The following is a 72,089-nucleotide window of genomic DNA, read 5'->3' as shown; positions in this document are numbered from 1 at the left end:
GTCGTGATCCCAGGGTCCTAGGATAGTCCTGCATCAGGCTCCCTGCAGGGAGCCTGCCTTACCTTCTGCCTATGTCTCGGCCTCTCTCTGTGTGTCTCTTATGAATAAAGAAATAAAATCATTTAAAAAAATAAAAACAATGGACAGAATCAAGGAAATTAGCCACCATTATGATATTTAACACTGTAAAGCTCAATATACATTTATTGAATGAATTTGTTTATGAATAATGAATCGACATAGTAGATTGAAATAGAACCTTGAGCTTCCCCAGAAGCAATGTCCTCACTACCTGTTGATCATATTATTTGGTCAATATGCTCAGACATTTTCTATATACCTTACATTGAGAACTCCATGGTAATTTAAAAATACACAGAGAAAAAAAATAGTAGGCTGGCCAGGAAATACTTCCAGTAAATTTTATTATTCTGCTGCATTGCTATCGAAAGCAATTTCAAATGAGCAAGAACAGCTCTCAACTTTTTTTTTAAAAAAAGACTTTATCTTTTTGAGAGAGAGAGAGAGAGAGAGAGAGAGAGAGAGCAGATCCAGAGGGAGGGATAGAGGGATAAACAGGCTCCCCGTGGAGCAGGGAGCCCAATGTGGGGCTAGGTCCCAGGACCCTGGGATCATGACCTAAGCCGAAGGCAGATGCTTGACCGACTGAGCCAACCAGGCACCCCAGCTGTCAATTTTTGGAGCAGTAAGAGGAATAGCTTTCATGTTTATGCCCAACCTAACCTGTTGTCCATTCGTGTCTCTTATCATAATCTAGTAGTGCTTAGATATAAGAGAGACATGCGCATATAGAAGTATCAAGAATAAGTTGGAATAAACACAAGAGAATTAGTAGAATTTAGGGAAATAAAAGCAGAATCAGGATGTGAGTTGAGAAGAATGGGATTCTCTTGGCAGAAGCTCAGGGTTTTATTCATTCTCCCTGTAAGAAGTAATGGATCATTTATATCAGAATTTCACTCCTTATATCTTAATGTTAACTGTATAGCAAAATGAGTTTTTTTCCTCGTATCCTAACTTGAATTTTCTAGTCCAAAAAACTTACTCTTATAAATTTTCAAATTATAGAATCCAAAACCATTCATTGTCTCTTTGCTTTACTTGATCATTAAACAAATATTTGTAGAGTGCTAATATGACAGATAGTGCTAGGACATACAGTACACTGGTGAGTAGTTGCAGATGCTTCCTCTGCCATCAACAGACATTTTTGTCTAGGGTTTATACACTGTCAGGGTCAATTTCAATATAATGTGATCCATACTACAATGGAATAAATAGAGAGTAATGCCTTGATAGGAAAGTGTTTTGTTCCAAAGGTGTACAATCAGATTTTCTTTCTAGTAAAATTGAAATCCAGTCTAAATCCTAAAAGTTGAGTAGCACTTAGCCAAATGAAGATAAAGGGGTAAGCAATATTGACACAAATAACTTGCAGAAAGCAATACTATAAACAAATAACTTCAGAAAACTGGAAAATCAATGTCTCATAAAAATGGATAATTATATCTAGACGAAAAATCATATGTAGTATGTGGTGTATAATGGTGGTAGAGTGAGTTATGTGAGTAGAGGTACAGGATAATAAGAAGAGTCTTGATTTCCCAGGGCTTGTAAGCTGTATTAATATGATTGTCCTTTGCCCAAGTGCTTTGTGAAGACACAAAGAAAGTTTTAATCAGAAGTATCATATAATCAAATATAATTTTAAAAAGATTATGCTCACTGAAATGTGGAGAATTTATTGAAAAATGATAAAATGAGCACAAAGAGTATAGATATTTGGATTTGGCAATCTCTTTTTTGACTCTTCCAGTTGAAAGTATCCTACCAACAGAGGACACATTCAAATAAATGCTGCAGCACCCTATAAAAAATATTTCTTGAACAAAGCATATTTCTGGTAAAGCTCCTTCTTATGTATATGCAATACAAAAAGTTCATATTCATTTTATATTACTGGATTCTATTCAAGGCTGGATAATACAAATAAATAAAATGAAGGGCAATTTGAATATTCAGAAAACACCTTTTCATGTTGAATTTGGTTTACTATATATAATTGTTATACACAGATATTCTGTTTCCAAAATGGAGGTTTCTTTTGAATTCTTTTCAAAAAGTGAAACTATTCTCCTATACCATTCAGAAAGGAATTCACATTATAACAGCATTTACCAAGAAGCAGCAGAAAAATTCCAAATAATACATGGGGGGGAAGAAAAGAGAAGAAAATAGCATACACTATAATCACTGTAAGGAGCCAAGAAATGACTCAGTGCATATTTGTGATGATGTGTGCAAATGAAGGAGAAGTTTTATAAAGAAAGCTCGAGACCTAAAAATTGTGTAAAATGGAAAGAATCATTTTTTGTTTTTGTTACTCAAATAGCAGGCTCTAGGAAGCTTCTGTACTTATGCACATATGAGATGGACTGAAAAGAACCACTGACTTTCCATCATGACATTACCTTTATCTGGTTCCTATATCTACTATTTAAAAAAAAAATCATACAGTGCTCTTTCTTAGGGACTCATATCATTTTGGTGTCAAAGCACCATCCCATAAATAGCAATAACATTAAGAAAGCATCTTTTCATTATATGTGATGGCTCTTTATAGTAGCTGTATGCTTGACCCAGTATTTCTATTTCTAGGAATTTTTCCTAAAAAGAAACTAAACAAAATATTTTTTCAGTATGTGCAGTAATATTTGTTGCACAGTTATAACTAAAAAATAAAGGGAAATTAAATCAGAATCCCAAAGTAGGGAGTCATTCAGTATAATAGTATAATCTGTATGATGGACCATAAAGTAATTTTAAAAAGTAAAGATTTAAAATAATTTTAATGACGGGACTCTCGGTGGCTCAATTGTTGAGCGTATGCTGTTGGCTCAGGGCAGGATCCTGGGATCAAGTCCCACATTGGGCTCCCCGCAGGGAGCCTGCCTCTCCCTCTGCCTATGTCTCTGCCTCTCTGCCTGTCTCTCATGAATAAATAAATAAAATCTCAAAAAATAATAAAATAATTTAATGAAATCAAATATAGTGTCAAGTGAGAATATAAAAGTTGTTTATGATTATTTTAAGTTATAAATATGTATGCTATTTAAAAAATCTACCACCTATCTAAATATACGCATTTGTATATAAGGATATCACACACGCAAGAGAATTTGGGTCATAATCTGCTAAACATTTTAATGGTTTTTATAGTTCTGCAGATTAAGCCAAAGCTGTTCTCAGACTGCCTTTTAGTGTTTCCACACTGTATTTTAAGACCTAGAAAGTTATTGTAAGATGTTCATGCTTTACTCTTGTATTGGTATTATTGTGAAATAGTATAGACATCCTCATCCTGCTTTCCTTGCCTACATAGGTCAATATTAAAATTTATATCACTATGTTATTTCATTTGTGTTCCATGCATGCCTCACTTCTCCATTGTGAATACTTATCTTTTCTTCAGTTATCTCAAGTCCTCTTTTCTACAATTACTCTCCCAGTAAAATGTTTTCATTGAGGTATATCGTACACATTACTTTTTGATATACAACCTAATGATTTGATATTTGTATATGGTGCAAAACATTCACTGCAGTAAGTCTAGTTAATATCTATTGCCATGCATAGTGTGGTTTCTTTTCTAAGATCTACTCTTAGCAACTTCCAAATATGCAAGACCGTATTAATTGTAGCACCTTGCTGTGCGTGTCATTTTTAAAAAAACTGTGTTTAGAATTATAGAGACCGATTCAAAAATTCCATCTAAATATAAAACAAAACTGTAAGAAAGAAGAATCATTCTGTTTTCATTAGTGACCTGTGTGTTGATAACATTTGGACCTGAACTATTTTTGTAATGATAGGATAAAAAGTTTATCTAATGCCAGTTTATGTTTCCATTCCTAACTTCTGAGTTCTATTGAACTAATAATATACACGGAAACATTATTTGAGAAGAGAAGGAAATTTTTGTTTGAAGCAGAATACCAACATCTAATCAAAATTTTCTCATCACCAAATTCTCCTATGAAACAATTCAGGCACCATAGGTCATTATACTTATATCTAAAATTGATCTGCACACCTATGGATAAGACAGGTGACTTGAAAATTAGATGAACTGGAAACATGCTCCTGACACCTAACACTTATTTCCTCAGAACACTTTGGCTTAAAGAGACCTTTCACTATCTTTCTTAATACATTTGAAATTCTCAATCACTCTGTGAACTCTGCACTAAGCACTTGAAATACAAAAGTATATAAGATACAGATCAAGAAACAGTGTCTGGTTGGAAAAACCTTAGTCTGTTTTTGTCTTATATTCCCATTTTATTCCATGTCCTAATTTTAATAGCTAAATTTGCTAAGTTTTCAAATTGTTGGATAATTAGTATTGAGGGTGGTATGTATGAGAACACATGAGAGAAAGCCTATATATGTTAAAAATATATATTGTGCATGTTGAAGTTAATTCCATGTATGCAAACACATATCTAAAGTAGCCACACCCAATTGTCTGTGTGTCCTTCCCATGTCCCTTATTGCCTTTTTTTGGGGGGGTGGGGGGGACATTATTTCTAAAATAGAAGAAACTCAGAGGCATTTCATGTCTGTTTTGTCTTTGACAACTCCATTGCACTCTTCATTTATTTTTTTCAAATATTTCTCTCTTCTGATATTCTGATTATGCAAATCTTACAACTTTTTATATCGTCCCAGATTTCTTGGCCAAATTGTTCTATATTTAAATTCTTCCCCCCACCCACCCTCTGTTTCAATTTGGGACATTGCTATTAACCTATCATAAAGTTTCCTAATATTTTTCCTCATTTGTGTCAGGTCTACTGATGAGCCTGTCAAATATACTAATTTCTCTAATTTGATATTTTACTTCTAGCCATTCTTTTTTTTTTTTTAATTTTTGTAGTTCTCATCTCTATGCTGATATTATACCATCTGATTTTGCACGTTTCCTATTTCCATTAGAGTCTGTGTTGAGATCCCTCAGACTGCCTCACACTTGGTGATTCAATAGAAAGACTTAAAGGACCCAGAAAAACTTACATATGCATGACTTGTTACATTCAAAGAATACAGATGAAAATTAAAGGGAAAGGACTCATGGAAAGAAGTCCAGGAGAAACAAGGCTCACGCTTCGAGGCATCCTCGACCAATGCAGTGTTCCAAACATTTTTAATGCTTCTGCAATGATGTACGACAACAAAGAGTACAGGCATACCTTGTTGTATTGCATTTCACTGTTATCGTACTTTGCAGATGTTGCATTTTTTACAAATTGAAGGCTTGTGGCAATTTTGCATGGAGTGAATCCATTGGTACCATTTTTTCCGACAGCATTTGATCATTTCTGTGTCTCTCACATTTCAGTAATTCAGTAATGAAAGTTTCAAACTTTCATTATTATAGTTGTCATGGTGCTCTATGATTAGTAAACTTTAATGTTACTGTTGTAATTGATTTGAGGTGCCATGAACTGTGCCCATATAACATGGCATACTTAGTCTACAAATACTGTGTGCATTCAGACTGCTTTACCAACCTGCCATTCCCACATCTCTCCCCCTCTCCCTGCACCTCCCTGTATGCCCTGAGATACAATGATAAAAAATAAATCTGAATGGCAATGCCCTTTAAGAGTATAAGTGAAAGGAAAAGTTGCACATGCCTCACTTTAAATTTTGCAGAGATAAGTTTTTTTAGAAGTGTTACTACAGAAAGTCTACTTTTTGTAAGGGATGGTATTCTAGGAGGTGGTGTGCCAAAGATGTGACTGAGCCCCTCAAAGCACCATGTGACCATATGGGGGATCCCCAGGCCCTGCAGTGCATCTTGTGAATGGGGGCTGGCAGGACATGAGGGCATGGCAGCCAGAGCTGCCTGAGTGGGGAAGGATTTGGGGAGGCAGATGGGCTCAGAAAAGCTCCTGGGTGCCAGCTGGGCCCATCTAAGAGATGGGATGTAAAGTTTTTGTATATCTATTTCTTATTTGATCCATCAAGCAGATTTCTCTTTCATTTAATAAAACTTTTTGTAAGCAAAATAAAATGTAGAAATGATGAAGCTTAGTGAAAAAGGTATTTCAAAGCTGAGACAGGCTGAAAGCTAGGCCTCCTGTGCCAAACAATTAGCCAAGCTGTGAATGCAAAGAAAAAAAATTCTTAAAGGAAACTAAAAATGCTATTCCAGTTTACACCTGAATGCTAAAGGTGAATCAGCCTTCTTGCTAATGGGGAGATAGTGTGAGTGGTCTGGAGAAAAGATCAAATCAACTACAACATTCCCTTCACCCAAAGCCATATCCAGAGCAAGACCCTAAGTCTCTTCAATTCTGTGAAGGCTAAGAGAGGTGAGGAAGCTGAACAAAAAGAGTCTGAAGCTAGCAGAGCTTAGTCCATATGGTTTAAGAAAATAAGCTGACTTCCTAACATCAAAATGCTAGGTGAAGTAGCAAATTATCCAGAAGATCTAGCAAAAATAATCAGTGAAAGCAGCTACACTATGCACATATTTTAGTGTAGATTAAATAGCTTTCTATTGGGAGAAGACACCATTAAGATTTTCATAGTTCAAAAAAAAAAGATTTTCATAGCTCTAGAGGAGAATTCAATGTTTGCCTTCAAAGGGCAAGCTGACTCTCTTATTAGGGGCTAAATACATTGGTGTCTTTCAGGTGAAGGTAAGGTTCATTTACTTTTCCAAAAATCCTAGGACCCTTTAGAATCTGCTCTTCCTGTGCCCTGTAATGGAACAACAGAGCCTGGGTGATAGCACATCTGCTTTCGACATGGTTGAGTCCCATTGATGAGTCTGTTGCTCAGAAAAAAGGATTCCTATTGAAAAATGACTGCTCATTGACAGTGCACCAGGTCACTCAAGAGCCTTGATGGGAATTTACGTTGAGATTGATATTTTCAACATTGTCTGCTATAACAACATTCATTTTACAGCCTGTGGATCAAGGAGAATTTTGACTTTTAAATATTACTATTAAAGAAATATATTTTGTGAGGCTATCGGTGCCATGATAGTGATTCTTCTAATGGATTTGGGCGAAGTAAATTGAAAATCTCCAGAAAGGGGCAGCCCAGGTGGCTCAGTGGTTTAGCATTGCCTTCAGCCCAGGGCATGATCCTGGAGACCTAGAATCGAGTCCCACTTCAGGCTCCCTGCATGGAGCCTGCGTCTCCCTCTGCCTGTGTCTCTGCCTCTGTGTGTGTGTGCGTGTGTGTGTGTGTGTGTGTGTGTCTCATGAATAAATAAATAAAAATCCTTAAAAAAGAAAAAAAAAGAAAGAAAAAGAAAATCTCCAGAAAGGATTCACCATTCTGGATATCATTAGGAACATTTGGGAATCATAGGAAGATGCCAAAGTATCAACATGAACAAGAGTTTGAAAGAAATCAATTTCAATCCTTATGGATGATTTTGAGGGGTTCAGGACTTCAGTGGAAGAATCACTGCAGATGTGGTGGCAATAGCAAGAGAATTAGAAGCAGAGCCTGAAGATATCACTGAATTGTTGCAAGATCATGATAAAATTTGAAAGGATAAGCAGTTGCCTGTTATTGATGAGTAAAGAAAGTAGTTTCTTGAGATGAAATCTTCTCAAGTTGTTGTGAAAATTGTTGAAATGACAGCAAAGGATTTAAAATGGTACTTAGTTGATAAAATAAACTTAGTTGATAAACAGTGGCAGGATTTGACAGGATTGACTGATTTTGAAAGAAGTTCTACTTTGGGTAAAATGCAATCAGCATCGCATGCTACAGAGAAAATTTTCATGAAAGAAAGTCAATGCAACAAACTTCACTGTTGATTCATTTCAAGAAATTGCCACAGTCAACCCAATCTTCAGCAACTACCACACCACACGGATCTGTCAGCAGCCTAACATCAAGGCAAGATCCTTCACCAGCAAAAAGATTATAACTAAGCTGAAAGCTCAGATGAGAGCATTTTTTGGTCATCATGTCAAATTTATTTACGAAGTAATTTTCATATTAAAAAACCTACATTTTTTATAAAGACCAAAGTTTTATTTAGGTGTTACTCTGAATAATTTGGAAAAGTGATTTTCTGTCTGCACTCCTTAAAAATAAGATAGGTGACACATAATACTAATTTCAGGTGTACAACATAGCGATTTGATGATTATGTACGTTGCAAAATGCTCACCGGGATGGAGTATAGCTACCAGGTATGACCAAAGTTATTCAAATGTTATTGACTATATTCCCTATGCTGTACTTTTCATTCTCATGCCTCATTTTATAACTGGAAGTGTGTAGATCATAATCCCCACCAATTTTGCCTATTCCTCTAGCCCTTTCTTCTCTATTTTACCAGTTTATTCTCTGAGTCAGCGTCTGTTTTTGTTTGTTGATTAGTTTGTTTTTACATTCCACTTATAAAAGTAAAATCATATGATAGTTATGTTTGTCTGACTTATTTCACTGAGCAAAATACCTTCTCAATCCATCTATCTTGTACCCAGTGGCAGATTTAATTCTTTTTTATGGCTGAAAAACATTCCACTTTATATAGGTACAATATCTCCTTTAAAAAAAATTAGTTCCATTATAGTTAACACATTGTGTTATGTTAGTTTCAGGTGTACGGTATTGTGATTCAACAATGCCATAAATCACCCAGGGTTCATCATGACAAGTGCACTCCTTAATCCTCATTACCTGTTTCACCCTTTTCTCCCCACTCACCTGTCCTCTGTAACCATCAGTTTGTTCTCAATAGTTAGTCTATTTCTTAGTTTCTCTCTCTTTCTCTCTCCTCTTTCTCTCTTTCTTTTCCTTTGTTCATTTGTTTTGTTTCTGCACATTAGTGAAATCGTATGGTATTGGTCTTTCTCTGACTTCATTTAGCATTATACTTCGTAGATCCATCCGTGTCATTGCAAATGGCAAGATTTCATTTTTTATGACTAAATAATATTCCATTGTCTATCAACCTTCCTACCTATCCATTTCTTCTTTATCTATTCAACTACTGATGGACACATGCCTGCTTCTGTAATTTGGCTATTGTAAATAATGCTGCTGTGAACACTGGGTGCATATACTCTTTTGAATTAGTGTTCTTCTATTCTTTGGGTGCAAATACTCAGTACTGCAATTGCTATATAAGGTAGTTCTATTTTTCACTTTTTGAGGAATCTCCACACTGTTTTCCACAGTGGCTGCACCGGTTCCCACCAACAGTGCAAGAGAGTTCCTTTTTCTTCACATCTTCACCAACACGTTTTTCTTTTACTTTTTTTTTTATTTTAGCCATTCTCACAAGTAGGAGGTAGTATCTTATTGTCGTTTTGACTTGCATTTCCCTGAGAAGTGATGTTGAGCATCTTCTAATGTATTTGTTGCTCATCTGACTGTCTTCCTTGAAGAAATGTCTGTTCATGTCTTCTGGCCAACTTAAATTGGATTATTTGTTCTTTGAGTGTTGATTTGTTTAAGTTCTTTATATACTTTGGATAGCAACCCTTTACCAGATATGTTATTTGCAAGAATCTTCTCCCATTTTGAAGGTTGCCTTTTAGTTTTGTTGATTGTTTCCTTCACTGTGGAGAAGCTTTTAATTTTGATGTAGTCTCAGCAGTTTTTGTCTTTATTTCCCTTGTCTCAGGAGACATATCTAGAAAAAAAAAATGTTGCTATGGCCTGTGTTAGAGATGATACTGTTTGTGTTCTTTTCTGAAATTTGTATGGTTTCAGGTCTCACATTTAGAGCTTTAATCCATTTTGAGTTTATTTCTGTATATGACGTAAGAAAGTGGTCCAGTTTCATTCTTCTACAAGTAGCTGACCAGTCTTCCCGTCTTCCCAACACCATCTGTTGAAGGGATGGTCTTTTCCCATTGGATGTTCTTTCATGCTTTGGTGAAGACTAATTAAAAATATAATGAAAAATCTATTTCTGGTATTTCCATTCTGTTCTATTGGTCTTGTATATATTTTTGTGCCAGTACCATACTGTTTTGATTACCACAGCTTTGCAATACAACTTGAAGTCTGGAATCATGATACCTCCAGCTTTGCTTTTCTTTTTCAAAATTAGTTGGCTATCCAGGGTCTTTTGTGGTTCCATATAAATTTTAGGATCATTTCTTCTAGTTCTGTGAAAAGGATGTTGGTTTTTTTTTTTTTTTTAAGATTTTATTTACTTACTCATAGAGACACAGAGAGAGAGATAGGGATTGCATTAAGTGTATAGATTGCTTTGGGTAATATAGAGATTTTAACAGTATTTGTTTTCCCAATCCATGAGCATGGAGCATCTCTTGTTTGTGTATACGTCAGTTTTTTTTCATCAATGTTTTATAAGTTTTCTAAGTACAGATGTTTTAACCTCTTGGTTAGGTTTATTCCTATGTATCCTATATTTGGTGCAATTGTAAATAGGATTGTTTTCTTAATTTCTCTATCTGCTGCTATATTATTAATGTATAGAAATGCATAGGATTTTTGCAAATTGATTTTTTTTTCCTGCATCTTTACTGAATTCATTTATCAGTTCTAGTAGCTTTGGGTAGAGTCTTTAGAATTTTCTATATAAACTGTCATACCATCTGCAAATAATTTTTACTTCTTCCTTACCAAGTTGAATGCCATTTATTTATTTATTTATTTATTTATTTATTTATCATTTCTGTGGCTAGAAATTCCAATATTATATTAAATAAAAGTGGTGTGGGGGTGCCCGGGACTCAGTTGGTTAAACCTATGACTCTTGATCAGGACCATGATCTCAGGGTCATGAGGTTGAGCCCCACATCAGACTCTGCACACTGGTTGTGGTTCCTGTTTAAGATTCTTTTTCTCCCTCTTCCTCTGTTCTCATTTGTGCTCACTGGCTCTCTGGAGGAAAAAAAAAAGGAGATAAGAGTGGACACATCCTTGTTTTATACCTGTCCTTGGTGGGGGGGGGGGGACTCTTAGTTTTTCACTATTGAGTATAATGCTAGCTGTGGGTTTCTACATATAGCCTTTATTATGATGAAGTGTGTTGCCTCTAAACTTATTTTGTTGAGAGTTCTTATCATGAATGGATGTTGTACTTGGTCAAATACTTTTTCTGCCTCTATTGAAATTACCATATAATTATACTTATTGATGTGATGTATCACATTGATTTATTTGTGAATATTAAACAATCCTTGCATCCTGGGATCAATTCCATTCAATTGTGGTGAGAATGATTTTTTTTAATGTTTTGTTGGACTCAATTAGCTAGCATTTTATTGTGGATTATTGCATCTGTGTTCATGAGAGATATTGACCTATAGTTCCTTATTTTAGTGGTGTGGCTTTGATATCAGGGTAATGCTGGCTTCATAGAATGAATTTGGGAGTCTTCCTTCCTCTTCTATTTTTTGGAATAGTTTGAGAATAGGTATTAACTTTTCTTTTTTTTAATAAATTAATTTTTTATTGGTGTTCAATTTACCAACATACAGAATAACACCCAGTGCTCATCCCATCAAGTGTCCCCCTCAGTGCCCGTCACCCACTCACCCTCACCCCCCGCCCTCCTCCCCTTCCACCACCCCTAGTTCATTTCCCAGAGTTAGGAGTCTTTATGTTCTGTCTCCCTTTCTGATATTTCCCACACATTTCTTCTCCCTTCCCTTATATTCCCTTTCACTATTATTTATATTCCCCAAATGAATGAAAACATACACTGTTTGTCCTTCTCCAACTGACTTACTTCACTCAGCATAATACCTTCCAGTTCCATCCATGTTGAAGCAAATGGTGGTTATTTGTCGTTTCTAATGGCTGAGTAATATTCCATTGTATATATAAACCACATCTTCTTTATCCATTCATCTTTCCATAGACACCGAGGCTCCTTCCACAGTTTGGCTATTGTGGACATTGCTGCTAGAAACATCGTGGTGCAGGTGTCCTGGCATTTCATTGCATCTGAATCTTTGGGGTAAATCCCCAACAGTGCAATTGCTGGGTCGTAGGGCAGGTCTATTTTTTTTTTATTTATTTATGATAGTCACAGAGAGAGAGAGAGGCAGAGACACAGGCAGAGGGAGAAGCAGGCTCCATGCACCGGGAGCCCAATGTGGGACTCGATCCTGGGTCTCCAGGATCGTGCCCTGGGCCAAAGGCAGGCGCCAAACCGCTGCGCCACCCAGGGATCCCGGCAGATCTATTTTTTACTCTTTGAGGCACCTCCACACAGTTTTCCAGAGTGGCTGCACCAGTTCACATTCCCACCAACAGTGTAAGAGGGTTCCCTTTTCTCCACATCCTCTCCAACATTTGTGGTTTCCTGCCTTGTTAATTTTCCCCATTCTCACTGGTGTGAGGTGGTATCTCATTGTGGTTTTGATTTGTATTTCCCTGATGGCAAGTGATGCAGAGCATTTTCTCATGTGCATGTTGGCCATGTCTATGTCTTCCTCTCTGAGATTTCTCTTCATGTCTTTTGCCCATTTCATGATTGGATTGTTTGTTTCTTTGCTGTTGAGTTTAATAAGTTCTTTATAGATCTTGGAAACTAGCCCTTTATCTGATGTGCCATTTGCAAATATCTTCTCCCATTCTGTAGATTGTCTTTTGGTTTGTTGACTGTATCCTTTGTTGTGCAAAAGCTTCTTATCTTGATGAAGTCCCAATAGTTCATTTTTGCTTTTGTTTCTTTTGCCTTCGTGGATGTATCTTGCAAGAAGTTACTGTGGCCAAGTTCAAAAAAGGTGTTGCCAGTGTTCTTCTCTAGGATTTTGATGGAAACTTGTCTCACATTTAGATCTTTCATCCATTTCGAGTTTATCTTTGTGTATGGTGCAAGAGAGTGGTCCAGTTTCATTCTTCTGCATGTGGATGTCCAATTTTCCCAGCACCGTTTATTGAAGAGACTGTCTTTCTTCCAAAGGATAGTCTTTCCTCCTTTATCGAATATTAGATGACCATAAAGGTCAGGGTCCACTTCTGGGTTCTCTATTCTGTTCCATTGATCGATGTGTCTGTTTTTGTGCCATTACCACACTGTCTTGATGACCACAGCTTTGTAGTACAACCTGAAATCTGGCATTGTGATGCCCCCAGCTATGGTTTTCTTCTTTAAAATTCCCCTGGCTATTCGGGGTCTTTTCTGATTCCACACAAATCTTAAAATAATTTGTTCTAACTCTCTGAAGAAAGTCCATGGTATTTTGATAGGGATTGCATTAAACGTGTAAATTGCCCTGGGTAACATTGACATTTTCACAATATTAATTCTGCCAATCCATGAGCGTGGAATATTTTTCCATCTATATGTGTCTTCCTCAATTTCTTTCAGAAGCGTTCTATAGTTTTTAGGGTATAGATCCTTTACCTCTTTGGTTAGGTTTATTCCTAAGTATCTTATGCTTTTGGGTGCAATTGTAAATGGGATTGATTCCTTAATTTCTCTTTCTTCAGTCTCCTTGTTAGTGTATAGAAATGCCACTGATTTCTAGGCATTGATTTTGTATCCTGCCACGCTACCAAATTGCTGTATGAGTTCTAGCAATCTTGGGGTGGAGGCTTTTGGGTTTGCTATGTAGAGTATCATGTCATTGGCGAAGAGGGAGAGTTTGACTTCTTCTTTGCCAATTTAAATGCCTTTAATGTCTTTTTGTTGTCTGATTGCTGAGGCGAGGACTTCCAGAACTATGTTGAATAGCAGTGGTGAGAGGGGACATCCCTGTTTTGTTCCTGATCTTAGGGGAAAAGCTCCCAGTGCTTCCCCATTGAGAATGATATATGCTGTGGGCTTTTCGTAGATGGCTTTTAAGATGCTGAGGAATGTTCCCTCTATCCCTACACTCTGAAGAGTTTTGATCAGGAATGGATGCTGTATTTTGTCAAATGCTTTCTCTGCATCTAATGAGAGGTTCTTGTTTTTTTCTCTTGCTGATATGATGAATCACATTGATTGTTTTGTGAGTGTTGAACCAGCCTTGTGTCCCAGGGATAAATCCTACTTGGTCATGGTGAATAATTTTCTTAATGTGCTGTTGGATCCTACTGGCGAGTATCTTGTTGAGAATTTCTGCATCCATGTTCATCAGGGATATTGATGAACAAAAAATTCTCCTTTTTGGTGGGGTCTTTGTCTGGTTTCGGAATTAAGGTGATGCTGGCCTCATAGAACGAGTTTGGAAGTACTCCATCTCTTTCTATCTTTCCAAACAGCTTTAGTAGAATAGGTATGGTTTCTTCTTTAAACGTTTGATAGAATTCCCCTGGGAAGCCATCTGGCCCTGGACTCTTGTGTCTTGGGAGGTGTTTGATGACTGCTTCAATTTCCTCCCTGGTTATTGGCCTGTTCAGGTTTTCTATTTCTTCCTGTTCCAGTTTTGGTAGTTTGTGGCTTTCCAGGAATGCATCCATTTCTTCTAGATTGCCTAATTTATTGGTGTAGAGCTGTTCATAGTATGTTTTTAAAATCGTTTGTATGTCCTTGGTGTTGGTAGTGATCTCTCCTTTCTCATTCATGATTTTATTAATTTGAGTCTTCTCTCTCTTCTTTTTAATAAGACTGGCTAATGGTTTATCTATCTTATTAATTCTTTCAAAGAACCAACTCCTGGTTCTGTTTATCTGTTCCACAGTTCTCCTGCTCTCGATTTCATTGAGTTCTGCTCGAATTTTAATTAACTCTCTTCTTCTGCTGGGCGTAAGGTCCATCTGCTGTTTTTTCTCTAGCTCCTTTATGTGTAAGGTTAGCTTTTGTGTTTGAGTTCTTTCCAGTTTTTGAATGGATGCTTGTATTGCAATGTATTTCTCCCCCAGGACTGCTTTTGCTGCATCCCAAAGATTTTGAATGGTTGTATCTTCATTCTCATTAGTTTCCATGAATCTTTTTAATTCCTCCTTAATTTTCTGATTGACCCTTTCATCTTTTAGCAGGATGGTCCGTAACCTCCACGTGTTTGAGGTCCTTCCAAACTTCTTGTTGTGATTTAGTTCTAATTTCAAGGCATTATGGTCTGAGAATATGCAGGGGACAATCCCAATCTTTTGGTATCAGTTCAGACCCGATTTGTGACCCAGTATGTGGTCTATTCTGGAGAAAGTTCCATGTGCACTTGAGAAGAATGTGTATTCAGTTGAGTTTGGATGTAAAGTTCTGTAGATATCTGTGAAATCCATCTGGTCCAGTGTATCATTTAAAGCTCTTGCTTCTTTGGAGATGTTGTGCTTAGAAGACCTATCGAGGGTAGAAAGAGCTAGACTGAAGTCACCAAGTATAAGTGTATTGTTATCTAAGTATTTCTTCACTTTGGTTATTAATTGGTTTAAATATTTGGCAGCTCCCACATTCGGGGCATATATATTGTGGGATAGATCCTTTAAGTATGAGATAGTGTCCCTCTTCATCTCTCACTACAGTCTTTGGGGTAAATTTTAGTTTATCTGATATGAGGATGGCTACCCCTGCTTTCTTTTGAGGACCATTTGAATGGTAAATGGTTCTCCAACCTTTTATTTTCAGGCTGTAGGTGTCCTTCTTTATAAAATGAGTCTCTTGTAGACAGCAAATAGATGGGTCTTGCTTTTTTATCCAGTCTGAAACCCTGCGCCTTTTGATGGGGTCATTAAGCCCGTTCACATTCAGAGTTACTATTGACAGATATGAGTTTAGTATCATCATGATATCTATTCAGTCCTTGTTTTTGTGGATTGTTCCACTGAACTTCTTCTTAAAGGGGAATTTTAAGAGTCCCCCTTAAAATTTCTTGCAGAGCTGGTTTGGAGATCACATATTCTTTCAGTTCCTGCCTGTCTTGGAAGCTCTTTATCTCTCCTTCCCTTCTAAATGAGAGCCTTGCTGGATAAAGTATTCTTGGTTGCATGTTCTTCTCATTTAGGACCCTGAATATATCCTGCCAGCCCTTTCTGGCCTGCCAGGTCTCTGTGGAGAGGTCTGCTTTTACCCTAATATTCCTCCCCATAAAAGTCAGGGATTTCTTGTCTCTTGCTGCTTTAAGGAGCTTCTCTTTATCATTGGAATTTGCAAGCTTCACTATTAAATGTCGAGGTGTTGAACGGTTTTTATTGATTTTAGGGGGGGATCTCTCTATTTCCTGGATCTAAATGCCTGTTTCCCTTCCCAGATTAGGAAAGTTTTCAGCTAGGATTTGTTCAAATACATATTCTGGCCCTCTGGCCTTTTCGGCACCCTCAGGAATCCCAATTAAAAGTAGGTTTTTCTTCCTCGGGCTGTCGTTTAATTCCCTTAATCTGTCTTCATGGTCTTTAAATGGTCTTTCTCTTTTTTTCCTCAGTTTCCCTCTTTGCCATCAACTTATCTTCTATGTCACTCACTCGTTCTTCCACCTGTTAACCCTTGTCGTTAGGACTTCTAGTTTGGATTGCATCTCATTCAATTGATTTTTAATTTCTGCTTGATTGGATCTAAATTCTGCAGTCATGAAGTCTCTTGAGTCCTTTATGCTTTTTTCTAGAGCCACCAGTAGCTTTATAATAGTGCTTCTGAATTGGCTTTCTGACATTGAATTGTAATCCAGATTTTGTAACTCTGTGGGAGAGAGGACTGTTTGTGATTCTTTCTTTTGAGGTGAGGTTTTCCTTCTAGTCATTTTGCTCAGTGCAGAGTGGCCAAAAACAAGTTGTATTGGGAAAAGGAGAAAAAGAGAGAGAGAAGGAAAGAAAAGAGAAAAAGAAAAAAGAAAAAAAAGGAAGAAAAAAAGGAAAAAAGAAGAAAAAGAGAAAGAAAAAGAAAGAAAGCGAAAAAAAGGGTGGGGGAAGCAATCAGAAATCAAAAAGAAAAAAAAAAAACCACGGGGGAGTATCTTCTGACTTTAAGTCCCTGGACTTCCACTGGAACTGGTCCCCCTATCTGGTTTTCTGGGGGAGGGGCCTGTTGTGCTGATTTTCAGTTGTTAGCACTTGGGGGCGCTGCTCTGCCCCTGCCTAGTGCAGGGCTCAGTGTGGTTGTTCACCCGGTGAGGCCCCAGGAGGAACAACTGCAGTGGTGGGGCCAGCTTTGCAGCCCTGGAGTCAGCTCCCGCAGTAGCTCTGGGGCTCTCGGTCTGCAGGGCCTGGAGGCTCCGGGGTGGGCCGCTGATCTGCTCAGCTGGGGGCAGGAGCGTCCTCGGGGTCCTGGGCCCACCCGGCCTCTGCCTGTCCCGGGGGAGGCCGGATCCTGGGCTGTGTCCCGGCGCCCTGTCTCAGGGAGCCCGAGGGCATCCCCGCCCTCCTGGGTCCTGCTCCAATTCCCCGGTAGCCCCTTTCCTCCCGGGAAGGTTGGTGCAGCTCCTGCTTCTCCGGGACGGGGCTCTCCTGTCCTGGGGACACTCGCCCCGGCCTCAGCCCGGCTCCTCGCGGGGCCCCTCCCCCTTGGAGGCCTTTGGTTTCTTTATTTCTTTTTCCTCGTCTTCCTACCTGATAGAGGCGCGAACTCTTCTCACTGTAGCGTTCCAGCTGGTCTCTCTTTAGATCTCAGGCCAAATTCATAGATTTTCAGGATGATTTGAAGGTTATCTAGGTAATTTGGTGGGGACAGGTGACCTGGGGACCCTACTCTTCCGCTGTCTTGCCCCTCCTGGTATTAACTTTTCTTTAAATGTTTGGTAGAATTTGCCTATAAAGCTGTCTGACTGGATTTTTATTGGGAGTTTTTTCATTAGTGTTTCACTCTCCTTGCTGTTAATTGGTCTGTTCAAATTTTCTATTTCTTCTTGCTTTAGTTTTTATAGGTTTATATATATTAAGGAATTTATACATTTCTTCTAGACTGTTCAACTTTTTGACATATAAATTTTCATAATATTCTCTTACAGTTTGTATTTCTGTGGTATTGTTATTTCTTCTCTTTCATTTATGATTTTATTTATTTGGCTTTTTTTTGTTTTTGATTTTGTTTTGTTTTTTTTTTTTTTTGATAAGTCTGACTGGAGGCTTATGGATTTTATCTTTTAAAAGAAGCAGCTCTTGGTTTCATTTAACTGTTCTGTTTTTTTGGTTTCTATATCATTTATTTCTGCTCCAATCTTTATTATATCCTTTCTTCTGCTGGTTTTGGGTTTTGTTTTTTCTTCTTTTATTAGCTCCTTTAGGTGTAAGTTTGTTTATTTGAGATTTATCTTGCTTCTTGAGTTACACCCGTACTCTATAAACTTCCCTCTTAGAAGTACTTTTGCTGCATCCCAAAGGGTTGTATTCATTTTCATTTGTTTCCATATACTTTCTGATTTCTTCTTTTATTCCTTGGTTGACCTATTCATTGTTTAGTAGGATGCTATTTAATCTATTTGTGTTTCTGATTTTTTTCCAGATTTTTTTCTTGTGGTTGATTTCTAGTTTCATAGTGCTGTGTTCAGAAAAGTTGCTTAGTATAACTTCAATACTTCTGAATTTTATGAGACTTGTTTGTGGCTTAACATGTGATTTGTTCTGGAGTATACTCCACACGAACATAAAAGGAATGTGTATTCTGCTGTTTTAGGAATATATCTGTTCTAAATATATCTGTTAAATCCAACTGGTCCAATGTGTCATTCAAGGCCATTGTTTCCTTCCTGATTTTCTGATCAGATGACCTGCCCACTGTTGTAAGTGGGGAGTTAAAGTACCCTAATATTATTGTATTACTATTAATTAGTTCCTTTATGGTTATTATTAAGTGTCCTATGTATTTGGGCTATCACATGTTGGATGCATACCTATTTATAATTGTTAAATCTTCTTGTTGGATTGTCCCTTTTATTATTATATAGTGTTCCTTGTGTCTTGTTACAGTCTTTCTTTACAATCAATTTTGTCCAATGTAAGTATTGCTACTCTGGCTTTCTTTCACCATTTACATGATGAATGCATCTTCATCCCTCATTTCAATCTATAGGTGTCTTTCAGTCTAAAATGAGTCTCTTGTAGATAGCACAGAGATGGCTATTTTTTTTAAAGATTTTATTTATATATTCATGAGAGAAAGAGACAGAGAGAGAGAGAGAAAGAGAGAGAGGCAGAGACACAGGCAGAGGAAGAAGCAGGCTCCATGCAGGGAGCCTGATGTGGGATTCAATCCTGGGTCTCCAGGATCAGGCCCTGGGCTGAAGGCAGCACTAAACTGCTGAGCCGCCTGGGCTGCCCGAGATGGCTATTTTTTTTTAATCCATTCTGTCACCCTATATCTTGATTGGAGGGCTCAGTCCATTTGCATTCAAAGTGATTCCTGATGTATATTTACTGCCACTTTATTACCTGTGTTGTGGTTGTTTTGAAGTCTTCTTTGGATCCTTTCTTCTCTCTCTTTTGTGGTTTACTGGTTTTCTTTAGTGATATATTTGGATTTCTTTCTCTTTATTCTTTGCATATCTATTTTGATTTGTAGTTACCATTAGGTGTATATATAAGATCCTCTGCATGTAGCAGTCTATGTTAAATTGACGGTCACTTAGGTTTGAGCCCATTCTTTATTCCTCTCCCCACAATGTTTTAGGCATATGGTATCCTATTTTAAATCCTTTTTTAAAAAGATTTTATTTATTTTATTAATGAGAGAGAGAGAGAAAGAAAGAGAGGGGCAGAGACACAGGCAAAGGGAGAAGCAGGCTCCGTGCAAGGAGCCTGATGTGAGACTTGATCCTGGGTCTCCAGGATCACACCCTGGGCCAAAGGCGGCACTAAACCACTGAGCCACCCAGGCTGCCCTAAATCTCCCTTTTTAAATCAGTTCCTTGACTGTTTTTATACAGGAATATTTATTTTTACTGTTTTTGCATTTCCTTCTTTCATACTGTCATTTTTGGTCTTCCCATTCCACTCAGAGTCACTTTCAATACTTCTTTTTTAAAAAAATATTGATTTATTTACTTGAAAGAGAGAGAGCATGAGTGGGAAGGGCAGGGGGAGAGGGAGAAAGAATCTCAAGAAGACTCCACACTGGGAAGAGCCTGACTCAGCGCTCGATCTCATGACCCTGAGATCATGAGATGAGTTGAAACCAAGAGTCAGACTCTTAACTTACTGGGCCACCCAGGTGTCCTTTAATATTTCTTTCAACCCTAGTTCAGTGGTCATGAACTCCTTTAGTTTTTGTTTGTCTGGGAAACTCTTTACCTCTCTTTTTTTCTGAATGGTAGCCTTGCTGGCTAGAGTATTCTTGGCTGTAGATTTTCCCAGTCATTACTTTACATATACCACTCTCTTTGGCTTTCAAAGTTTCTGCTGAAAAGTCCATTGAAAGCCTTATGGAGTTTCCTTTCTATGTAAATGTATTCTTTTGTATTGGTGCTTTTAAAATGTTCTATTTATCACTACATTCTACCATTTTAATTACAATATGTCTTGGTGTCACTCTGTTTTTTGCTAATTTTGGTGGTGGTGGTGGGGTTCTCTGTGCCTCCTGGATCTAGATATCTGTCTCCTTCCTCAGACTAGAGACATTTTCAGCTATTATTTCCTCAAATAAATTTTCTGCCACCTTTTCTCCCTTTTCTTTCTGGGATCTCATAATATGAGTGTTATATTTGATGGAGTCTGAGTTCCCTGTCTATTCTCATTTTGCATAGCTCTTTTTTCTCTCTTTTGTTCATCTTGATTGTTTTACATTATTCCTGTCTTCTGGGCCATTAATTCATTCTTCTGCTTCTTCCTTTCTGCTGTTCATTCCATGAAGTATATCTTTTATTTTGTCTATTGAGCCTTTTATTTCTGTATGTTATTCTTCATATTTGTGTTAAGCATCTCACTGATGCCTTCCACGCTCTTCTCAAGTCTGGTGAGTATGATTATTACTTTAACTTCTCTATCAGGCATGCTACTTATATCTCTTCCAAGAAGATATCTGGCCATGGCCTTGTTTTGTTATTTTATTTGGGACAAATTACTCTGTGTTCTCATTTTTGCCCAAGTCTCTGTGCCTGTTTCTATGTGTTAGGAAAGTCAGCCTGTCTCCTGTTCTTGAGGGTAATGGTCTTATGAAGAAGAGGCCCTGCAGTGCCCTGCAGTGTGGTATCACCTATTCCTCAGAACCTATTGCTTCTGGGATTGTCTCCAGTGCATTCTCTGCTGTTGTGTCTTGGCCACTTTATCCTTCAGTCATCTGCAGAGACTCTTTGCCTATTTGTAGGCAGTGTTTGGTCCTTGGCCTAAATGTGGTGCATTTTAACTATGTGTGCTCTGATCTGCTTCTGCACTGAGAAACTAAAAAAAAAAAAAACATTTGATTCACTTTATTGCAATATTTACTTTATTGTAGTGGTCTGAAACCCACAGTAGTTATGAAATCGGCCTGTATTGGTAGCCAGGGAGCTTACCCAAACCTTGATGTTAGGATTGTTTATTGGGGATAATTCACATCATCATGTAATACATATATAACTGACCTCAGCTACTCAGACTATTATTTTCCCAAGCAAAAACTGGCATTTACTATATTAACTATCTGATTAAACTGGTACTACTTGGCCAAAGGCCTCATACATATAAAAACATTAACAGAATATTTGGAGGGCACAGAGCTCATCTCCCAGGAGTCAGTCAAGGATCAGTTCTAAAGCAGGCCTTGGTTGGGGATCCCTGGGTGGCTCAGAAGTTTAGAGCTTGCCTTTGGCCCAGGGCATGATCCTGGAGTTCCAGGACTGAGTCCCATGTCAGGTTCCCTGCATGGAGCCTGCTTCTCCCTCTGCCTGTGTCTCTTCCTTTCTCTCTTTCTGTCTCTCATGAATAAATAAATAAAATCTTTTTTAAAAAAGTAAAGCCGGCCTTGGAAATGTGCAGTTTCAGTAACTCAGACCTGACGAATCTTTTTTACACAATCTTTAACATATTATTTATAGTCATTTTAGATTATTTGGCTAATGATTTCAAACATTTGGGTCATAAATAAATCTAGTTCTACTATTTTGTTTCTTTTTGGTCTGTTTTTGTGTGTGTTTTGTTTTGTTTGCCTTTTGATATGCCTTGTAATTTTTTGTATTTCTTTGAATATATGCCTGACTCTCTAGATTTGAAGGGGGTTATCAATTCCCAAAAACTTCTCTTTTCTGATGGGTTCAAAAAATCATTGATATCAGTTACAATATATTATTCTTATTTTAAAGACCAGGAGTAACAACTCCCAAGATCTTTACATGTCATAAATAAAACCAGAAGTCTGTTCAGTTATTTCCTATAGGATAAGTTATACTGTCAGTCCACAAAACATTGAAGACAGTTTACTTTGAACTAGAAAATAGTGGTAAAAGAAGAGTTAAAATGATGAAATGTTGAAGATGGAATAATTCTTATCATATAGTAATTTTTAAGGCCTGGCTGATTTAGTTGAAAGAAAGCCAGTTCAGCAAGTTAAAATAAAAACAAAGTAGTAGCCCACATAATCTCCATGGTTAGAGTAGATTAAGGATTATTGCTATTTAGCTATTAAGTCCTTCAGGAACCAATTGATTCCTAAAATATTTGTGTAAAGTCTAAATGCATGCAAATCTATCATTAGAAGTTAAATTTTGATCCATTATTTTTTCACGTCTCCACACCTTAAATCTAACATACTTATGTTACTTTACTTAAAATTACAAGGTAAAGAGGAAGGGAAAAATTTATTTTTGCATTTGTACCACTAGTGTTGAGTAGCAGATAGGATTATGGTAAAGACTGTAATAAATATTTAATTATTAAAAAATAATTTCATTGGATAAGGCTATTTTTTTTTTCAATTTTCTCCATATTTTGTGGTGCTAAAGCATCCATGTTTATATTGGGAAGTACATTTAGTTTTTTTGGATTTTATTTTTTTCTGCACCTGTAGTTTCCTAGCCAAGATGAATCACTACAAAGCTCTTTCCAGAGAAACTCTGTCTTGAACACTCCTGAGAAGTTAAGAACTGGATCCTGAATGAAAGAATAATTATATTCATATGAAATAAACTGTTAGAATGGAAACTAATTGAAGCATGAGAAATGTATTTTTAAATTTTACCCAGATGGTTTGCCATTGATTGAATTGCTTAGCATATTGACTGGTGATAGTTGATAATAAGTGTAATCTAGAATATACTCAGTCTCCTAAATCATTTAAAATATGTGATCATTATATTATTACTAATAATTTAATCTATATGGAAAAGTATAATCTGTATAATGATTTCAGTGCAGCTAATAAGCGTCTAATATGCACATACAAGCAAGAAAGACAAACCTTGATATTTTTACTACATTGCTGATAGCTTGATGAAGGACTGGCAAAGGCAGTTATTATACATTTGATCTTTCTTAGGCTAGAGTAAGCATATTCCAAAAATTGTAGAGCTTACTGCTTTGGAAATGTAGTGAAAGACAATCAGGGCAACTTGTTGATATGCATGGATGTGCGTATGAATGTATCTGTGTGCATGCACATGCCAATACCCAAAATATCCTATGGAAAATTACATTATTAACATGTAAGATTTAAAATAAATTAAAATTTAATGTCTGTATTTTAAATAATGTTGATAGTTTGTGATCCCCTATTTATAGGTGTGCTAGAACTGGCCTTACCTAGCTCACAATATCTGATTGTTAAATTTTAAGAATTTGCAAGCCAGTAATTTAAACTGTTGGTACCTTGAAATTGGCCATCGTAGGGAGGATTTAAACCACAGAAATCAGCAGATAGTGTAAACTGGGACTCGTTCCACCCTTGAATGCTGGCTTACCAGTATACCATTACTCATTCTTTTCCTTTGCCTCTTAGGTTAAACAACCAGGTGGCTACTAACTGAAAAGGCCTTTCCCTGACTCTTACAATATAGTATAGTCAAGAGGAATTGCTCAATGGCCGTAACACAACTACAAATGTTAACATTTACTTCTTGCCTTGCCCTTTGTGTAAACCAAAAGCTCCCTGCAAATCTCTAAGCAGTATTGGGATAAAACTTGAGGGGGTGAATTATGCATACGATCCAGGCTTTTCACAGTTTTTTCCTTAAAGCATAATTTGTATTCTTCTTACCAGCATACAGATTTGGCATTGTAAAACTGACAAAAACTGAAAACTTTTATAGCCATAAGCTACAATAGTCACTATTACAATGTAGGGCAGGTAATACGAAGGGTAATAGCTTAAAAATAATATATAGGAGTGTAATAAAACAGATAAATTTCAAAGACCTATGTAGAACATTATTAGAAATCAGACATGAGTAAAATAAGCCAATTAATAACATGCCCTTCTTATGTAAATGAAATGCATGAGAAATATGTTTTCATTTTCTACATTCAAGTTTCAAGTTAGAAAAAAGTAAGGCTTAGGCTACTACACAATAGCTAGAAGTTTTTTTTGTGTGTTTTTGTGTGTGTGTTTTTTTTTTTTTTTTAGCTAGAGTCTTAAAATTCTGACATTTGCATAATAGAATCTGTAAGCTTCAGTTTATAAAACTGTTCTTTACAATTTTGAGGATATTTGATGTCCACATACATTTTTACCATGTTCCATGTTTCTTGAACAACAAGGAAAATATTTAAATTTATCCAGAGTGTTCATGTTCAGGAATTGCCAAATTATTTCAATCCATGGAACCAAGTATTATAAACTCTATTCATTATTTCTATTTGGAACTGTAGTGGCTAAGTCTTTTTTCTTCCTTATCTCCTTTCTTTGTTTCTTTGTTCATTAAGTTGGACTATGGAATATTCCATTTTACATAATCAGAAATGAATGTTATATCCAAAACTTGATTGGTCCTATAGCTGAGGAAAAGGAAAAAATCAGTGATAAGCTTCTAAAGTTATTACTTAGAAAATCAATGATCTACTGTGAGGTAACAACAGTGAACAGCTTTCTGGAAAGATGAGAGAGAAAAGCAGTGAGAGAGGATTAATGGAGCAGTTAGCACAGTATTGATTAGGCCTCAAACTAGCAAATTTAAGTCTGAGTCTTGCTAAAAAGGAGCAAAAGTCAATTTGCCCGAATAATAGTTTAATAACTATGTGATGAGAAAAACTTTCAGACATTGCATCATATTATGTGGTGTAAAACTGCATAAGATGGGTAGACCAGACACAGAAGGACACACACATATACACAGACAAAAAATATAAATGAGAAACATTCCAGTGGTATTTTAATTTTATTTTTCAGATTTTTACCTTCTCTTGATAATATATTATCATGTGAAATATTAACAAGTCATAATATTAACTTTTAAGAGCTTAAACAGTGCAATAGGGACAAATAGGTTCTTATGAAGACTTTAAAGTAGTGGGATTTTGAGACCTATGCTAGGAAGTTTATTTCTAGGAGAATAAAGGATAAATGTAATCATTAACTTAAAAAAGATAAAAAAAAAAAAAACAGAAAATTTGAGTCAGCTGAATATTTTATTCTACTTTAAAAATTTCTGGTAGTCTTAGTTTTTTATTTGAGAGAGTTATATATACTTGGGGTTTAAGCTAATTCTAATTAGTCAAAATATCAAGAATGATACTATTAACTAAATAAAACTTTCATACTTTGATAACTCTTTAAACTCCCTAAAATGCTAAAAACACAAATGGTTAGAAGATATTGTTGTATATGTGTGTATTGGTATTTATGGAGAGGTGTGATTTGCAATATATGTGATACATAAAAATTTTATAAGGAACATAGTAAAATCATTTGAATAAATATATCCATATATATAATACTCAAGAAACTGTGGTGGCCAAATTTATGGATAAAGACAAGGGTTTATGTTTTGATACTCTTAGGAAAAACTTTTAAATCTTCTATGCTTTTGTTTTCATTTAAAAATAAAGATGAAATGTGAATTAGGATGGTAGTGCATTTTGGTTTCCGTATAATACATTCTATTTTCCATATGAATACATATAATAGTAAAAGTTTCTTTTACTTCAAGAATATTCCAATGTACATGTCCCTTTTCTTCTTATCTTTAATGTTCTTTTTTCTCAAGCCTCACTATCAAAACCATACGTCCATGAATTGAAGTCTGTAGCAACAAATAACAAAAATAATTGTCAAGTTTGATTGAAGGCAATAGTTGCATTTCACATTACACTAATGTAGTGGCTGGATAGATATGGTATTTATTTTAAAATAATAAACTACTGATAGTTATGTGTCAGCTTGATAAATGAGTTGAATAGGATATCTCATGCCTTCCAGCATTCTACTTTAACTTGTTTTAATTTGGGATTTCTCTGCCAATTAATAGTTTTCACTCTAGCATTTTAGTTTACACATTATCAAGTAAAAACTAAAAACTTCTTGAGATAAAATGCAAGGTGTTAGTATTATAGCCACATTTATGTTTGTAGAACTTAGAGGCAAATTCCTATTTAATATTTGAACTATGACCTCTTTGTTAATAAGGTAGTAAAGCTTTACATAAGCTATGACTATGATCAATAGTTACACCACAAACATAAGCTGTTTAGATGTTGCTTCTAAAATAAACCATCTGGCTACATGCTCTACAAATATCCTAAGAGCAGGAAATATAGTTATGAAACAAAAAATCAAGAAATGAATAAAGAGTTATAAAAATGTTTCATGTGTTCATAAATATGTGTATGACTTACTGAATCTTAGCTGGAAATTTTTCATTCTCTCTCAGAGTTTTTGATTTGATCAAAGACATGCCATTTAAAAATTCTTAAATAATTATTGAGTAGAAAAAAACTCAAGAAGATTATTTATATTAAGCAAGTATAGTGTTCAAATGAATACATGAATCAGCTTACCCTTTATTTAATTTAGTTGCTTACTAAAAACTAATTTGTATTATTCCTTGGTCATGCTTGATCACTAATTACAGAAGAATTAATTTCCCGTGCTTGATCTATTTAATTTATGTCTACCTGGCATCAAGATGGGTCAAATAGATAAGTGAAATATAGAATTTAAGAAAAAATAATCATAAATAATTTTGAGTTATATTGAAAAGGGGCAGCTCTTGGTTATCCAAAAGGAATAAAAACAAGAAAAATAGAATAAATGCCTAATTAAATTCTACAGTCCCCCAAAACTTGTAACATACTATCCAAATAACAATTCAGAATATTTTTAAATGTCCCCAGTCCAAGGGCACCTGGGTGGTACAGTTGGTAAAGCATCAGACTCTTGGTTTCTGCTCAGGTCATGATCTCAGATGTCATGAGATCTAGCCCTGTGGCAGGCTCTGCACTCAGCAGGGAGTCTGCTAAAATTTCTCTTTCTTTTCCCTTTGCTCCTGCCTCCCTGCACTCTCTCTAAAATAAATGAATACATCTTTAATAAATAAATGCCCCTATTCCAGGACCATTACACCTTTTGTATGTGATTAGTAGGAGGTCTTAAGACTTATTTCCAGTAATGTTCAGGTCCCAGGAACAAGCTGAATTCTAATTTTTGTCATGTTTTTGTATTGTCGTGTTTGTTCATTTAACAATTATGTACTGAGCAGACCCTGCATTGAAATAATATCTAAAATTTTATTATATAATTTTTGAGAAGAAAAAAATGCCACCTAATCAGCAAAATTTATAATTTTAACATGAATTTTAGGTTCCAGACATAAACAACACTCCTTGCTAGTAGTGTTCATTTAGGAGATGACAAAAAAGTAATACAAATAATGATTTTGAATCATGTCTCCCAGTCTTAAAATATACCAATGTATTAAATAGGAGAATGCATATGAAAATAGTGGGTTTAGATGGAGGAGAGGGGTGTGACATGAAATAGAATTTAAATATAATGAGTTCAAAGTGATGATAAATTAATCAAATAAAAGTAGCATTAAATAGCTGAAATAAAACTTTTTAAAGGGGCAGCCCGGTTGGTTCAGTGGTTTAGTGCCGCCTTCAGCCCAGGGCCTGATCCTGGAGACCCAGGATCGAGTCCTACATCAGGCTCCCTGCATGGAACCTGGTCCTCCCTCTCTGCCTGTGTCTCTGCCTCTCTCTCTCTCTCTCTGTGTGTCTCTCATGAATAAATAAATCTTTAAAAATAAAAAAATAAAAGACATTATTTGTTATGGGTTTTTCCTTTATGAAAATTGAATACTCTGTTATATAAGCAGATATTCACTATGTTAGCAGTCGGGGTAGATGGGAAATTTGCTAGTTTGAAACTAGAAAGATCCTTTTCAGATGAATATATCTGTGTAATTATGTCTCTATCAAACAGATAAAAGCAAAACTGTTCTTGTTAAGGAAAGTTGGGCCTGCATTCCCTTGTACTTGGTTTAACTATTCAGTCATGCAGTTGCATTTGAAAGAGGGTTAAATGTATTCTATTAAGACAGATGGCTGGCGAAAATAATCTAATCAGTTTCCTATATTCACAGCTATTCCTCTATGCCAATAATAACATGGATGCATAAAAAAGATTTCTTTCCTAGTTTTTGCTAACTGCAGAGTTTTAGAAAAAAAAAAGTCAAATTTGATTTATTTAAATGGAAAACTGTATCCTCAATTAAAACAATCTAGTATAACAGTAGAATTTGACAAATATTCATGTGTTAAACTATAATTGAACCCCCACAGATTGTCTATCAGTGGAACAACTAGCACCAGTCTTTTGACATTTCAAGAGCATGAAATAAAATATATACATCATACACAATGTAGTTGTTTCATAAATTGTCAAAACAAAGATTCATATTTGTCATTTGGTACTACCTTGAAACGCTCTCAGGGTTTGTTTTTGTTTTTGTTTTTGTTTTTAATGATAGTCACAGAGAGAGAGAGAGGCAGAGACACAGGCAGAGGGAGAAGCAGGCTCCATGCACCGGGAGCCCGATGTGGGATTCGATCCCGGGTCTCCAGGATCGCGCCCTGGGCCAAAGGCAGGCGCCAAACCGCTGCGCCACCCAGGGATCCCTCTCAGGGCTTTAATTAGATATGCAAAGGAGATAATTCATGTCTTTTGTTATTTTATAGCAATCACTAGTATCTTTGGGAAAGATCTCGGAGAGGCTATGAAGTGAATGAGAGACAAATATATGTTTACAAAAATAAGAATGGATACTAAATAATGCATTTTTATAGCATGTTTACAACTCAAACTCCATCATAAAATCAGCCACAAGAATAATAATCCCAGAAATTAAAAGAACAATTTAGCAACTACTTATTAGTGCTTTTAAAAATATTGCATGATTTTGATTAGCATTAGTAAAATAAAATCGAATTATTACATATGAGATCTTTTTCTTAAAATATTAATGTATTCAAAAGCATATTTTAAGAAATATTTTTAATTTTAAAATTATTTTTAATTAAGTATCTTTGATTTATTCAGCCAATTGATTGATTTAGCCAAATGATTTATTCAGCCAAAACAAGGGGGTTAATAATTGTTCATATTGTGAACTTTTAAATACTAATGTTCATAATTCACTTTCTTATATAAGTTCAGCATGTCCTCCCTAGAAGATTTCAGGAACTATCTGGTCAAACTAATTCAAACTTGTATTATCGAGTCTAGACATTGCATCAACAATTGCTTAATACTATGTGCGTGTGATGTCAGTGTTACTCCACTGTATTGAAAAGGTAAGTGTATGTTCTTAAATATTTAACAGCTAAGAAGTGAAGCATGGTTTCTCTGATAATTTCTAAATTTGTAAAGATACAAAAAAAAAATCTGGAATTGTTGAAAGAAGAAAGCATCTGCCATAGAACTTTGACTCAAATTAATTGACACTTGGGATATTTGAGTATTTAGGACAAAAAGGATAAAAAACATGTGATAATCTTTTGCCAAGAAAAAAAATTGAAAGAAGCTGGCTGATGTTCCTAGGGAGATGCCAAGAAGGGCAAACTGAAACATAGTCATGAGAGAACTGGAATTGTAGAGTGAAAAATATATGAACCAAGGGAAAGAGGAAGCCGTAATCAGGAATGAGGTGAAACGTACGTACATCAAGAAGGCATAAAGCCAATTATTTCAGGAGAGCTACATTTCAAGGAAAGTGAATTAGTTCTGTGACCTACATCGCTTGCATTCTCTTTACTTTTATTTTGTGTATCCCCTGGTTTTGCCTCAGCAGACATTTGACACAATCTGCTTTCATTGTTCAGCTGTGAGATTTAATGGAAAGGTGTTATCCTCATGCTTATTATTACATATTAATCAAATGTCACACAGGTTGTCATTTTATGTTAGAATTGTGGCTGTCAAAGTTGAGGAGATCTTCAAATGGATCTGTAATTTGACCGGAGAGACTCATTGGTAGGAAATAGAAACATATTACTCGGATTTAGATGTTTAAGTCCCAAACATTCAAGTAAGAATGAGCTATTTCAGTTTCTCAGCGTAAGGAAGCAGTGGTGTATTTCACAGTGACCATGTAGAATGTTGGAGTCATTTGAAATTGCTGAGTAAGGGGAATGGATCCATTTTATTTTGGAGTAGTAGTTGTGTTTTCTTTAGTTTTATTGTTTAAATCTTTCAGAGGGGAAGTTTTTGATGAATCGGGAAACTTATGCTACTAAGACAGAACTTCACCCTGAGTGTTTTGAAGTCCAGGATGCAACAATCACAATAGAAAGAAAATGAGTCCATTATGTCTATCTTTTCTGAATGTGTATGCTATTATAAATACTCCAGATAGTTCTCTAAGAGAATGGAGTTTGGTATGTAGAATACATTTTGTTCCTGGTAATAAAGTTGAAATCACCTGTGATTAATTTCTGTAAGAAGTTAAAAAAAAAAAAAAAAAAGAATAGATTTAAGCCAGGTAGGAGCAGGACTCCAATGCTAAGTTGAAATCACCTGTGATTAATTTCTGTAAGAAGTTTAAAAAAAAAAAAAAAAAAGAATAGATTTAAGCCAGGTAGGAGAAGGACTCCAATGCTATGATGAAGTGTATTGTTTCTACATGGCAGATGTTGGAGTAGTCTAATGATGGAGACAAAGCCAAGCAATGTTTGGGGTCATGAAATATTTCCCCCCGTGAGAGTAGAGTGTGAGGAATGGCTTTTACTGATAATGTAAGGAAATAGAATAAGCAAGAAGTATCAGAAATATGAACACTGAAATAAATTTCTGGCAATTATTATGTTCAGTAAGTACATTTCTCTTTAAATTTGTGATAACTCGACATACCACAACAGATGCAAAGAAGATCATAGCATTTCTGGCCATATTTACATTTCGGGGAATTTAAACATACTTTAAGAGAGATGGTAATAAGTGCATTTGATTTTGTATGCTAACCTATGTTCTTAATAAGGTTTTCTACATTGTCCTAGTAAATTTTCAATCCTAAATTTTATAATTTTTAATAAAAAATCCGATCCCCTACATCTTTGAAAGCTCCCTACATGAGCTTATAGAAATATGAAAATACAATTAATTGTCATAGACCCTAAAATAATGCAAATTTCCACTTACCTTATTAGAGCTCCAAAATCAACTTGGTGTCCATTAATCTCATAATTTAAGTTCTCATATATTAAAGTGAATTCCCTGGAAGAAGAAGTATAGATACCAAATATTAGAGTTAAGGGGCGATTAAACCTAATAGTGACAAAATTGAGAGGCCTGTTGGTCATTTAAAAAACTAGCATATTCTGTTCTACATTCATTTATTTTATATGAATATGAATACATATTTATTATATATATTCATTTAAAACTATTTTTTCCAAGTTTTCAAGGGCCTCTTTTTGCTTGCTTGCTTTTTTTTTTTTTTTATAAAGGTACAATGGCATATGTTACATTCATTTCTGGGGTACAGCACAACATTTGATATTTGTTTATATTGTGAAATCATCACAGTAACTCTACTTAACATCTGTCACCATATATAGGTACATAATTTTATTTTCTCATAATGAGAACTATTCAGATCTACTCTCTTAGAAACTTTTAAATATGCAATACAGTATTATTATCTAGTCACCATGCTCTACATTATGTCACCATAATTTATCTTGTAACAGGAAATTTGTATCTTTTGACTTCATTTATGTACTTTGCATACCCCACCCCTAAACCGTGCCTCTAGTAACCACTAATCTATTCTCTGTGCCTATGAGCCATTTTTTCCCTGCCTCTGACTTATTTTATTTGTTTTAAATTCTACTTTGGATAAAAGTATAGCTAAACCAGCTTTTTATCATTCATATGTTTCCATGTGCATGGAATGTCAGTGCAACTCTGAATAAGTTGCTAATATTTTTTGCCTGTAAAATAACATAAAGTACTTCAAAGTAACATGAGAAGTGAAATACAAATTAAAGCTATTCCTAGGAAATATATTTATTAAAGACTTACTATTGGAAGAAGAAATAAGAGGATAAGAAGAAAATAAGGCCAAGAACAGGAGTCAGGGATGAAGGAACTGAATATTGGATAGAGTATCTCTATGATTTAGATTCAGAAACAATAAAAGGGGGTGGCCCAGGTGGCTCAGTGGTTTAGCGCCACCTTCAGCCCAGGGCCTGATCCTGGAGACCCAGGATCCGGTCCCACATAGGCCTCCCTACTTCTCCCTCTGCCTGTGTCTCTGCGCCTCTCTCTCTCTCCCCACTCTGTCTCTCATGAATAAATAAATTAAAAACCTTGAAAAAAAAAAGAATAAAAGGATCCAGTAATTATGTTAGCAGATATAATCTTGGTTACCAGGGCAGGACAGAACCCCATATGTAAGAGTTGGGCCAAGATATTAGAGCTGGAATTGCCATCAATTTGACTTGCTCCTGACCTACCTAAACATCAAAATATGTATAAATCCCTATGGATTTTTCTAACTTGAAAAAAAAAATGGGGTAGTAGATATCAGCTGTGAATACTGATAACCCTAACACAATCCAAGCAAATTATGTAACCTAGGATATGAACAAGACCATAAAAAGACTCACATACTTCAGTCTTGACCTCTAGGAATTTTATGTTTCTCACAAAGTAGCTTTGCTCCAGACAGCACTCTTCTGAAAATATTGAGTATGTTAAATCACTAGGTTAGAAGCAGCACTTTTAATAAGAAGTTAGAAGTCAGGCAGGTTTTGTTCACAAAACCTCATTCCAAACACAAACTTCATTGTCATATTCAGAATATCCTGAGCATGGTTTGTGTTGTCCAGGGAAATCCCCTGGACTCCATAGCCCAGATTTTTGTGAGTGTTTATTACAGTCTGTTAAGTTTACCTTCAGAGGCAGATTTGTAAATATAACTGTATTACAAATGGATATTACCATTCCACTAAATTTATCATCTATATTTAAAATTTTCATGTTTTCTGTTCTTATGCTTTGTTTAGATACAACAAAGTATGTCTCCTCTCAAATGTTCTGTTGGTTATGCATACAAGACTATTTAAAAGCACATTAAAGTGACTCAGTAATTGACAGTTTACAAACAGAAGATCAAGTCGTGTCTCCCTCCCATGCAGGATGGTGTATCTACTTAGGTGGGATGCAATTTTGGCCACTCATATGAAAGTGGTATTTTATGTTCTTTGGTCTGTCTGCTTCTTCAAGCTTCTCTGCATTAGTGACTACTAATGCAGAGATTATTCCTTCTGTGAATCTATCATATAAATACATTGAACTACTCATATGTTTATTAATCATATAATTTATGACATCAATGTTATAAAATAAGCTATAACAGGGATATTGCGACCATATTGATTTTATGTGCCAATCCTGACTTTGCTACTGATTAGTTTGGCAACCAATTTTTCTCATATCTAAAATTAACATAATAATGCTCAAGTTTTATACCTGTTATAGTTTACATAATAAAGCATATGCAATTTCTAGTTTAGTGCTTAATCAGTAGTACACTCAATAAACTGTCTGTGTGTGTCTGTCTGTCTATACCCTCATTAGAAGAGTGCACTGGATTGCTGATTTACATATCAGACAACTGTTCTAGGTTTAAGTAAAATTAGAGTTTTCTCCTTGTACTTGATTATTGGTACTTGATTATTTGTTGGTACACCAGAGTTGAGCCTCATTCTTGGTATTCAATACAACCTATCACTCAGTGTCACATTTATTTTTGCCCTAAAATTCTAAATAAGTGTGTATGTCAGTCATGTCTATGTATGTAATCAATTGTAAAGTGACTTCTTAAGGTACATCCTATTTAATCAGTATAATCTCAGTACTATTAAAAAGATATTTATTAGAGTGATTACCTTAATATAAATTTTTAAAACATTTATATTCTAGATATAACTTGTATTTAAAACATTCTTTTATATTCTTTATATGTTTAATTTCTGTTTATATACATGCATAAATATGAGTATATGTTTATTATTGAACATAAATAATGTTAATGTTAATATTAAATATTTTAAAAATAGAGAAACAGGTTGATAAATTATTTTTTTTTAAGATTTTAATTCATTCATGAGAGACACAGAGGGAGAGAGAGAGGGGCAGAGACACAGGCAGAGGGAGAGGCAGGCTCTGTGCAGGGAGCCCAACATGGGACTTGGTCCCAGGTCTCCAGGATCATGTCCTGGGCCAAAGTTGGTGCCAAACTGCTGAGCTACCCGGGCTGCCCTGATAAAATTATTATTAAAGCAGTATTATTAACCACATATTTATATTAGAAAAATATCCTTAAGTCCACAAATCTCTTTGATTTTTAACTACTGATATCAGCAAGATTATAGTGATAATATAGTATAACTAATTTTCTACAATTGGGATATTAACTTTCATAATATCAAAATAGCTCTTGAACAATTCTTTAAATAACATATTTCCACATAAGCTGTAAGTATTTCCAGAAAAATTCTATTTTGAAACTTTACATATTATAAGAATTTTAACTTTTTGACATATTTGTAAGTTGACAAATCCCTAATATCATTAATACTATCAATCACATATATAAAATAATATGAAAAATGTTTTCCAAAACACATTTTATTCTCACTAATTATATTTCAAACAAATTTTTAAAAACTGCTCAAGAAGACACTCCTTCATAATTTGTCATTTTGGAAATTCAAAATTTAAATAAAAAGTAATTTGCTAGAAACTGTCACCATTTTCAGCATTTGCAGAAGAATTTTCATATTTGTTTAAAGTCATGGTCCTTAGAAAATTTAGGGAAAAAAATTACTAGAACATTTCCATCCTTTTTTTTCTTTAGATTTTATTTATTTATCCACGAGAGACACACAGAAAGAGGCAGAGACATAGGCAGAGTGTGAAGCAGGCTCCATGCAGGGATTCTGATGTGGAACTCAATCCAGGGATGCTGGGATCAAGCCCTGAGCCAAAGGCAGATGCTCAACTGCTAAGCCACTCAGATGCCCCCTTCTCCTTCCTTTAATTACAGGTTGTTTTGCCCTCCTCCCTTACTAAAGTCATTAAATGTCTCATTTTTTGCTTTATTCATCAGATATCTAGACATAAAGAAACTATCAGAATTCTATCTTGAGTCTAATAACATGATGAATCATTGGTTTTCTTTTACTTGCCGTAAGATGTCTAGGCATGACACAGCAAAATCATGATGAATCAGATCAAATAAATATTTATAGGAAGGAAAATCAGTGAAGAAAATATTCATGTAAGTTTCAATAGCAATGGGACAGTGTTGTAGTTAAAATTTATTAATATAATAAGGAGGAGGTGCCAGGGTGGCTCAGCAGTTGAGCGTCTCCCTTTTACTCAGGGCATGATCCTGGGTCTGGGGATCGAGTCCCACATCTGGCTCCCTACGAAGAGCCTGTTTCTCCCTCTGCCTATGTCTCTGCCTCTCTCTCTCTCTCTCTCTCTCTCTCTCTGTATCTCTCATGAATAAATAAATAAAATCTTAAAAAAATACACAAGGATGATTCCCCCAATACACTTTAACTGAATGTTCAGAATGGAACTATAGCAGTGAATATAAGAGAATCACTGACTATATGCAAAAACATAGTGGGCCACATCTGCTTCAACTAATTTTGAAGTTTTCTACCAAGTAAAAGTTATTTTTAAAAATGGAGAAGTAACTAAAAATATGTAAAAGGGTACTTGAATCAAAGAATCTTTATAATGTTAGGATATGATCAATACTAAAATAGCAAGATTATACCAATAACTAATTATCAAAATCACTGTTAATGACTATCAGCATGTTTAGTAGTTAAAGGTATTTCGAGATAACCCAAATACTTTGCCAGAAACTTGAATGAAATAGTTGAAGTGCTGAGCCTCAAAAGTAAAAATAATTCTTATTTGCCAAAAAAAATCTCCTTTATTTGCGGCCCGTGGCTGGTGCACTCAGTTGGTTAAACTTCTGCCTCTTGGTTTCAGCTCAGGTTGTGGTCTCAGAGTAGTGACATCAAGCCTGGCATTGAGCTCCATGCTCAGGATAGAGTCTACACTTGAGACTCTCTCTCCCTCTCCTTCTTCCCCTCCTCTCCACACACACTCTCTCTCAAATAAATAAATGAGTCTTTAAAAAAAATCCCCTTTTATTCTTCTCTGAAAGATGATACAGATAAAACTTCATAAATCATTCATTATTTTGAATATTAATTATATTACTCTAGTGCCACATTTCTAGATCCATGGTTTAACAGCATATTTTTCAAGTGATTATGTAAAGAAATGAGTATGTGTAAAAATAGGATGAAAATCTTGGTCTTCTTCAGAAATGGCCAAATTTCTATTCTTTTGGCATTGCTTAACTCTTCTGTCTTTCAGTGAACTTAAATATCATCATCATCATCACCACCACCATCATCAAATCTTCAAGTTCAAAGATTAAAGAGGAAAATAGTCTTTATCCTACCCACTATTAAAGACAAATGTAATAATTTGTCACTAGCATCCTTTCAACAATATCTTTTACATGAAAAAATAGTCAAGGAATGCCTGGGTGGCTCAGTGGTTGAATGTCTGCTTTTGACTCAGGGCGTGATCATGGAGTTCCGGGATCAATCCCACATCGGGCTCTCTGCATGGAGCCTGCTTCTCCCTCTGCCTATGTCTCTGCCTCTCTCTCTCTGTATGTGTCTCTCATGAATAAATAAATACAATCTTAAAAAAAAAGAAAAGAAAAAGTAGCCAAAAGCAAGCCTTGTGCTCTTTTACCATGTAAATGAACATGAAGAACTATTTATAGCACAAATATGAAGTATAAGGACTCTGAAAGCATATAGCAGATTATTGTGCTGAAAAACTACTGTACCCATGCAACAAATTCAAATTATTTTTAAAAATCTGTCTACTGAAGCTTTAGTAATACAATTATAATAACAATTATCTCCAATTTTAGATTTATTCTTGTATCCTACTAAGTCAGTCTACACTGTTGACATAATGACAATGTTAGATAATTGATTCTCAAACACTTAGCACTTGGCCAGGATATGTATTTGGCTCCTTTTAAAAGTGGGACATCTTTTTTTTTTTTTTTTTTTTTTTTTTTGAGAGGAGAGAGTGGGACAGAGAGAGAATCCCAAACTGACTCCCCACTGAGCATGCAGAGCCAACAGGAGTCTCCATGTCATGACCTAAGCTGAAATTAAAAGTTAGATGCTTAACTGACTGAGCCACGCAAGCACCCCTAAAAGTGCAACATCTTAAAAATCTACTCCTTTGTCCTAAGATACTGCACCTCTTCTCTTCTAATACATAAACTCTATATAAGTTTGGTTATCAGGCTGATTTATTCATAATGGGAAAGTGGAAGTGACTAAACATGGAAATATCTAGAAAAGCCTGAATCCTTCTATGCTGAATGGAAAAATATTACAGTGTACCCAAAACACATAAAGGAAAGATATTTGTATCCGGTTAGATCTTAAACCCAACGTATAGTGAAGCATGAACTGGCAACCTGATTTTTTTCAAAGGTACCAAAGGCTTAAGAACATGTATAATTGTCCTGCCACTTAGCTGGAAATTATGAATTTTACCCAAGTGACTTTGAAAAGCATCTTGGATTGTTTTGACCAAAATAATCGTTCACAAATAAATCTGAGAACAATTAAAGTTGAATTTATTTGTTTTATCTTCCTCACTAATATAAAGGAAGAATAATTTAAAAATTCATTAATAATTAACATTATTGATCTGCTCTAAATACAAATGCCTGCAATTCAGTGTTGGATTGAAATTGCCTTGAATGTGATAAGCCCAAAGCATGTATACTAATTATTCATACCTTTCATCTATCTGTAAACTGAGTGCTACTTATTTGCTGTTCTAGCATGGAAGAGGCTATTTGGCTTATATACCTCACAAAAATGAATTAAATTATAATATCTCAATATTTACAAAGAATATAGAGTGTTATTCTGGGAAGAAATATCCAATTATTGAAATACTTTTATCAATTAAAAGAAGAATATTTACCAAATATTTCATAGACTTCGGTCATGCTTATTTCATTTTCTTAAGGATCCGTCAAGTCCTTTTTTGACCTGTTTATACAACCTTTGCTTTCTTGCCAGCATGTTGTTTGCACTGGCTTTAGTGATTATGCACACATATACACACAATAGCTATCATCTTCAGAGGATCTTTAAAAAAACAAACCATTCATATTTTAAGACATTTTCAGTACTATAATAATAGCAGATGTACTATTCCAAATAAAATTAGTTAGAAAGAAAATAGAAATAGGAAGGAACTAGAAAGAGAAGAGAAACCTAAAATTAATTTTATGGTAGTAATAGGGTACAGCTTTCACTTTTTACATTTTTAATAATGTAATTTATATATAAAAGTATATGTAAAGCACACTAAGGTCTGGGACTCTGCGACTTGCACTTGCTAACAATAGAGATTTGAAATTTTGGTGAAAGAATAAGACAAATCTTAAAGATGCAGAAGATCAAAGAAAGAATCTACACAGATGATATATATGGATTTTGCTTATGCAGTCATTTTGTCCTAAAATGGAGTTACTTGGGTGGTTTAGGTGATTGAACTTTTTAAATCTTAATTATCAGCAGAAATGTTGGTTCTTGTGCATAAGTGGAAGTGGAATGGTTGACTCTACCAGTATCTTAGGAATGGAATTAAGATGTTTATCAATAGGGGATCCCTGGGTGGCGCAGCGGTTTGGCGCCTGCCTTTGGCCCGGGGCGCGATCCTGGAGACCCGGGATCCAATCCCACATCAGGCTCCTGGTGCATGGAGCCTGCTTCTTCCTCCGCCTGTGTCTTTGCCTCTCTCTCTCTCTCTGTGACTATCATAAATAAATAAGTTAATTAAAAAAAAGATGTTTATCATTATATTTTAATATCCATAGGATATTTTGGATCTGTCGGAACAGAACTATATGAATTGGAGATGATGATACTAAAAAAAATCTTCAATGCATTTTCAAAATTATCAGATATATTCAGGAGACTGTAGGGATTTATTTTCTTTGCAAAGGAGACTAAATAGTATTTAAAGTTTGATTCTGACATTTTTACTTACAAATTTCCTTTTATTCTTTACTATATATTATTTTAAATATTTGAATGTATTATTCAATTTTATACTCCTTAGATGGAAAACTTTCAATCCACAACTTACATATTACCTCTCTTCTTTTCTCTAACTTACTCATCTCAGAAACACATACCACTAATTGGTTGCTCAAGTAAAAGAAAATAGTCATTTTTTGATTCTCAAATTTATGTCCCTACATATGACCTTTTCTTTGAACCCTAAACCAATGTTGTTCAATTGAAACTTCCGCAATGCTAGACATGTTCCGTATCTATACTGCCCAACAGGGTAAGTGGGCAGTAGTCCTGTGTACCTATTTAGCTCTTAAAATCTAGCCAGTCTAAATGACGAACTGTAATTGTATTTAATTTAAATTAATTTAAATTTAAATAGCCATATGTGGTTAGTGGTAACCATATTGGACAGCACAGCTCTAGGCATATATAGTCAACTCTCTATATCTCCTTTTAGATATGCTGCAAGAACCTTAAGTTTAATATTCACTGAATTCAGGGCTCTTTATTTTTCAGACCAACTAACTCAATCCCTTTCATTTTCCTAATATTAATTCTGTCATTATTACTCTTTATCTCTTTACATCATTAAAGTTTGATAGAATTATCTCTATTTTAAACTATAGTGGCTTATGTATTTTTGCTATTCCCTTGATTATGGATATGTAGGTGATAAAGATGGATAAGCTCCCTCCTTCATGTTTCTTACATTATAAGGTCTGGAGTAGTGTTATATAGTAATCCTTCAATATCTCCTGAATATGTGAATGAATTAATAACATGCATTTAAAGGGAAAAATGACAATACTACAGTCAGAGACCAATAGTACTGAGATTAAAGACAAGAAGTTTGTAGCTAGATATTAATTCTATTGGATCTTCCTTTTATGTCATCTATCCTCAGGGAAGTGACTAATTTAACCTCAGTTCCCTTCTATGTACAAATAGATTATAAAAATACCTACTTTATAAAGTTCTTTTAGTACTGGGATAATATAAAGCTTGTGTATGGGATATAGCCCATAAATGTTTACCATCAATAGAATGTAATAATATTGTTATTTCAGTTTTAACTTTGATGCAATGTATATCCTCAGCCAAGTTTCTTATGTTTTCTGGGATCTGTTTATTCATCTGCTCCATGGAGCAGTTGGATGTTATAATCTCTGTTTTTAGAACTAGCAAGCCTCCACAATTCTGAATATGAGTTCATTTTCTCGTGCATATTTCAAGGGAAATAAAATTGGGCTAAATATGAACATACAATAAAATACATACTTTTCTTCACCCTACTCAGTATCTTTGATCAGTATTTTAGAATATTGACATGTCTCTACCTCTTCCGTTTAAAATACCTCAAAGAATCACAATATTGACCACTGAAAACAATCAATTACTTTTGCTAAGTACAAATTTCAGACTATTGGCATTATCTATTTTTCCTTAAAATTTTTATCGCATTTTCCCTTTTGAGAATTTTGTCTCCTTGGCAAAGTGAACTTACAAAAAGACAAAGGCAGGAAGACATAGTCGCAACTGAGTGCAAACTGTAGGACACTTTGTTATTTAATGATTTTAACTGGCATCTTTATAAGCAGCATGACAGTGCCAATACATAAAAAGTAAAATGACCCAAAATTCTGATGCACGACATGTGTTACATTCAGAAGCGATGAAAGGAAAGTACATCTGGAAGAAAAAGATAATAGCTTTGTCTTGGACCGAGCAGTAGAAACCCTAACTGCAGCACATGTCCGTTAATCATCAAGTTACAGTAGCATGTTCTGGCAGTTGGATGGAATGGACTATTTGCATTAAAAATCCGTCAATTTAAAATGCAATAAAAACAAAAAAAAATCGATAATAATACATTTAAATTCAAAGAGTCATCACAGCACTGCAATAGCAATCAGTCATATTTACCAAGGCCATGTATGTAATAATCCTCCCAATCCCTATATAATTACTAGCTTTGCCTCTTGAATTATCAACAGCTCTCATGGCTTATTGCCTCATACTTGCTTAATAAGCATCTGCAATCAATAATCTTGCCACAGAGTAAGAGGCAACCAGCCAGTCAGGCTCAGGGTGTAAATGCTGCAGAAGTGATCATTACATCCATGTGAATGACAGGGAGGTGGCTGTGCTAATGGGAGAGGCATGCAGTAAAGAGGTAATTTAGAAAATTTGTTTACTGGAATGTGTGGATCTTACCATGGCTGCTGGTATCTCAGCTCTGTGGAAGAGTCACCCTTGAAAACACATCTTCAAGTCCTTCCCAGAGGTGCTTTTATGGTGATCATCTCCAGCAGCTGTCTTCTGTAACTTGCTATCAACATCACACCTCCAGTTCACCTGAAATGCTTTCCTCCAACTGAAAAGCAAACAGTTGTTTTATTCATTCACTTGTCATATGATGGAGAACAGGAATTTATATGCAAATTTGAGTATTGGTGACAAGAGTTGAAGGACCATTTGTAGTTGTCAAATATGTTTGGAAGCCCCTATTAATGCCATTCACATGAAAATGAAATGGAAAAATCCCAATAGAGAAAGTGTGTTGTATAGATAGCAACACACTGCTTATTTTATTCAATCTGTTGAATTATAAGGATCCTCATGTTTTCACAAAGAGGACAATTGGAAACACCATCAGGATGATATTGTGTCATTTTTAACCTTGTAAATATTAACTATGCTCATTGCTGTTATTACTTAAATTCAATATCCACAATTTAGGAGACATAAAGAATATATTAAAAACTGCATTTGTGGGGATCCCCAGGTGGCTCAGCGGTTCAGCGCTGCCTTCAGCCCAGGGCATGAACCTGGAGACCCGGAATCGAATCCCACATCAGGCTCCCTGCATGGAGCCTGCTTCTCCCTCTGTCTGTGTCTCTGCCTCTCTCTCTCTCTCTCTCTCTCTCTCTCTCTCTGTGCTCCTCTCATGAATAAATAAATAGAATCTTTTTTAAAAAATTTTAAATTAAAATAAATAAAAACTGCATTTGCTCCCAAAGTATTTGTATTAAGTGGGTAACACAGAAAAAAATAATAATAATCACTTTAAAAAGTCTCAGGAGTGCTTGTGTTATATTCTTATTTGGAAGTGATATTATAGATCCATTGAATTTTTTTTGGTTTTCCACATTTTTTTTAACTGAAGTACAGTTAACACACAATGTTACATTTGTTTCAAGTGTACAGTATAGTGACTTGACAACTCTATACATAATGTTACGTTCACAAGTGTAGATACCATCTGTCACCATACAATGCTATTATACCATTTACTATATTTCCTGTGCTGTACTTTTCATCTCTGAGCCTTATTTATTCTGCAACTGGAAGCCTATACCTCCCACTTCCCTTCACCCATTTGCCCATCCCCCCAGCTCCCTCCCCTCTATCAACCACCAGTTCTCGGTATTTATGGTATTTTTTATGCTTCTTTCTTGTTTCTTTGTTTTCTATTTTAGATCCATATTTATGTGAAACCAAATGGTATTTGTCTTTCTCTGACTGGCTTATTTCATTAAGCATAATGCCCTCTAGGTCTATGTTGTTTCAAATGTCAATCTTTCATTCTTTTTATGGCTAATATATATATATATATATATATATATATATATGTATATATATTTTTTCCACATCTTCTTTATCCATTTGTCTCTCAATGTAGACTTCAGTTGCTTCGATATCTTGGTTATTGCAAATAATGCTGCATTAAATATAAGGGTGAATATATATTTTTGGACTAGTGTTTTTTATCTGCTTTGGGTAAATACCTAGTAGTGGAATTACTGGATTATATTGTAGTTCTATTTTTAATTTTTTGAGGACCCTCTACACTGTTTTCCAAGGTGGCTACACCAATTCCCACCTAGTACATGAGAGTTCCTTTTTTTCTTCACATTCTCACCAATACTTCCTGTCTTTTTGATACTAGCCATTCTGAATGGTGTGAGGGAATAACTTATTGTGGTTTGGATTTATATTTGCCTGATTATGAGTCATGTTAAGTATCTTTTCACTTTCCTTTTCGCCATTCGTATGTTGTCTTGGAAAAAATGTCCTTTTAGCTCCTCTGTCCATTTTAAAATCAGATTATTTTTGTTGTTGTTGAGTTGTATGAGTTCTTCATATATTTTGGATATTAACCTTTATCAAATATATCATTTGCAAACATCTTCTATTCAGTAAGTTACCTTTTTGTCTTGTTGGTAGTTTCCTTTGCTATGAAAAAGCTTTTTATTACACATAGGTGCTTTTTATTTTGGTATAAGGCCAATAGTTTTTTTTTTTTCTTTTGTTTCCCTTGCCTGAGGAGAAATATCTGAAAAAAAAAAGTGTTGCTAAGGTCAATGTCAAAGTGATTACCATTTACATTTTATTCTAGGACTTTTATGGTTTCAAGTCTAACATTTAAATCTTTAATCCATTTTGAGTTTATTTTTATGTATAAGAGAGTGGTCCAGTTTTCCCAACATCATTTATTGAAGAGAACTTCTCTTTCCCATTGTATATTCTTGCCTCCTTTATTGTAGATTAATTGACCACATAAGCATGGGTTTGCTTCTGTTCTGTTGATCTATGTGTCTTTTTGTTCCAATATCATGATGTATTCATTACTATAGTTTTGTAGTATATCTTTTTTTTTTTTAATTATTTGTCTGAGACATAGGGAGGGAGAAAGAGGAAGGGTAGAGGAAGGGTAGAGGAAGAGGGACAAAATCTCAAGTTGATTCCCCATGGAGCACTGAGTCTAGAGTCTGAGCTGGGGCTCAAACTCACAACCATGAGATTATGGCCCAAGCCAAAAATCAAGAGCTGTCTGATGCTCAACTGACTGAGCCACCTATAGATCCCTATAGAGTATCTTGAAATCTGAGAATGTGATAACCTGAATTTTTGTTTTTCTTTCTCAATATTGCTTAGGTTATTTGGGGTCTTTTGTAATTCCATACAAATTTTAAAATTGTTCTATGAAAAATGCTATTGGTGTTTGGGTGATACCCCTATTGGTGATAGCGATTACACTGAATATGCAGATTGCTTTGGGTAGTACAAACCTTTTAAGTATATTAATTCTTCTAATCCATGAGCATGGAACGTCTACATTTGTTTGCATCATCTTTAATTTTTTTCATCAGTGTTTTATAGTTTTCAGAGTACAATCTTTTACCTCCTTGGTTAAGTTTATTTCTAGGTATTTTTTTTGTACAATTCTAAATGGAATTATTTTCTTAATTTCTTTCTGATATTTCATTATTCATGTATAGAAGTACAATATACTTCTATATATTTAATTTAAATATGCATATCTATTTAAATATATAAATATTTAAACATCAAATATTAAAACTTTACTAAATCCATTTATTCTAATAGTTTTTTGGTGGAGTCTTTCAGACTTTTATGTGTAGTAGCATGCCAAATAGTGACAGTTTAACTTCTTATCGATTTAGATGCCTTTTATTTTTCTTTCTTGTCTGATAGCTGTGACTAGGACTTCCAGTATTATGTTGAATAAATGATGAGAGTGGACATCTTTGTCTTGTTCCTGTTCTTAAAGAAAAAGCTCTCATTTTTTCACCATTGAACACAATGTTGCTGTGGATTTTTCCTATGCGGCCTTCATTATGTGGAGGTATGTTGTCTCTACACCCACTTCACTGAGAGTTTTTATCAGGATACTGAATGGTTGTTGAATTTTGTAAAGTGCTTTTTCTGCATTTTTAGATAACATGATTTTTATTCTTCATTTTGTTAATGTGATGTATCACATAGATTTACAGATATTGAACCATTGTTGCATCTCTAGAGTAATGACACTTCACCATGGTGAATGATCCTTTTAATGGATTGTTGAATGTGATTCACTAATATTTTGCGAGTACTGAGTTACATTTTCCATGAATTTAGCATAGTTCTATACTGTAAAATGTGTTGCCCAGTACAGAATTACAATGTGCCCCCACTTACTGGATGGGATTTCTCCACTCTTACCCATTAGAGTGGAGCAAAATCTTACTGGTCTATGGTAAATATCTCTTCAGGCCCCTATGGAGACTTTATCAAGGAACGACTGAGGGTGTTAACCTTTACATGGTCAGAAATTGAAGGGTAGGTGACTATTGTCGAGTCTCACCACCAGGAATACAACTAAGGATATAAGTAAATTAGGGCAAGTGATTTTCATTACAACATGTTATATAATGGCTGTCATTTTATTATTTTTTAAAATATTAAAAAAAATGATTCATGAGAAACACAGAGAAAGACAGAGACACAGGCAGAGGGAGAAGCAGGCTCCATGCAGGGAGCCCGACGTGGGCCTCGATCCCAAGTCTCCAAGATCATGCCCTGGGCCGAAGGCGGCACTAAACCACTGAGCCACCCGGGCTGCCCAATGGCTGTCATTTTAGATTTTTAGTAGGTTCTAGAATTATACTTCAGTTTATTTGTTGTCCTTATATCTTTTGGTAATTCTTCATAGTACTCATTTTATTTTAGTAACTTTGGGGAAGCAAAAAAGAAAATTGACAAAATTCTATATGTAAATAGGCTTGTGGAAAAGATTCAAGTACAGGATGAGTAGAATCAATGGAAAGTAATGATTCTCTGGAGTTTGTTATGAGATGACAAAAGCAGCATAGTGAATTATGTTGGGATATCACTTGGGTGTTAAATTAGAAAGAAAATATTCACATGTTCTTTAGAAGTAGAGTAAATCTAGCAAAGAAAAATATATTGTCATTGTTTGCAACAATTGGCTCATTTTACTTCCTATATTTAGGCCATGTTTATTTTAATATTTTACTAATATCTCAAACTCAAAGTACCTGGTACTAAATTTATCAATTTTTGTCTTTCCATTTTGTCTTATTTCCAAAATTACGACAAGATTACAATCTTTCATTGTTAGGAAATACTATATGTTCTTAGCAATTTTATACATATAAATAATTAAGTATATATCTATAAGTATATAACTATAAAGCTTTATTTGTTTACACTCATATTCATGAAATTTACTGCAAGATTTCTATGATTAAAAATTGTGGCTTCTAGTATAATAAACTGGAAGAAAAATTAAACAGAGTAGAATTATCTGTATGATCACCTTTTAATAAATACTGAAAAAAACTCAATGACCACACATCTCTGTGTGGCCAGTTATATTGGTACTAAGTCATGCTACCTTGATTTTCCTAAGATAATAAGAAAAGCATTGAGTTAAATATTCTATCTTTGTGATGCATTCAGTCACAGTAAAGGGATAAGTAACATCCTATATAGAAAACTATATAGTTCAAGTTTAGAAAAGAAATGGGAGTTTGAGGTATACTGTGTCACACAGCCATAGAAATCTCCAGAATTAAGAGCACATGATGAAATACTTATTATCAGTCATGTCACCAGCAGTGATTTTCAAATGTCATTCACCATATTAATGCTGCTAATTTGAAAATGTTAAGATTTTTATTCATATTTGACATATACACTTGGTTTGATATACTGTTCTTCAAAAGCTAGAAGCATTAAATGTTGCGTTTGTGCACAAATAACATTATAAGAAAATAGTCAACACTGGTTGTTCACATACTATTCAAGTTTGAGAAATACCACTATGCTAAGACTACTGAGTGTATAAGGAGTATCTGTATATTAATCTTTAATAAATCCCCGAAGTTCAAGAAGTAGAGACAATCTATCTCAAATTTTCTTCCCACTAGAATATTTCATAAGAACTAACATTCATCCTCAGTGTTTTTCTAACTCATCAGGTATATTTCCTGCCTTTGCATCTATTGTCACTGCTGACTCTCTTGACTGGAATTGTTCTCAGATCCCATCATCACTGACTTAATTTGACTAACTATCTCAACTAACAGCTTCTCTCCACTCTTGACTTTAATATATATTCTCTTGAAAAGTATTATTTGACTCTTGACACATTTTACTTTACTTACTATACATATCAGTGAATCGTATATCATTCATATATAGATAATGTTTGTGTATATCATATACCTATCATTATATACAATTTGTTTCTAGGATCCTCCAAAATCCTTGAAGAGGACTACAGAGAAAAGCGCGTTGTAAATACAGAATGCACCATAAACATTGTTTTAAATGCACTCAGGGTAAGAAATCTAACCAGGGTCAGTGTAAGCCAAATCTCCATTAGGGAAGCATATGAGCATTTGAAAGGGAGACATATTTTGGGGCATTTAAAGGGAAAATCTTTAAAGAAAAGCCTATCATTCCCTCCTCTATTTTTATTAATTTTTTAAAGATTTTATTTATTTATTCATGAGAGACATGGAGTGAGATGCAGAGACATAGGCAGAGGGAGAAGCAGGCTCCCTACAGGGAGCCTGATGCAGGACTTGATCCCAGGACTCCAGGATCGTGACTTGATCCAAAGGCAGACGCTCAACCACTGAGCCATCCAGGTGTCCCTCTCCTCTTTATATAAAATATTATTCAGTCCCTGAAGGATCTATTCTTTATTAAGGATTAATAAATACGGGAATCCCTGGATGGCTCAGTGGTTGAGCTCCTGCCTTTGGCCCAGAGTGCGATCCTGGAGTCCTGGGATTGAGTCCCGCATCAGGCTCCCTGCATGGAGCCTGCTTCTCCCTCTGCCTGTGTGTCTGCTTCTCTCTCTATGTATATCATGAATAAATAAATAAAATCTTTTTAAAAAGGATTAATACAAACACATGGTTTTTATTTGTCTCCATCATTTAGCATAATGTTTTTCTACAGTTCACCCATGTTATAGCATGTGTTGGTACTCAGTTCCTTTTTATAGCTGTCTAATGAGCCATATGTACAGGTGTCACTGTATACACAGACCAAATTCATTTACCTATTTGTCATTTGATAGACATTTGTGTTATCTTCACTTTTGGATATTATGAATAATGCTGCTATGAACTTTTTTGCAGAAATTATTTTGTGTGGATATCTCTTGGATATTACACTTAAGAGCAGAATTGTGGAATCAAATAAACTCTATATTTAACATTTTTGAGGAAAAGCCAAAGAGTTTTCCAAGTGGCTGGTCTATTTTCTGTTTCAATAAGGACTGTATGAGACTTCCATTCACTTTACATTCTAGCCAGCATTTGTTATCGCCCTTATAAAATTATTACTATAGCCATTATAGTGAGTGTAAAGTGGTATCACTTTATGGTTTTGACTTAATTTCTTTAGTTAGCTGATGATGTTTAGTAGATACCTTCATCTGCTTGTTGGTCATGTGTGTATTTCTTGGATAAAAGAAGAAATACATTGTGCATTTTTAATTAGGTTGTCTTTTAATTGTTGACTTGTAAGAATTCTTTAAGAATTCTGGATACCAGACTCTTATACAATTTATACTTTGCAAAATATTCTTCCATTTTGTGGATTGTCTTTTCAAAGCCTTCCTTGACCCTGTCCTCTGAAGCCAAAGCCATATTTATTTACTTTTATGGGCTTGTGCTTTTTTGTGTCATGTCTGAGAAATGACTGCTTAATCAGTCACAAAGCTTTGCATCTATTTTTCCTTCTAAGAATTTTATAATTTTATATAAAATTTATTTTATGAAAGATTTTATTTATTCATGAGAGACACACAGAGAGAGGCAGAGACACAGGCGGAGGGAGAAGCTGGCTCTCTGAGAGGAGCCTGATGTGGCACTCAATCCCAGGACTCACTCTGGGATCACAACCTGAGCCAAAGGCAGATGCTCAACCACTGACCCACCTAGGTGCCCCAAGAATTTTATAATTTTAGCTCTTAGATTTAGGTTGTTCATTCATGTTGAATTAAAATTTGATTATGATATAAAGTAGGCACCCAAATTACATCTTTTGAATGCAGATAGCCAGTTCTCCTACTACCATTTATTGAAAAAAAAAAAAAGATCTATTGAACCATCTCAGCACTTTTATTGAAAATCAATTGGCCATAAATGTATACAACTTTATTTCTAGATTCCCAGTTCTATTTCATCGAACTATATGTTTATCTTTATTCTAGTAGAACAAGATCTTCATTACTGTGACTTATAGTAAGTTTTGAAATAGGAAGTTTTAATCCTCAAACATGGTTATTCTTTTCAAGTTTCTTTAGCTATTGTGAGTTATATGCATTTTCATATGATCTCCTGGATCACCCTGTCAATTTTTACAAAGAGGCCAACTGAAATTCTGATAAAAATTGCAATGAATCAGGGATCCCTGGGTGGCTCAGTGGTTTAGCGCCTTCTTTGGCCTACAGCGTGATCCTGGAGACCCGGGATAGAGTCCCGCATCTGGCTCCCTGCATGGAGCCTGCTTCTCCCTCTGCCTCTCTCTCTCTCTTTCTGTGTGTCTCTCATTGATAAATAAAATCTTTTAAAAAATTGCAATGAAACTATAGATCAACTTGGGAGTAATACCCTCTCAATGGTAGCAACTCCAATCAATGAACATGGTATAGCTTCACATTTATTTAAACCTTATTTTTTTCTGTTTTATAATTTTCAGCATACAAATTTGATACTTTATTAAGTTTATTCCTAAATAATTTATTGGTTTTGGTGCTATTTTAAATCAAACTGTTTTAATTTTATTTTCAGTGGATTATTCACACTGCCAGCATATAGAAATACAATTAACTTTTTTAAGAAGATTTAGTTATTTATTTGAGAAAGAGGGAGAGGGAGCACACCCATGAGCAGGGGGAGGGGCAGAAGGAGAAGGAGAGGCAGAGGAGACAATCTGAAGCAGATTCCTCACTGTGCACAGTACTTGACATGGTCTCAATCTCCTCATTCTGAAATCATGACCTGAGCCAAAACTCCAAAGTTGGATGCTTAAGCAACTGAGCTACCCAAGAGCCCCAGAAATACAATTAACTTTTATTATCTTGTATCATCAAACCTTGCAGAATTTGTTTATTAGCTCTAATTATGTGTGCTTATGTGAATTTCTTAACAATTTCAATACACAATATTAATATAATCTGCAAAAGGACTTTTTTTTTTCAAACTGAATGACTTTTTTATCTTTCCTTCTCAGTTGTCCTGGCTAGAATTTTAGTACAATTTTGAATATGATAGTAAAATCAGATACCTTTGCTTGTTTCAAGTTATAGAGGGAAAGCTTATAGTCTTTCATTATTATGACTGTGTTGTTTATTTTTTGTAGATGACCTCTATTGGGTTGAGAATATTCTCTTATATACCTAGTTTGGTGTGTGTGTGTGTTTAATCATCTAAGAGTGCTGGACTTTGTTAAATGCTTTTTCTTTACCAATAGAATTGTTCATGTATTTTTTGTCTTTTAGCATATTAGTATGTGTAGTACATTGATTTTTTTGTTGTTGTTGAACTACCTGAGTTTTCCTCAGATAAAGTCCAGTAAGTCATGTTGCATAACCTCTTTATGTGTTACTGAATTTGGTTTGCTATTTTGAGGATTTTGTGTTTCTAGTCATAGGAAATTTCAGTCCATACTTTTCTGTATATCTGGTTTTAGTAACAGTGATATTTACACCATGGTATGAGTTATTTTCTTGATATTTTTTGGTAACAGTTTGTGTAGGATTGATATCATTCTTAAATATTTGGTAAAATTCACTAGAAAAGAAATCTGGTCATGAGATTTTCTTTGTAGGAAATATTTGGATTATTCAATTTCTGTACTTCCTATAGTTCATTTCATATTTTCTATTTCTTTTGAGTCAATTCTGATAGTTTTATTCCGCCCATTTCAACTAAGTAATATGATTGTTAGCATACAATTGTTCCTAATATTCTCTAACAATCCTTTTATTTTAGTAACCTCCTTTTTTTAATTTGTGAGTTTAGGAAATTTTATCTTCTCACCTCTTTGGTTTGTCAATTTCATCAATTTGTTGATTTTATTTTTAATTTATGAAAGCTAACTGGTTTTGTTGCTATTCTGTATTATTATTTCTATTCTATAACACATGTATTTCTGTTCCAGGTCCTATCATTTTTCTAGTTTATGTGAAAACTACAGTATTTGAAAACATTCTTATGTGTTTACAACTATAATTTTTTTTCTGCAAGCACAAGGTTTAACTGCATCTTATAAGTTGTGATGTTGTTTTCATTCATCTGCACTTATTTTCTAATTTTCCTTGTGATTAGTTCTTTGATGCACTGGTTAAATTATTGCTTAAATTCCACATTATTTTGACTTTCTCAAATTTTCTTCCAGTTTCATTCCACAGTGTTGAGAGAACATATTTTGTATGATTTATATCCTTTTAAATTTATTGAAATTTGTTTTATGGCCTAACAAGGTCTAACTTGGTGAATGTTCCAAGTGTACTTGAAAATGTATTCTGCTGTTGTGGAATAGTGTGCCAATCTGTCTTTTAATTACATTGTTTAATCCATTCATAAGACACAGGTAGAATTTATGTCTGTCATTTTGTTATTGACTTTTATATACCTTATGTATTTTTCTATTTCTTTATTCCTCCATTACTGTCCTTTTTGATAAATTGGTATACTAGAAAATATCAATTTAACACAATTTTCATTTCTTTTACTAGATATTTCATGTGTGCTTAGTGATTGGCCTAAAATGATTACAATCTAATTTAGATTAATAGCAACTAAATATCAATAGTACACAAAAATGTATTCCAATACAGCTCCATTCCCTCTTCTTTATACTTTTATGTTCAAATATATCTTTATACATTATGTTTCCATGAACATATCTCTAATTGATGCTTTGTACAGTTTTCCTTTAAATAGATAGGAAGAAAAAGCAGTTACAAACAATTGGCCTGTTGTTTATTTACCTATTTAGTTACCTTTATTCGTTTCTTTATTTAACTGAATTTGAGATACTGCCTAATTGTCTTTCTGTTTCAGCCAAAAGGAGCCCCTATATTAAGTCTTACACAGAAGATTTAGAGACCATTTTTCTTAGTTTTTGTCTTGCTGTGTCTTAATTGCTCTCTCTCATTCAAATATATGTACATATATTTGAATATAGAATTCTTAGTTGATAAGTTTTCTTTTCTTTCTTTCAAAATTTTGAATATGTCATCTCACTGACTCTGGCTTCCATAATTTCAGATGAGAAATCAATTGTAAATCTTATTGAGGAACCCTTGAATGTGATGAGCCATTTCTCTGCTTTCAAGACACTATGTCCTGTCTTTTGACAGTTTGATTAAATGTTATTATGAATCTCTTTGAATTTATCTAAATCATAGATGCACAGGTTAATATTTGTCACTAAATTTTGTAAGTTTTCAGTTTTTTTTTTCAATTTTTTTTCCATCCCTTTTTCTCTTTCTGGAACTTCCATTGTGCATGTATTGGTATACTTAATTTTCAAGGGACCCTGGGACTTTATTAATTTTTTAATTTCATTTAAAAAATTGGTCCTGCAGACTGAATAATCTCTTGCTGATTCTTTCCTCTACCTACGCAGAACTGATACTGTATAGTCTAAGGAAATTTTAAATTTTAGTGATTGTAGTTTGCAATTTTAGAACTTTTTTGGTTGTTTTGTATTTTCTATTTTGTGATATTCTCTATTTGCTGAAATATTAATTCCATATCTGCCTTAAGTATTTGTTTAAAAAAAGATTTTATATATTTATTTGAGAGAGAGAGAGAGAGAGAGAGAGATTGAGGATGAGCAAGCAAAAAGAGGGAGAAGCAGGGATGATGGGATCATGATTCTGGGATCATTACCTGAGTCAAAGGCAGACATTATCAGACTGAGCCACCTGGGCACCCCTCTGCCTTAAGTCTTTAGACTATTTCCTTCTGTTCTTTGGATATTATAAAAATAGTTGGTTTAAATCTTTGTCTATTAAGTACAACATCTGGGCTTCCTCAGGGACAATTTATATCGACTCTGTTTGTTTTTCCTGTATATGGGAAATAATTTCCTATTTCTTTGAATGACACAATTTCCTTTTGGAAATGAGGTTCAGCAGTTTTCCTTGAATAAGTAATCCTCAGATTCAGGCAAGTCTTTTGTTAAATCCAGACTTCTAAAAAGGTTTCTCTGACAAATTTCTTTCCAGTGTTCTTGTTGCTTTTACAGATGACAAAAATTTTTGAGGTCCTTACACTTTGTCATTCACTGACATCATTCCCAAAATATCATTATAATTGAATTTAAATCCCTTTAGTCAGGATTCATTAATGAAATTTTTACTATTCCCTATTGCCATATGCTTAGCGGTCTATTCATACTGTTTGATCTGCCTATGAGGACTTGGAGTGTGCAGCCCTTTGTGTCAATTCATGTATTTTGAATTTCTAGGTCAAATGTAGAATTATTATTTTGGTAATTTATAACCCAAAGAATTTTAAAGGTCACCACCTAATCACACACCTCCTAAAATTTAATACTATATTATTTTACCTTTTTGCTAATTTAAAACTTTCAAATGCTCTCATGCTTGCGTAAATTTGCATTTTTTACAAAGAAAATTGGATTCCATATGTTAATTTGTAATCTGTGTTTCTGCTTGTGTTAATTGCTTAATCATCTAGTTTGCCCTTTTTGCCCATAGTTTAATTTGTGTTTACTTGTGTCCTATTGAATTGCAAAAAGCAAATTACAAACTATGTTAGTTAAAGGAAATTCACTGCATGATGACACAGAGAAATGTTTTAAAAACTTCAAACTAGACTTCTTAAAAACTTGAATTTTATATAGTGTTTGGCATATTATGGAGGATTTTTGAATAGGAAAGCAGGTCTAATACCCCAACAGTAGCAGTTCTCTCTACTCCTGACCTAGTTCTTTCACTGTTTATTACTATACCCATATTTTTCTTTGTATTCTATTAATCTCTATAGCATTCTTATACTTCAAGGCATCTGTTTCCTCATGGATTTTATTGTTGTTTCTATTTGCTATTCTTTCATTTTGGGCCATTCTGCAACTGCTTATTTATTCCATTTAGTCGATATACAAGCACATCAAAAGCTATTTTTTAATTGGTTAGGACTGTAACAACCCATTATGAGTCTTGTCAGTTACATAAAGCTTTGATATTTTTCCACTTCATAAATTATTGGCCATTATAGACAGCCAGATTTGTTCATGTGTCCATCTAGCTATTTTTTGTAAATTTAATATGGTAAAGTTAGGTTGTAAAAGCAAAAGGAAACTAGCAAATGTGAATAATGAGCAAACTAATAAGAGTTTTTGTAAGATTGTATCTTTCATAGCACATCTAATGAAAATACTTCATTTGCTTGAGAATGTATACATGCACTAAATTTATACTCCTATATATTGTATTCCTATTCTTTTGGTGACTAACAAATTATCACCATTGTATTAAAAGACAACTATTATTATTGCATATTATCTCTGGGTCAAGAGTTTAAATATTGGTTAGCTAGGTCCTCTGTTAAGGGTCTCATCAATTTTACACCAAAAAGTTGGCTGAATTTTCATCTCAGATTTTGTTTTGTTTTGTTTTGTTTATAATTGTATTTATTTATTCATGAGAGACACACAAAGAGAGAGGCAGAGACATAGGCAGAGGGAGAAGCAGAAGCCCGATGTGGGACTCGATCCCGGGACTCCAGGATCACGCCCTGAGTTAAAGGCAGATGCTCATCCACTGAGCCACCCAGGCGTTCTTCATCTCAGATTTTAAGTCCTCTTCTAAACTAATTGTCAGAATTCTTTTTTTGTAGTTTTACTAATGAAGAGCTAATGTTCTTGTAAACTGTTAAGAAAGGACTACCTTTTCTTTGTCACCCTCCCTTATAGGTCTTCTCATAGCAATATAGCTTATATCATCAAGGCCAGCAAAATAATTTCTCCTAACTCTACTATGACAGTCTTATGTATCATAATATAATTATGGAGCTGTTTATCCCAATACATCATCAAGTGATATAACCTAAATAAGGAAGTAAATATACATTCAGATTCATAATATCCACCCAAATCCAAGGGGGAATGGTTATACACAGCATATAGAGCAGAGGACAGGAATCTTGAGGGATCATCTTACATTTCTCATAAGTTATAATTTATATACTAGTTTAGATCATTTCTTATCACACAGTTGTCATGTCTCTGACAATATATATGACCCTCATGTTAACTCTTCTTACTTGAGCTCTAAAACTGTTCTATATTTCTTGATTTGTTATTTTTTTATATATTTCTTGATTTGTATAAGCCTTTTTCATCCTGCTTAGAATGCCAAATACATCTAGTCCTACATGCTGTATCTGTGACTTAAATTAGTAGAAACTCCAAAATAGGCTTTCAGTCTCATCTTAACTACAGCATATGAAATACTATCCCAAATATGTACACTCAGATTGTCACATATTACTGGGGCAAAAAATTGTGGGATAGGAGAGATACACAGAAATATTATTATTTATCCCCTCTCTACTGATATAAATGTTGTAAAATATTTATGAGGTAAAACATAATATGTATACATATATAAACTGTAAGTATGGGACCAAATCAAGCTTCACAGAGTTAACAGATAGATATAACCATAGATTACATCAAGAAATATAATCTAGAATATTAGTCAAGAAACTCCTTCTGAGAACCATCCTATCATTACTTTATCCAGAGGTAGACACTATTATGAATTCAAAAATCATGGTTTAGGTTATCTTTATGCTCTACATATGTGAAATAAGGGTATATGTTCCTTCATATTTCTTGTGTTCATAATTATGTTTGTAAGATTCTTTTATAAGCTTGCTACTTGTAAGTGGCTAAATGAATGAATACACTACAATTTGTTGATCTACTTTCTTTAGCTGCTTTTGGAGATTTTCTTTTTGTGTATGTTTTTTGTCAACTTTACTGAAACATGTATTTTTTTTCCTTCCTTCCATTCTCTGTTTTGGGGTTTCAGAACTTGAATCTTTGGGCTGATGGCCTTTATTAGGTTTTGAATATTACTAGCTCTATTTTTTTTTGATATATTGATTCCACTTAATGCTTTCACGACTCCAATTATACACATGATAAGTATTTTCACTGTGTCCTGCTTTCCTTTAATACTCTTTCCTATGTTTGTAATCAATTTTCTCCCCTTTGGAGAACTTTGTATATTTCCTGTTGATCTGTCTTCAGATTCATTAATTCTGTCTTCTACTGGGAAAATTTCCTTGCATATGTGTGCTCCTCTGTCACAGAAGTATCCTTCTTAAATGTTTTTTTTAATTGAGGGATAATTGACATATAACATTTTATTGGTTTCAGGTTGTACAATATTTGTATGCATTACAAAAATGATCACTCTGGTAAGTCTAGTTACATCTGCCATCATACAAAGTTAACTTTTAGGATATACTCTTTTGGCACCATTCAAGTATGCTTTACGTTATTATTCACTATAGTCATCATGTACTATATTACATCCCCATGTCTCATTTTATAACCGGAAATTTGTACTTTTGACCCCCTTCACATAATTCATCCTCTTTCTTCTGGCAACCACCATTCTGTTCTCTGTATCTGTGATTTTTATTTTGTTTATCCACTTTTTTTTTTTAGATTCCACATATAATGAAATTTGTCTTTGATTTATATCACTTCTCACAATTCCCTTAAGTTCTATCCATATTGTCACAAACACTAAGATTTCATTATTCTATTGTATGTATATACCAAATTTTCTTTAGCCATTAACTCTCAAGGGATGTATATTGTTTCCATATCTTGCCTACCTTTTTGAATTAGTGTTTTCATTTACTCCCACTCAGAAAGTGGGATTGCTGAATCATATGGCAGTTCTATTTTTAATTTTGTGAGAAAAATTCATATTTTTTCCACAATGACTACAGCAATTTATGTTCCCACCAATAGCACACAAGGATTCTCTTTTTTCCACATCCTTCAAATACTTGTTACTTTTTATCTTTTTGATAATAGCCATACTAACAAATGTAAGGTAATATCTCATTGTTTTGATTTGCACTTCCCTGATGATTAATGATGTTCAACACCTCTTCATATACCAACTGGCCATGTGAATATCTTCTTTGGAAAAATGTTTTTTTCAGGTTCTCCGCTCATTTCCTAAATCAGATTTTTTGCTATTGTGTTTTATGAGTTCTTTATATATTTTGAGTATGAATCTCTTCATTAGATAGAATTTGCAGATATTTTCTCCATTTAGTGGGCTGTCTTTCTATTGATGGTTTCCTTTGCTATACAGACACTTTTCAGTATGATGTCTCACTTGTTTTTCTTTGTTGTCTTTGCTTTTAAAGGGAGATCCAGATACTCATTGCCAGGACCAATGTGAAATAGATGACCACTTATGTTTTCTATTATAAGTTTTATGGTTTCAGTTCTTATATTTAAGTCTTTAATCCATTTTGATTTAGTTTTTGTGTATGGTGTAAGATAGCAGTCTCTTTTTCTGCACACCATTTATTGAAAAGACCATCTCTTCCCCATTATATATCCTTGGTCTCTTTTTGGTCTAAATTGACATATATGCATGTTTATCTGGGCTCTCTCTTATGTTCTATTAATCTCCATTTTTATATGCCAGTTCCATATTGTTTTGATTATTATAGCTTTGTAGTACAGTTTGAAATTAGTGAGTAATGCCTTCAGATTTGTTCTTTTCCAATATTGGTTTGGCTTTTCAGGGTCTTTTGTAGTTCCATACAAATTTTAGAATTATTTGTTCTATTTCTGTGAATTTTGGTAGGAATTGCATTGAATCTGTATATTGCTTTGAGTAATAGGGACATTTTAACAATATTAATTCTTCCAATCCATGTGCACTGAATATCTTTGCTTTCTTTGTATCATCTTCAATTTTTTTTTTCCATCAATGACATAGTTTTCAAGGTACAGGTCTTTGATCTCCAGAAGTATTCTTTCTTGTTATTCAAACTTAGCTTGGCAGTTGGGGTTGTAGAGAGAAGTTTCTGTTGTTTTATTATGCTTCAAATTTATCTTATATTTTTCTCTTACTTAAATCACTTTTGCAGCCACAATCATAACCCAAAATGGGTCTTAACAAATATCTTCAATTATTAGAGATAGTTAAATTCAATCCTTACCTTGCTTGAAATATAAACTACACTGTACATAGTCTAATGTTCTCTTATCAAAACATTCTGCACATGGCTTCCAGGACTCTAAATTTGCATCATTTCTTAGGGCTGCTTTCTCTCAGACTACTTTGCAGACTTACTTTTATTTGCACATTCGATTAACACTAGAATTCTCCAGACTTGTTTTTGTCTTTTTTTCTTGATATCTAAGGTAATTCCCTAATTATGTCATCTAATAGCATGTCCTTACATGCATCTATGTATTGATGATTCTTAAATTTATGTTTCAAAGCCAGGCACCTTAGACTCTAGAGTTATATACCCAATGGACTACTTGAAAATTTGACATGTGTCTAGAGGGATTATAAAACTTCTTTTTCTGAAAAAAAAAAAAAAGTTATTTTATCTGCCTTTAAACTTCAACCAATTCTGTTCTTCTTGCATTCTTTCCCAAGGTTACTCCCTCATTTAATTAAAAGAGAAATAAAATATATTTCTCTTCACTTTTTTTCCTCAAAAACTAATATCCTCCAGTTAATGTTGTTGGATTTATATAAGGAATATATCTACTTTTCAAGATCTCTGTTGCCATTACTCTGTCTCAAGCCACCAATATGTCTTTCATAGTTCTGGGGTTTTTTGTTTTGTTTTGTTTTGTTTTGTAGGCACCTAATTGTCCCTGTGCTTCTGTCCTTCTTCTTTGGTCTGTTAGCAATTGAATTCACCCTATCAAAATGTAAGTTAGACTGTATTATTTCCCTGCTTACCATTTAGTTGCTTCCTTTCTTATTTAGAGAAAATCTAGTTATTCTGATTTCTAAAGCACTACATGAATTAGCTTACTGTTTTTTGAACATATCTCCTAATACTTTATCCTTTTCTATTTGCCTCTTCCCAATATCTGGCAACACGTAAACTGCTTCTTCCACACCTTTATGCTTTCTATTCCCACCTACCAATTTGGGCTTAGTCTCCCACTTCCTTAAACGCTTAAAGATCATTTTCTCAGTGAGAGTTTCCATGGCCATGATGTCAATAATTTCAGCCTCTCCTTGGAGATATCACATATCATCATCCAAAACTTCGTATTTTTCTCCTTGACACTTGTCACACACAGACTATTTCATGTATGTGATATATACCTTTGTCACTAGAATATAAACTGAATGAGTGTAGGGATTTTTGACCAGTTTACTGCTACATCTCAAGAACAAAATAAAACAGCAGCTGATATACAATGAGTGCCCAACAATATTAATACCTCTTATTCTGTCACCCAATATAATGTTTTCAAGACTTCATGATTAAGGCCTCCTTTATAATCATAACATATGTCTTTTCTACTTGGATGTTCATGGTGGGTACTTTATATTCTTTCTGTTGTCACAGAAAGAAGGTGATCAAGTGTGCTCTTGCAGCACCACATAAGCTAACACTGGCATACTCTGTTCCTTACAAAGAACAGGCTTGAAGTTTTGAGTGATCATATTTATTTGGGTTGAATTATTAGGAAGTGCATTTTGGCCACAAATTTAAGTAAACCAGGTCTCAATCATCATTAATACATTAATACTAAAACTCTTCATTTTATTGGTGTCTGTCTTTGTCTCTTAATCGGTTTTTAACTTAGAAGGTGAAGCTGGATGGATGCTTAATAATGAACCCCACACACACACAAAAAGTAAAACTGATTGACAAATTGAGTGGCATTTCCTGTGTAAACTAGCATATATAGCATGAGCAAGGGAGTGGCTTTAATTTTTAGTACTTTTGATTTGGATCTTGTATTTTTATTTCAGTACTTTATAACTATTTATATTGAGACTGGATTTTCATTATTGTACTTTTTAAGTCCACACATTTGATCTACAAGTCCAGGTTGGCCTCTCTAGCTTAACTTCATATCATCCATGAATATATGTCTTTTTAAATAAGCAATTACAGTTGAGTAAAAGATTATGTTAAAGGAAAAATCAAACATTTTGTTATGTAAAATTCACCTCCAAAAATACCTGGGATTGTACATAGGGTTTATAGAAATTAAGGGAATAGGGTTTTGGTTTTTTTCTATATTTTGTTAATTAGTTCCAGATTTCTAGTCTAATTTCAGCCTATAGAACATTCTTCTGTTATATGTTGTATGCCCAGCAAAAATAGGCAGTATTAGAACAAGTGCTTGAAGTTCTATTCCTATGTAAAATATTTTAATGTAAAATTAGGAAAGAAACGGTAGAAGAACTTTGGAATTATCTGCTTGTCCTTTGCCCATTAAACTCTACTGGTGACCACTACTGCATCACAGACACACAGGAAGGTTTTCCCAATAGAAAAGCCATTAACGTTGAGACATCATTCCTTTTAAATAAAGAGAATATGCTGTCTTTGAGGCTCAAGATTAAAAGAAATAATTATTTCAACACCAAAGTTTAAGTCAAGTCGTTCAATTAAAAGACCAATTCTCTTTTCCTAGAAATAGATATTGCCCAGAAAATCAACATTGGCTTTTAAAAATATATTTCTCCCTTAATATCAAAATAGGAGCCATAAATACCAATTTTTTTTCTCAAAAAAGGACTTTATTTATTACCCCTCCACTAGTAAATATATCTTCTGTGGAGTGCCAGCCCCATAGATAAAGAAATAGTCTCTGTGTATGTTAAAGACCTATGTTATATATAAGCTTTCATTTATGCACTTCCCTAACTAATTGAACAGTTCCTAGTTTGGTTATAATAGAAAACAACCAAAGGATTATGCATATATTTCTCTTCAGTCTCCAAGATTAGAAAGTATATTATCATTTTCTGATATTTTCTAAAATGTAAGTCATTAGCAAACCTCGTCAGCCCTGACATGCTATCCAGTATTTAGGAAAGCAACCATGGCACAGTAGTTAAAGAAGTTTGGTGGCTGAGGAACACTGGCTTGCAGAATGTCAGTATCCAGTTCTACAAAACTTTAAAGCTGTTTCTAATACAAAGCTTCACCAAGTTTGGAAAACAGATCATGTTTCCAACAGGCTGAGATTTGTTTTAAGATCTTTATCAGGTGGTTCTCTGGGAAATGGTATAAATGGAAACCCATGAGTAACTATGTAGTAGGGGCAGATAAGGAAGGTATGGGGGAAAAATCTAAGATAACTAACAAAAAGGCCTTGATTAATTACATCAGTATTCCTGCTCTATTTATCCTCCACTGTAGTTGTTAAAGCTAATAATAATCCTCTAGCTTTAGGTACAATAAAGCAAGGCTACTTTCTTTTCAAGTGATTTCAATAGTTAGATAAATTCTATTACCCCAGGAGATGCCATCAATTCCTTAAAGACCTTTCAAGGTACAGTTCTACTGTAAAAATGTCCAAGAAGCATTTTTAATATGACATTTAAAAGTAAACTATCTTCACATTTTTTTTCTGGATCTTAAAGTTAATCTTCAATTATAACCATAATCATTATCATTGATACATAATTATTAAGGGATTACTACATGTTAAGTATTATAGTTTACAGACTCATTTGACTTACCCTCACTGCAGGGAAGAAAGCTGCATTTTAAAACAAGTCATTGGTCTTGAGCTTTACTTCATTTCACTTTCCAGGCAGTTCCACATCATACTGTCTCTACTTAGAACATGCAATTCTTCCCTGTTATCTCTTCTTGACAGTTTCTCATGTATTATAGCTCCATGGAGATGTTTCATATTTTATTCTAACTCCTGTCATTTGCTTGACACAGCACTTCTAAATTAAAAAAAAAAAAGTATAGTACCTATTAGTGTTTCTCATAGGAAAGTTTTTGCCATTTTGTGAGATAATTATTCTTTATATAGGAATGCCCCTCTTATTATAAAGAGATTACTGTTCCTGACCCTCTCTTCCAAATTTTATTACATATACTTGCAAGTATAGTACAAAAACATTTCCAGTCCTTCCCAAATGCCCTTTAAGAGACTGATGCCATCCTTGCTTGAGAACTACTGCATCTAAATAATCTAAATCACAAGACAAGTTCTCTTCTTACACTGAAGAGGTACGTTCTCCAAAATTCATACATTACTATTTAACAGACTTCGGAGACAATATTTCTGCTAACATATTAGAAAAATACCTGTTATATTTGGCAGTAGATAGATAGATATGTTGTTGGATTGAATTCTGACTCAGCTGACCTCCCCAAACTGAAAAATCTTGAGTGGGCCACAGAGCCTGCAGCACAATAATAATTTAGATGTGACCATTGCAGGGGGCAGCTGTGCTGAACCAGCTGGTGTCTGTGAGACAACCTGCTGAAGGCTGAGAAGGCAGCAGGCTCCATATCCAAGAGCATGCAGTTTGAGTATGCCTGGTGCCTGGTGCGAAGGAAATACATTGAGGACGTCCATAGAGACGCTGTGCTGCTGGAGGAGCTGCTGGCCAAAGGGAGGGATTTGGTCTTCTTCCTGGCTGTGGGGAGCGACCTGCTCAAGGAATACAAGACACCCTAAAGTACATGAGGGGACTGCTGCAGACCCAGCCCCTGAACATCCAGGCCGAGGAACTGGAATGGCTCATTAACAAGGCCGTGAGGAAGATGGAAACTGTTGGAGACATGACCCTGGGTGCGAGGGGCCTGGCTGAACTCACTGGACTTGCTGTATCCAAGTGCAAGACCTGAATGAGACTGTAGCTCCTCCTCTGCCCAGGAATATGTGCCAACCCCTGGAGGACACTTGAAGAGGGTAAGGGACCCATCCAATCTTGCCATCCCATTCTTCTCCTGCACCCTATCACTGTCCTCTGGCCTTCAGAGCCCTCTCCCCGAGACATATCCTGTAGCTCCAAACCATGTGTTTTGCAATGAGTGTAAAGAGAATTGGGCTTGGGGGTGGGGGGTTTGGATCTTCACATCTGTGACTTAAAATAATAGGGAAACACCTTTAACAGGTTCAGGGAAATAACATCACCAAAATGAGGAGAAAATATACTTTCGGTTTGCTCGGAAATCCAAACAAATACATTTGACAGATTTAACTTTTACATAGATTAATTTTTCAACATTTTGATCTAAGTGAAAAAAATTGAGGATGGGAGGGCCATGTTGAAATGTGGTTTAAGTTGGTTTTATTCATTTAGAAAAAAAAATTAAAAACATCCGGCAATTTGATTTCTGCCTTTTCCATTTTAAAATTCCTAGGTTATTTGAAAGATTACTTTTAGGATATAGTCTCTTTTCACTAAATGCTATTAAAGTTTTTGCAAATAAAAACAAATTAAAATTTTATCCTTTCCAATTTTTCATAATTCTCATTTTAAAATATAAAACATGTAATACATAGTAGGAAAACATACAATTTGTACTATAAATACAGCATTACTCAAATGCATTTTTGTTTAAGGAGAAAGGCTGCAGACTACTAAGTTTAGGAGAAAGTTGGGTTTGTAATTTGCAAATTTTTTGGAGTCACATTTGTATATCTATAGGAGAATAGCCTTACCATTTTTCTAGAAGTATTTGCATATATAGTTATGAAATTAAAACATTTTAGAAGTTCTTATATTCCTTTTTGATAATTTAAAAATCAACTTCATAATTGTATAATTTTTTGAAACCTAATGTCCCAGGCTTTACCTACTTCCTAAGTTTTTATTTCCATTTCTATCATATCTAATAGTTTATTTAATACTGATTTAAGGGATCCTGGGTGGCGCAGCGGTTTGGCGCCTGCCTTTGGCCCAGGGCGCGATCCTGGAGACCCGGGATCAAATCCCACGTCGGGCTCCCTGTGCATGGAGCCTGCTTCTCCCTCTGCCTGTGTCTCTGCCTCTCTCTCTCTCACTGTGTGCCTATCATAAATTAAAAAAAAAAAAACTGATTTAAAAATTTGAAGGTGTCTTGTATCCCCAAAAAGCAGAAAAGGATCATAAAAATTAACATTCCAAATACCACACAAATAAGCAAGCTACAGCACCAATGTTTATATGTAAATCTGTACATTTCTAAGTATTTTAAGAGCTACTATTATTATTATTTTTTTTAATTTTTTTAAAATTTTATTTATTTATGATAGTCACAGAGAGAGAGAGAGAGAGAGAGAGAGGCAGAGACATAGGCAGAGGGAGAAGCAGGCTCCATGCACCGGGAGCCTGATGTGGGATTCTATCCCGGGTCTCCAGGATCGCGCCCTGGGCCAAAGGCAAGCGCCAAACCACTGCGCCACCCAGGGATCCCAAGAGCTACTATTAAAATTAGATAAACAGTTAATTTGAGAAGGTTTTGCATGCTAGAAAACCTGGCATAGTTATTTCATGTAGATAATCATGGCAATTTTCACTTCTAGGCTTGTTCTCTTTGCGGTCTTTAAACAACCTCAAGATCTCCTGTATCACTGATAACAAAAGATAGACGCTCTTTGCCTATTATTTAAGTTTCTAATGGGTTTTAATTTATATAATTATGCTTATTATGGATAACTTGGAAAACACACTAAAAAAATATAAGGGCAAAATTACCTAAAGCCATATAGCTATAATACCTTTGTGTCCATGTTGCTGTACATGCTCCTAGAAAAGAGCTGGGCTACAGAATAGCAATTTTGATAGGGGCTGCAGAAAAAAAGAAAAAAAAAAATATATATATATATAATCTGTCTTTGTCATCCAAGTTAAATTTCACTCAACAAAAAGTATTTTGGCCAAGACAAAAGTTGTTGAATATAAATGCTATTTTTTGATACAATGTATTTTCTTTTCTCTTTCTTTCTTTCTCTTTATGATAGTCACAGAGAGAGAGAGAGAGAGAGGCAGAGACATAGGCAGAGGGAGAAGCAGGCTCCATGCACTGAGAGCCCGACTTGGGATTCGATCCCAGGTCTCCAGGATCGCTCCCTGGGCCAAAGGCAGGCGCTAAACCGCTGCGCCACCCAGGGATCCCTATAAATGCTATTATTAAAAAGATAGTATCTCATAGAAAATGATATCTAAAGCCTCCATGATGTTAAAATGCATTAATGCATGGTATATATATATATATATATATATAGAGAGAGAGAGAGAGAGAGAGAGAGAGAGTATATGCATGGAATACATTAGATAAAACATAGTAAAAAATCTATTACATTTTATAAATTTTAAATCTAATTTGAGTTTTTGTAACAATGACATATTTGACTATGCATCCAAATATATTTTTCCAGATAATCTGTGATATATATACCTGGTATCAGATTCTTGTCCTTATAACCATCATAAATAAGAAATTTGACTAGATTTCTTAATATATATATATGTATATATTGGAAAAAATGGAAATGATTTTTGAATTTGGAAAAAGATGTATACAGCATTTCCTTATTCTCACAATTATCCTTTGCTCAAAAGAACCAATTTTAAAAAAGTGTAAAAAATTTAGAGTTTAGAAGAAATAGCCTTTTAATCCAGGTTAAATCCCTTATTCAGTTAGATATAAGGAACAGAAGGCTTTTGGGGAGGAGTCAACCAAATAATTAATATTTAATATGGCAATTATAATAGATGACACTATACAAAGGAAAATATCCAACATTTTTGTTTACCATAGCTGTGCTTATTGTAGAGGTTATTGTCTAAAAAAAAATATGGAATTACCATCTAGATTCTAATCCATATTTTGGCTCTTGGAAGCTCTGTGCCCATTGGCTAGACCTTAAAGTCTCTTCCTTCAGTTCTCAAATCTGTAAAATGGGTGCAATAAAAATTAGCCCAAAATAGAGTTAAGCAAATACATATATGTAAACTGTTTAGAAAATATATATTTGGTACAGATCATACATGGTAAATTATTAAGTTTGTGTAACTTGAAAATTTTCTTCAATGGAAGTTTTATAGAGCTCACCTGAAGCCTCCACTCTAGCAAGTATTCCTCTTTGCTACTCAGTAGCAGTCATTGTCTTAGAAAATATTTGTAGTTTGGTCAGAGATTATTGTATGTAACTAACTCATTATTCATGTATTCACCCAGCTATCCATTTATATATTGGATAACCTGGTATTTTGTCAGTCTAGAAGAAAAAATGCATAGGTACCTACAATGAAAGATATGAATAAATTCTATGTGTTTGAGCAGAGAGAATTTAAGGAGGTTGTGTGGGAGATCTTGGGAAGGGTTAATAGAGAAGACCTAACATGAGGACTATTTAAGGTGTGGTTTGAAAGGGTAGGGTTTCATAAATTAAAATGGAGTAGAAAAACATTCCAAATGAAAGAGTTACGAAGCTGAAAACTTGCTGAACAGATCCTAAAAACCACAATAGCCTTAAAAGTTTTATTATTTTTAAATTATTTTATTTATTTATTCATAAGAGACAGAGACATAAGTAGAAGCACTCAATTCCAGGACCCTGGATCAGAACCGGAGTCTAAGGCAGATGCTCAACCACTGAGCCACCCAGGTGCCCCAAAAGTTTTATTTTTATGCTATAGTTGATACCATTTCTCCTTTACAGTCTACTCACAAGATTCTTCTGCTTTTTTTTTTTAAATTGAGAATGCAAGACATTTGAAAATAGAGCTCTCAAGATTAGTCAGTATGAGGTGTGTGTTGGGGGGAGCAGCCCAAAAGACCAAAGATAGGTCATTCCAGTTATGACATATAACCATCTACCAGGAGGGAACCCAGCAGTAAACAATAAAGAGTTTGGCTACAGGAACTAGAAAATGCCAGACTATACTTAACAAGTAATATGGCCAAGAAACATAACCCCCATAAAGGTTGTTATAAAAGTTTACTAAGTAATATAAAAAGATTTGAATAAATGGAGACGGAGATACATATTATATCCTTGGATAGAAGACTGGATAATGGAAAGATGGCTGGTCACTAAGTTTAATGCATTTTAATCCAAACTTTAAAATATTTTATCTTTAAGATTCTCTAAAATCATTCTAAAGTTCATCTAGAAAACATGAATCAACTATTTAATTTGAATAAGCTTGATTTCTAGTATTTCTATCAGATATATTTAAATTCAACCAAAATGAAAATAGTAATATTAAGACATTAATAAACAGAACACACACAAAATAATTTCTATGTTTATGCTTTTCTAAATTATACTCTAATATCAGAAAAAACTCACAAGAGGGTATTTGATGAATAACAAATTTGAAAAAAAATGTTAGGAATAACACCTTGCCACACTATTTTTTTCATCTAAAGAATAGGCTATAAACAATACTGGAGGGCAGCCCCGGTGGCTCAGCGGTTTGGCGCCTGCCTTCCGCCCAGGGCACGATCCTGGAGACCAAGGATCAAGTCCCATATCAGGCTCCCTGGGTGGAGCCTGTGTCTCCCTCTGCCTGTGTCTCTGCCTCTCTCTCTCTCTCCCCCTTTCTGTGTCTCTCATGAATAAATAAATAAAAATCTTTAAAAAAAATAAAAAAATAAATAATACTGGAAAACAAAAACATTACCTAATTCTGTAGAGAGAGGTAAGAATTATAATTGTATAGAAACTATTCATAATTATAATTACATAATTTCACTTTAGTGTATCAAAAATATCAGCGACTGATAAAATATTTAATTTATGCATTTTTAAATCAATAACCTAATAAGCAAAAATATGATCTCATAAAAATAAACAAAATGAGATATATCCTCCTATTGGCTACTGAATCAATCACATTTGTTAGTTCAATAAATCTTCATCAACACTGATTATTCTATTACTTTCAAAAAGGGTTGGCATTATAAGGTGAAAAAATGTGCATCCTTTAACTCACTTTTCACATTTTTGGGAACCTATTAGAAGTAATAGAATATATTAGGGAGAAGTACTGGGGCACCTGGGTGGCTCAGTCAGTTAAGCGACCAGTCTTGATTTCAGTTCAGGTCATGATCTCAGGGTTGTGAAATTGAGCCCCACATGGAGCTCTGTGCTGGGTGTGCAACTGCTTAAAATTTTCTCTCTCCCTTTCCCTTTGGCCCTCCCGCGATCCCACCAATGCCCTCTCTCATTTGCTCTTAAAAACAAAAACAAAAACAACTACTAAATTGTACTATATACAGTATTTGATAATAATTTTCATATCATAAACCTCCTCAAATCATAAATGGATATTTGGTTCTTTTATGCAAATATGTGCTCAAATCATAAATGGCTATTTGGTTCCTTTATGCAAATATGTGCACCTAGTCAAAAGTGAGCCACCTGGGTGGCTCAGTCAGTTAAGCATCTGCCTTTGGCTCAAGTCATGATTTCAGGGTCCTGGGATCAAGCCCCACCTGGACTCTTGGCTCAGTGGGGAGTCTGCTTCTCCCTCTACTCCTCCTCCCTCTCCCTCTGCTCTTTCTCTCTCTCTCAAAATAAAATCTTTTAAAAAATGAATTACAAAAACAGTTGGGGAACAGTAATTTGTGAAAGACACTTATGTGTATGTATGTGTGTGGGAAGAAGGGTACTTATAGATAACCTCAAAGAATTTAGTTATTTCTTTGAACTTTAGTATCTTTACCTATTCAAAAACCTAACAGGATTTTTGTAAGCACAAGAGAAGAAAAAAAGTTTGAAGCACAGTGGAGTACAATAATGCATGTAAAAGCACACAACAGAGTCTATATGTATAAAGAAATGTTACACTAACTACTTGCTTTTGCCTATACTTTTCATTAGCAAGCTTGTGTTCTTGTATTTATGTAACACTTTAGATTCAAATAGGAGTAATATTTTAAACATTTTATGACTTGAATTATGCATATAGTGTTATATTCACAGTTACACACTTCACTTGAATCAACCAAGAAAATATAGCTCTTTAAATTTTCAATAACTGATCACACCTTCCTCCTCTGTTGCGTAACAGAGAAAATTCTACTTGCCAATAAACAGTATATCAATCTTTTCAGGGTTGAGCTGCCTCTGTTGCATTTTAAACTGTGCTCTTTAGTGGGTAGACAAAACATCATCTCACCATGATAAAATAGCATTGAATAAGTTCAATTATGTTGAAATTCTGTAATCTGTTAAACACATAGATACTTAATATGTTTCTTTTTTAGAATAACCAGAGGACATCAAATGTGCCTCAGCACAGGGAGGAATTCACAAGAGCACCATATCTTTTTCTCAATTGCTCATTAAGCAATTTTCTTATAAAAACGTGATATTCCACATACCCAAATACTGAGAAAGGAGTCTGCTAAGGGATATAAATGAGTAGTTAAAATATAGAAAATATGTGAATCCCTTGCTCAGGTTGTGAATTTTCCTTTTAATGTGGTCAACCAGACTTAGCATTTTGGGTAATGTGAATCAAGTCTTAAAGCCTAATAGTGTTCAACATTCAGTCTGAGAATCTGACAACCATAGCCTGGTCTCAGTGGCACAGGAGTGACTTGAAAGAGGTTGCAGCAGAAGACATTTCAACCTTCCAACAAACATCAATCTTTAATATGGGCAAATGATGTTTTCTGACTCATTGGGGAAAAAGCTATGTAAAAGAGCTTCAAGTTTCCTACATCTACCTTCTAACATTGCCAAACTCATAATTTGAGGAAAGCAGGAGACCCAATATTTCACAGATCACTACGTATTCCATCTCTCTCACCTTCTGGAGTCAGAACATTTTTAAAAATGTACAATTCCTGGGAACTGATAGGAAAAGCTAGTTTTCTACACACACTTCTTTAGAACCAAACGACTCAGGTGAAAGCAAAGCTATTATAACTGGTTAGGAGAGACTGTTCTCATTACAGAGAATCATTAAAAATTAAAATTCTGCCTATTTAATGCATGTACACGATTGCTCTATTTAGTGTATGTTTGAACAATATAAATTCGAAACCAACATAGGTGGGTCCATCACCACTCCCAGGTTTTGATGTCCACAAAGAATTATAGTAAATGGATTTTTTTTAAAAGATTGCATTCATTGATTCATGAGGGACAGAGAGAGAGAGAGGCAGGGACACAGGCAGAGGGAGAAGCAGACTCCCTCCCCTGCAGGGAGCCTGATGTGGGACTCAATCCGGGGTCTCCAGGATCATGACCTGAGCCAAAGGCAGACGCTCAACCACTGAACCACCCAGGCGTCCCAGAAAGATTTTTTTAAAATATTTTTTTATTATTATTTATTTATTATAGTCATACAGAGAGAGAGAGAGAGGCAGAGACACAGGCAGAGGGAGAAGCAGGCTCCACGCACCGGGAGCCCGACGTGGGATTCGATCCCGGGTCTCCAGGATCGCGCCCTGGGCCAAAGGCAGGCGCCAAACCGCTGTGCCACCCAGGGATCCCAGAAAGATTTTTAAATACTATTGTCCTCACTAGTTAAATGTTGCTAAATGAAGCAAGATAGCTATTTCCATTCAGTTGACCAACTCTCTTCCTCTCCTCTCAATATTATTTATGGTTAATTTATATGAGTCAACTTAGATTCAACAACATGTATAAAGTTATATGTATTTTAAATATATGTAGAATAGAACCTAAGGTTAAGTGTTCAGGAAGCTAACTTCTTAGAGACTGCAGCTAATATTTAAAAATAGTTTCTTTTTCCCCCAAATAGAATTTGTAGCTATCTAAAATTCATGTTTATATCAACAAAACAGTGTGCTAATAGCTGACCAATATCTTGGGAGACTCTTTCACCATGTTTATAAAAATACTTGTACTTTTTTTTTCCAATTAAACATGTTGCTTCATTTATTTTTTTCAAGATGTTATTTATTTTAGAGAGAGGTAAAGCACAAGTCAGGGGAGAAGCAGAGCGGAAGGAGGAGGGAGAGGAAGATAATCTCCAGCAAACTCTCTGCTATGTGCAGAATCCAAAGTGGGGTTGAAATTACAACCCCCTCCCCAATAAAAAGAAATTACAACCCCAAGATCATGACCTGAGCTGAGACCTAGAGTCTGACACTTAACCAATTGAGCCACCCAGGCACCCCAACATGTTGCCTCATTTAAGTGGCATGATATTTTCACATGATTTTCAGGCTGTTATTTAAATTTGTTTTAAATACTAAAAGCCAAGCTTCAAGTTATATTAGAAAGCTATAGTGATCAAAACAGTATGGTACTGGCACAAAAATAAACACATAAATCAATGTAAGATAATAGAATACCTAGAAATAAACCCATAATTATATGGTCAATTAATCTTTACAAAGCTGGAAAGAATATCCAATGGAAAAAAAATGGTTTCTTCAAAAAAGGTGTTAGGAAAATTGATCAGCTACTTGCAAAAGAATGAAACTGGACCACTTTCTTACACCACACACAAAAATTCAAGATGGATTAAAGACTAAAATTTTAAAAAAGACTAAAATTATAGAAATCCTAGAAGAGAGCACAGGCAGTAATGTCTCTGACATTGCAACATTTTTCCAGATATGCCTCCTAGGCAAGGGAAATAAAAGCCAAAAATAAACTATTTGCTACATCAAAAAAGAAGCAGAAGCAGAAGCAAAAGCAGAAATACAAAAGCAGAAGCATCAGGAGCAGCAGCAGGAGCAGCTTCTGCACAGCAAAGGAAAAAAAATCAACAAAACTAAGGCAATCCACAAAATGGGAGAAGATATTGGCAAATGACATATCTGATAAAGGGTTAGTATCCAAAATATATAAGGAACTTATATTACCTCATGACC

General features: G+C 34.6%; 1 pseudogene; it reads left to right on the top strand.

Moving 5' to 3' along the window:
* Positions 1-39,654: 39,654 nt before the first annotated feature.
* Positions 39,655-63,140, top strand: LOC112923668 (mitochondrial fission 1 protein pseudogene; annotated as a pseudogene).
* The last annotated feature ends 8,949 nt before the right edge of the window (positions 63,141-72,089 follow it).

The sequence above is a fragment of the Vulpes vulpes genome, chromosome 2 (assembly GCF_048418805.1).
Source record: "Vulpes vulpes isolate BD-2025 chromosome 2, VulVul3, whole genome shotgun sequence".
Lineage (NCBI taxonomy): Eukaryota > Metazoa > Chordata > Mammalia > Carnivora > Canidae > Vulpes > Vulpes vulpes.
The sequence above is the reverse complement of the archived record's forward strand: the minus strand, read 5'-3'. Positions and strand labels throughout refer to the sequence as shown.